Below are 72,089 nucleotides of genomic sequence, written 5' to 3'. Positions count from 1 at the left end.
AAAGGAAACAAAGTGTGGAAATGGATTTTCAGGCAAAGTTCTGGAAGGAAGAGTACAAGTAACAGAGATGATGAAAATGATATTCTGAAGTCTTGAGTTATTGAATAAAAAAGATTTGTATTGTTCTCTTTGTTTTTTGTTGATATGATATGATATTCCTAGCTGGTTTAGAGTCACTTTGAACAGTAAATATAAAGTTTTATGTTTCTGCTTTGAATTACTTTACTTTCATCTGATCTTCTCTACCATTTGGTCAATACACTGATGGTGGATTAAAAAACAAAAGAAGTAAAATAAATGGATCTTTTTGTTATTATTCATGGAAAGATTTTTATTTTTGGTTATTTTTTCTCCTTATGTTTAGCTCATATATATGATACCATATTTGTCCCGACCCAAGACCATGATATGTATTGTCCGCTTTGGGCTTAGGCCCGCACGAATTTGTCTTTCGAGCTACACTATCTTGACATTCAAAAGCGCGTGTACCATGTGAACTTGCACCATACTTATAAAGCACTTCACTTTCTCTCCTATTCCGATTTGGGATTCGTCTAAGGCGACATGTACACCCATTTTGCCGGTCAATCCTGCTTGAGTCGCCCACCATCATAGATATCACAGTCACCCTTTGTTGGGACTCAGCATCGTGTGTATATATGTGTGTGTGAGAGAGAGAAAAATTCCAGTGTCTGTCTCTGTGTGTGAAGATTTGGACTATATGTGTGTGCAAAAGTTGATAAAAATGCTACCTTTGTATTTATATCCATAAACATGGGTCAACGAGAAATGAGAAGCTAAATGATATTTACGTTCAATCTAAAATTAGATTACTTTAATGTGCTTGATTTCTTAGTTTTCATGAATACTTTTGTTATTTATATTCTTTTGGACATAAAAGAAAAAAGAAGAAGCACAAATGGCAGAAAAATCCATTTAAGTATGATCTTCAAATATAGTGTCATTTAAAAATTAGAAACGAGGTTTTGAACCTTAGTAATGGTTAGAAACAGATGTAAAGGAAGTTCTTAACAAATAGTTATGAATGTTTCATGAAAGCTTCTACTCATTTATGTTGAGCGTTACCAATAAATGTGACTACTGTAATTGTTTTTCTATTTATTTCCATCATTGGTACTAGTTTTGTTCATACCGAATTGAAAAACTATACCAAATCAAAAGGTCAAATCGAACTAATTAAAACCTCCCGATTAGGTTTGGTTTGATTTGGTTTGGTATTGAGTAAAAAAATCCGAACCAAACCGATATATAAATATATAATTTATATATATACTTTTAAGACTTTATATAAAATTTTCTTTAAAAAATGTCTAGAAATATTTGTTATTCTCTAATGGATGTAATATTTATAAAGTGCATCCACTTACTTTAAATAATGGTTGATTCTAAGTTTCTAACTTGTATCATCACTTTCTTATTAAGTTTTATTTGAAATGCGTCATCTTGTTGTTCTTTCCATAATTATGTCAAGATATATCAAACTCTTATATGTTTTTGAATTTGAAATAATATTTTATTGATAATTTTTATTATTAAATAGAACATAGGTTTTATATTAATTTTTGTATTTAATTACTATTAGAATTCAGTTAAGCTTGAAGTGTACCTCAACAAAAATTATTATTAGAACAAAAAAATAAATATCATGTGTTACTAAAATAAATCTCTCATAAAAATATTTTAATTGATCATATGTTATCACTTTTTTTTTTAATTATTACTAAATATATATATTCACTTATCAATACTTTATCTATAATCCTAACAAAGTAAAATTGAAATAATATTTATGCAAAAAAAAAACGAAAAATCCGACAAAACCAACACAACCAAAATCGATATTGTTGATTTGGTTTGGTTTTGACAAAACCCGAACCAACCCGTCTCATGTACATCTCTAATTGGTACTATCAGTGTCACACCTCCTTTTTGCGCGCCCGCCCCCGAAGGGTTAGATGCGCGAGAGAGTTTTTCCAATTTAAGTGACAATATTCGAAATGAGATTATTTATTTAATTCAGAGTCGCCACTTAGGAAAGGTTTGGCTTTTGGTGTCCCAAGTCACCGGTTTGTCTTGAATCCCAAATCGAGGAAATTTTCGACTTTTCCAAATGAAGTCTGCGAACCAGAAATTCTAAGTAAGGAATTCTGTTGACCCGAGGGAAGGTGTTAGGCACCCTCGAATCCCGTGGTTCTAGCACGGTCGCTTAAATTGTTATAATGGCTAAATATCTGATTTAAATACATGTTGTGACTTATGTGCTTTTATTAAGTTTAAAACCGCTTTTATTATTATCATTTATTTTTATAGAATTGCAACGTCGTGAAAATGCATCTCGAACCACGTCGCAATCAATGTACCCGTAGTTATTAATACATTTCGACTCCGTTGAGATTTGAATTTGGGTCACATAAATGCGCACCCAAATTTAAGAATGTAATTTAATTAAGTCGCGCCTAGAGAGTCTAACGCGTTATTATCTTTGGGGAAGGCCATGAAATTCACTAAACGGCCTGTCCTGAATTCTAAATATTTATTATGGTTAGTTATTGAGGGCCTTGCAATTTGCATTTTTATTTGGCGAGGCTCGTCTCATTATTTTAGAAAAGGATGTCCTAAAGCGACTACATTTCTATTACATTTGTCTCTAAAAATAAAAGAGAAAGACCAAACTTACTTGTTTAAGCAACTACATACTAAATATCTACTATGTTTGACGAATCCGAATTTTGTTTGATTACCTAATTGGTTGTTTATGAGATGAGAATTACCTCATGCCTTGTCTTCAATGAGTGTATGAGCTTTGTTAATTTGCTAAGGGGGATTGCAAGCAAACTAATAACGTACACTAAATTTATATTAAACGACCTTCCAGTTTGAATTTTAAAACTAGCTCATTTGGGCTTGATAAATGAAATCAGTTGTTTATTAGGAAAACTACTATTAATTGAACTCAAAAAGTAGTCGCATTATTTCGAAACAGTGAATCTATATCGAAACCCATATCGAACCTATATAGGAACAAGTAATCTAACAAGAGGTTTGGCATACATGGCCATCCTGTTAAAGTAACACCACATGAGAATTAGCTTGGGGTACATTTATCCTGAAATTAAATGGAACTAAATATAACAGATTTAATAGTTCAAAAGTCTAGACAAAATACATACAGATGCTTGCCACAATTCTATACTATACTGTCATAGCTAAGTCGAAACCTAATGGTTATACACATTGAAAATACGTCTGATCTAACAAACAATATTATCTGATATGTCAATCAAGATGTGCATAATTCATACAGAGCAATCGTGGTTGGAACTAACTTAAACAAATACAGACCAAGCTACCATTCAAACTATTTTTGAACACAAGGATTGTAAAGTAAACAGATGTTCATTTCTTTATTTCAGCTTCAAACTTCAAACTTTCAGCCAACAAGGTTTCAGGAGTGTGTACCTGGGAATGCTTACAATCGAAGAAGAAAGGAAGTCAGTAGAATGACAATGGCAACAGAAACAGCAGCAGTAACAGCAGGTACCAAATAGAACAGCTCCCAGTGCAAGATACAGTTAGAGCCGATGGAAAATGGCAGAAAGACAGCAGCAAACAATGCAGTAGAAACAAAGCTCCAAGACAGACCAAATCCAGGAGAAACAAACAATGTGAATCAAACAATGAACTCAGCTGATACTTGAAAGAAAACAGAGTTGATTGAACAGGTTGAACAAATTGAGAATCACACAAACAAGGAAGAAACAGTTGCTGATTTTCTGTATATTTTCCTCTCTCGTAGGTGTCTGTATATATCTAACAATCAAATCTCCAAAAGTCTGAGTTTAGTCTAAAAAATCTGCCTGCCTTTTCCTTTTTCAAAATTTTTGTTTTCAAAATCAATTCAGTCCCCCTTTTCTAATGGAAGTTCTTTCCTTTTATAAGCCTAAAATCACCCCTTTAATAACCTGTTAAACAATCAGAACCCCCTCCCTTTCTTACTGTCTTTCCACTCAATGTTCAAAAAAAAATCAAATCCCCCATGAGATTTCCTGACAGTCCCCTTTCCCATTTTATTAACTAAAAGCAGACATGGGCAGCAGGAATATAATCTGACAGCATATGCTGTCAAACTATTTTAATCCAAAAAGGGCCTTTAATGCACATGTTGTGCACAAGTGCACATGCCCTCCAATTCAGATTGCAGTTACAAAAACCAATCCTTTTATATTTCTGATTCAAATACATCAATTATAAGTAGCTATAGTTGATTCTCAATTTGATTCAAACAATGTTCAGCAAGACAAATCAAAATGTTACCATTCAAACAGCTAAAACTATTCGACGACATGTATCGAATCGACTATACTAATTACAACATATACAATCAAAGCCAAGGATTAGAATCAAACGGTATTGCACCAAGGGTTCAGATTGCACTGTCAATACAGAGGTTAACTTGGGGATTGATTACTCAAACAATTTCAATTCAGTCGATTATACAGTTTACATACACATTATTAGTGAATGAAGAAGGACTTGACCAAATGCAAGGGCCCGGGCAAGGTGGACAACAACAGTTGATGAAAATCCGAAACACAAACTAAACAAGACATTTCGGCCATACAAACGGACCTTTAACAAACACATGACATGAATAAAAACAAAGAGAAACAAGCTTACCTTAAAAATCCTTGGAAAAAATCAGAAAAATCAGCTTGTGTTTGAGCAGACCCCTCTCAAGGTTGAACGGACTTTAATCGAAGTATTTCTCAAATGAGAAACACTTCGATTAAGGTCCATTAGACCCTAATCTCTTGGCTTAAACGGATATAGACCAGTCACGAGGAACCCTAAGGTTCCAAAATCATATCTGGGATTCATGTTTCCTTGGTCAGGTTCGGACCAAACCAAGCATGGTTTGGTCATGAGGGGGGTCCGGGGACTGTCTGGTGTGAAACTGGGGTCAATTGGTGTAGGTCACGTTCCGACTCGAATCTTCAAATGAAGATTCGAGAAGGTGGGAGGGGATTCGAGCTAAGTGGCTGGTGGATTTAGGTTCAGGACGGTGAGGAGCATCTATGGTGTTAAGGAGGGGGTCACCGGCGTCCATGCCGCTGGCTTTCATGGTGAAGGTGTACAGAGGAGGCTAGGGTTTGGGGGACTGTGGTGAGGACGATGGAAGGTAGGGGTATTTGGATAGGGGTGGGGTACGAGTGGAAGCTTATATATGGAGTGAGTGAATGGATCCTGGCCGTTGGATGAGACACAATGAAGGGCCAGGATCCTTCAGCTAACAGGAAACAGTGTCGTTTCAAGTGCAAAGGGTTGGGGTCGGTCCAGGTGGAATGGGTCGGGTTCATCATGGGTTATGGGGAAGTGATCTTGGCCGTTGATCAATCTGAGATCAACGGTCCAGATCAAGACCATAGCAAAACGATGTCGTTTGGAAGCTCTTGAAGTTGACTGGTCTTGGGCCGGGGCAAGCAGATGTTTTTGGGCTCGAGTTGGTCATCAGATTTAAAACGGGGATAAGCCCAATCTTAATTTCAATCCCATTTTGCACTTCTTTCTCTTATATATATATTTTAAAACAAAACCTAATTAAAAAAAAGTTAAAATTCACTAATTAAACACTTAATACAATTATTTACACACATATATTAAAATATTTAAAGCAGGTAAAATCAAACAAAACAACAATCACGGACAAAGATGCAAATTTATGATTTTCCATTCAATAACCGGGTTATGGTTCAAACTACGTGTGACACACATTTTTGGTATTTTGTTTTAATGGAAATAAAAATGGGCCGAAAATCATAAATAATTGACAAAGTGCCACGTAAAAATCCAGAAATTGTACAGCGAGACCAATTGCTGTTATTTATGTTTCTTTTTGGAGTGATTGTTATGAAAAACAAAAATCACGTGCTTACAGCTGCCCCTCTTTGTTTGGAAACACGAAGATTTTTCGTGCAAAGATAAAGTGAGCGGATATGAGCGATTTTTGCCTATTGGACTACTCCATGTGAAGCATGTTTTTTGAAAGATCTGACCGAATCTTGCTTCAGAGATTTCCTACATATCCTGGGCTAAACAGGAATCAGGTCAATGTAGTTCGGAAAGTTTTGGCAACTGGGACTACCATGGGATTGTAATGCTTGCTGTTACTGCTGTTGCTGTTGTCACCGTTGCTTTACTGACCGCCATATTACAACCAAAGAAAAGTTGGAACTGAAATAAATACTTATATGCATGTCAACTGCTAGTTACAAGATTCCTATCTATGATTCTTTTGCGACTTGATCTTGGGTCTTAGCTGATTTTGCTTGGAGACTTCTATCCGAATCTTGATGCTTGCGAGTTGTAGGTGCTTGCTTAATCTCTGGGACACTGAGTGAGACGCGACTGGCAGAGTTCGGGACCTTAATCAAATCTTGGAGCGATCCGCCTTTCATTCTCTTCGGTATCTCGGGACATCTTCTTTTTGTCTTTTTCTTCTTTGACTCTGAGTCGAGACTCATCTCGTGGGTCATTTCGATCCGTGTGGCTCGAGGTTAGACCTGCAGGAAAAACAAACGAACGAAGTTTTCTGCCCCAGTTTCACTAGGAAAATTTCGTGAATTATTTGCCAGGAAGTTAATAAAATTGATGAAAGAGGATATGAATGCTCAGTTCAAGGTTGGAGCCCTAATACCGACTAGCTGGGGAGAAGTTCAGTTTTAGAGTTGAAACTCTGATACTGACCAACTGGGGAAAAGTTCAGTTTAGGGTCGGGGACCTAATGTTGACTGAAAGGAAAGAGTTCAGTTTAAGGTTTAAAACCCTAATGCTGACTGAAAGGAAAGAGTTCAGTTTAGGGTTTAAAACCCTAATGCTGAATAAAGGAAATAGTTCAGTTTAGTGTTTAAAACCCTAATGCTGACTAAAAGGAAAAAGTTCAGTTTAGTGTTTAAAACCCTAATGCTGACTGAATGGAAAAGTTCAGTTTAGGGTTTAAAACCCTAATGCTGACTAAAGGAAAAGTTCAGTTTAAGGTTTAAAACCCTAATGCTGACTGAAAGGAAAGAGTTCAGTTTAGGGTTTAAAACCCTAATGCTGACTGAAAGGAAAGAGTTCAGTTTAGGGTTTAAAACCCTAATGCTGACTGAAAGGAAAGAGTTCAGTTTAGGGTTTAAAACCCTAATGCTGACTGAAAGGAAAAGTTCAGTTTAGGGTTTAAAACCCTAATGCTGACTAAAGGAAGAAGTTCAGTTTAGGGTTTAAAACCCTAATGCTGATTAAAGGAAAAAGTTCAGTTTAGGGTTTAAAACCCTAATGCTGACTGAATGGAAAAGAGTTCAGTTTAGGGTTTAAAACCCTAATGCTGACTAAAGGAAAAAGTTCAGTTTAGGGTTTAAAACCATAATGCTGACTGAATGGGAAAAGTTCAGTTTAGGGTTTAAAACCCTAATGCTGACTAAAGGAAAAATTCAGTTTAGGGTTTAAAACCCTAATGCTGACTAAAGGAAAAGTTCAGTTTAGGGTTTAAAACCCTAATGCTGATTAAAGGAAAAAGTTCAGTTTAGGGTTTAAAACCCTAATGCTGATTAAAGGAAAAAGTTCAGTTTAGGGTTTAAAACCCTAATGCTGATTAAAGGAAAAAGTTCAGTTTAGGGTTTAAAACCCTAATGCTGACTGAATGGAAAAAGTTCAGTTTAGGGTTTAAAACCCTAATGCTGACTGAATGGAAAAAGTTCAGTTTAGGGTTTAAAACCCTAATGCTGACTAAAGGAAAGAGTTCAGTTTAGGGTTTAAAACCCTAATGCTGATTAAAGGAAAAAGTTCAGTTTAGGGTTTAAAACCCTAATGCTGACTGAAAGGAAAAGTTCAGTTAAGGGTTTAAAACCCTAATGCTGACTGAAAGGAAAAAGTTCAGTTTAGGGTTTAAAACCCTAATGCTGACTAAAGGGAAAAGTTCAGTTTAGGGTTTAAAACCCTAATGCTGACTAAAGGAAAGAGTTCAGTTTAGGGTTTAAAACCCTAATGCTGACTGAAAGGAAAAAGTTCAGTTTAGGGTTTAAAACCCTAATGCTGACTGAATGGAAAAGTTTAGTTTAGGGTTTAAAACCCTAATGCTGACTAAAGGAAAAGTTCAGTTTAGGGTTTAAAACCCTAATACTGACTGAAAGGAAAGAGTTCAGTTTAGGGTTTAAAACCCTAATGCTGACTGAAAGGAAAGAGTTCAGTTTAGGGTTTAAAACCCTAATGCTGACTGAAAGGAAAGAGTTCAGTTTAGGGTTTAAAACCCTAATGCTGACTGAAAGGAAAAGTTCAGTTTAGGGTTTAAAACCCTAATGCTGACTGAAAGGAAAGAGTTCAGTTTAGGGTTTAAAACCCTAATGCTGACTGAAAGGAAAAGTTCAGTTTAGGGTTTAAAACCCTAATGCTGACTGAAAGGAAAAAGTTCAGTTTAGGGTTTAAAACCCTAATGCTGACTAAAGGGAAAGAGTTCAGTTTAGTGTTTAAAACCCTAATGCTGAATAAAGGAAATAGTTCAGTTTAGTGTTTAAAACCCTAATGCTGACTAAAGGAAAAGATCATTTTAGGGTTTAAAACCCTAATGCTGACTGAATGGAAAAGTTCAGTTTAGGGTTTAAAACCCTAATGCTGACTAAAGGAAAAGTTTAGTTTAGGGTTTAAAACCCTAATGCTGACTAAAGGAAAAGTTTAGTTTAGGGTTTAAAACCCTAATGCTGACTGAAAGGAAAAGTTCAGTTTAGGGTTTAAAACCCTAATGCTGACTAAAGGAAAAAGTTCAGTTTATGGTTTAAAACCCTAATGCTGATTAAAGGAAAAAGTTCAGTTTAGGGTTTAAAACCCTAATGCTGACTAAAGGAAAAGTTCAGTTTAGGGTTTAAAACCCTAATGCTGACTAAAGGAAAAATTTAGTTTAGGGTTTAAAACCCTAATGCTGACTAAAAGAAAAGTTCAGTTTAGGGTTTAAAACCCTAATGCTGAATAAAGGAAAAGTTCAGTTTAGGGTTTAAAACCCTAATGCTGACTAAAGGTAAAGTTCAGCTAAGGGTTTAAAACCCTAATGCTGAATAAAGGAAAGAGTTCAGTTTAGGGTTTAAAACCCTAATGCTGAATAAAGGAAAAGTTCAGTTTAGGGTTTAAAACCCTAATGCTGACTAAAGGAAGAGTTCAGTTTAGGGTTTTAAACCCTAATGCTGACTAAAGGAAGAGTTCAGTTTAGGGTTTAAAACCTTAATGCTGACTGAATGGAAAAGTTGAGTTTAGGGTTTAAAACCCTAATGCTGAATAAAGGAAAGAGTTCAGTTTAGGGTTTAAAACCCTAATGCTGACTAAAGGAAAAGTTCAGTTTAGGGTTCAAAACCCTATTGCTGATTAAAGGAAAAGTTCAGTTTAGGGTTTAAAACTCTAATGCTGACTGAAAGGAAAAGTTCAGTTTAGGGTTTAAAACCCTAATGCTGACTGAATGGAAAAGTTCAGTTTAGGGTTTAAAACTCTAATGCTGACTGAAAGGAAAAGTTCAGTTTAGGGTTTAAAACCCTAATACTGATTAAAGGAAAGAGTTCAGTTTAGGGTTTAAAACCCTAATGCTGACTGAAGGAAAAAGTTCAGTTTAGGGTTTAAAACCCTAATGCTGACTAAAGGAAAAGTTCAGTTTAGGGTTTAAAACCCTAATGCTGACTAAATGGAAAAGTTCAGTTTAGGGTTTAAAACCCTAATGCTGACTAAAGGAAAAGTTCAGTTTAGGGTTTAAAACCCTAATGCTGACTAAAGGAAAGAGTTCAGTTTAGGGTTTAAAACCCTAATGCTGACTGAATGGAAAAGTTCAGTTTAGGGTTTAAAACCCTAATGCTGACTAAAGGAAAAAGTTCAGTTTAGGGTTTAAAACCCTAATGCTGACTAAAGGAAAGAGTTCAGTTTAGGGTTTAAAACCCTAATGCTGACTGAATGGAAAAGTTCAGTTTAGGGTTTAAAACCCTAATGCTGACTAAAGGAAAAAGTTCAGTTTAGGGTTTAAAACCCTAATGCTGACTAAAGGAAAAGTTCAGTTTAGGGTTTAAAACCCTAATGCTGACTAAAGGGAAAAGTTCAGTTTAGGGTTTAAAACCCTAATGCTGACTGAAAAGAAAAGAGTTCAGTTTAGGGTTTAAAACCCTAATGCTGACTGAATGGAAAAGTTCAGTTTAGGGTTTAAAACCCTAATGCTGACTGGCTGGAAAAGTTCAGTTTAGGGTTTAAAACCCTAATACTGACTGGCTGGAAAAGTTCAGTTTAGGGTTTAAAACCCTAATGCTGACTAAATGGAAAAAGTTCAGTTTAGGGTTTAAAGCCCTAATGCTGACTGAATGGAAAATTTCAGTTTAGGGTTTAAAACCCTAATGCTGACTGAATGGAAAAGTTCAGTTTAGGGTTCAAAACCCTAATGCAGACTGAATGGAAAAGTTCAGTTTAGGGTTTAAAACCCTAATGCTGACTAAATGGAAAAAGTTCAGTTTAGGGTTTAAAACCCTCTTTTTTTGAATTTTCTTGTTTTAGTAGAAGATAAAAGGGAGTCTCGTGGAAACTTACCTTTCAAGTGAATTCCTTATTGCCAAAATATTTCTTGTACCCATGTACCTTCTTCTTTGGGCGACACCTGCTTCTTGCGCGGTTGTCTTGGATTATACTTGTTTCAACTTTTCAGACAAAGAAAAATTGTTAGTTCGGAAATGACGGTCGGTTCGGTGACCTTGATCGTTCCCGGTTGCTTTGTTGCGTCCTTATTTCTGTTGCGAAGTCCTGCCATTGATTTGATTCGAATGGCGAAACCCTTTAGACTGCTCAGGCTTGTATTTCCAGATTCTGTGATGATTTGCCTCGTAGGGCTTTTTTTTTTTGTGTCCCGTTTTGCTTGGAGATTCTCAACGGGGATTTTATTGGAGGTATTCTGTGGGGATTTGTACAAAAGGAAGCTCTGTGGGGGAATATTTACAAAGTGGATTCTTTGTGTGGATTTTTGTACAACGGGGCATGCTGGGGATTTGTTTCAAAGCGGGCTTTCTAGGATTTGTTGGGGTAAGCTTGTTGGGGAATTTTACAAAGGGACTTGCTGGGGATGTGATGGGGATTTGTGTCCCATTTTTTTTTTAACCAAGGGAAGACCCTGTGGGGATCTGTACAAGGGAAAATCTGTGCGGATTTCGCTGGAGCAGACCTTTTAGGGAATATTTACAAAGTGGATTCTTTGTGCGGATTCGTACAAAGGGAAGCCCTGTGGGGATTTGTCCGAGGCGGACTTGTTGGGGAAATTTCTCTCTTTCCTTTTTACTTCGAACGCCATCAAACATCATGATTCTTCAGGTTTGGACAGATGTACCGACGAAACGAGGTGTTTTCCTTCATGAGACGAAATTCCGTGCAACCAAACCTGCCACCTGTCCTTTCCGGTATATCTAGAAACTTGGGGTTAAACATGAAGGAGATTTGAAGAAAAACAAAGAAAAGAGAAAACGAATTTCAGAAAAGGAGTATCCCCTTCGGGACGAGAAAGAATTATCTGAGGAAGACAATGCTGGCTTTAAATGGACATGACATGCTTTTTGGACGGGACGCCTGATCTTCAATGAACTTGCGTTTCCTGCCGAACCAAAACGGATCTGTGATTCCAAACCGGTGGAACTTTGCCAAGATCTCCTTGGGTGGGGTCATTCTTTCGGCCAACAGCGCCCTTTGCGGGTTTTCGCTGGCTGACCTCTCTCATTTCTCTTCCTGTCATCGCTTGATAGCACTCTTTGCGAGTTTTTACTAAACAAGCTCTCTCATTTTGGTTTCTCTACTCCCGTCGCCTCGTGGTGCCCGAAGGTTTTCACCAACGAGACTCTCTCATTTTATCTCTCAATTTAGAGTGTGCCGGTCTCCATTCGTGATCGCTTATTGTCTTCCCACTATCTTTGGCAATTGATCTGAAAGCTTGTGCTTGGTAAAGAGAGGTAGATGATACTAACTTCTAGACCGTTTGACGTGCCCCGATTTCAATTTCAAGGTAAATGGGATTTTATTGTTGGCGTGACTGAACCTCAGGGAGAGGCTGCCTACGTATCCTTTCGGAATCAAGTCAAACGTAGTTCAGGCTCTCGTCAAATTTTGTTTTTTTTTTCTTTTTTTTTTCTTTTTTTTTCGGAGCATCAGGGATTATTTTTTTTTGATCCTCAAACCTAACTGCAATGACTAGTCATGTGGGACTTAACCTTTCCAACTTTATTTTGCCTTTGTAGGCCTTTCTTTTCTGTATTCTTTCTTCCAATTTCAATTTTAGAGCATTTGGGGGTACCTTGGTTTCTTCGACTTTGCTGAGGCGATTAGCCATGTGAAACTCAACCCTTTCAACTTCAATTGCCTTTATAGGCGCTTTAATTTGATTTTCTCCTTCCAAGAGTTTTGATTCCTGAGCATCGGCCGCCATGGCCAGTCGAGGTCGACTTGATGCACCTGCTGAGGCTGGGTGCCTTTTGCACATTAGCGTGTATCAAACGAAAGCCCTGTAAATCAGTCTTGCCAATCTTTCTTTGTCTTGGTTTTGGAACAGTGTTAGACCAAAAGGGATTCAAAGAGAAACAAATAATTGAATGGAGAAAGAGTTTAAAAACTAGAAGTGTCCCTTTCGGGAAAAGGAGAGAAGGACTTATCTGGAGTACATACGGACTTCAATGAACACGACATGCCTTTTGGATTGGATGCATGATCTGTGTAAACCGTCCGACTCTCAAAAATTCATCACAACTTTGCCTTGAATACCGAGGAACCTTGCCAGGACTCTATTGATGCTGATGGCTGTGAGGATCTTATTTTCGATCACGGGCGCCCTTTGTGGGTTTTCACGAGCTGGCATTTTTCATTTTATTTCTTGCCATCTCCTTATAGTACTCGTGTGGGTTTGCATTAACAAGACTTATCATTTTGATTTCCTCTGCTTATCGTCGCCTTACGGTGCCCGTGTGGGTTTTCACCAATAAGACTCTCATTTTATTCTTCTCATGTTGTTGTATCAGGTCCAAATAACTCCATCCTCACATTTTGAACCAATTTGCCGATTGATCAGAAGGACTTGAACAAGGTTTGGGGTAAAAAGAATTTGGGTTGAACTACAACTTTGGAACCTTTTGGGCGGGATCATTGCCGAACCATTATAACTTCTGCCCTAGTTTCACTTTTGAGGGACTTCTTGGATTTTTGTTTTGGTGTGACTGAACCCCAAGGAGAGGTTGCCTACGTATCCTTTCGGAATCGTAGTTCAGGCAACTTTTGTGTTTTTGGATTTATTTATTTTTTTTGTTTTTCTGATTTGCTTTGTTTTTCACTTCCATTCCTTTTTTCATTTTCATTGTCTTTTTTTGTATATATATTTTCTTATTTTTCCAATTCTTTCTTCTTCTTTTTTTCATTTTTCTTTTTCATTTCAATTTCTTCTTTTTTTCATTTTATTTTCAATAATATTTTCAGGTTCCAAAGAGGGTAATCAAAGAAGAGTAACCAGCTCAAATGGGTTTGCAAAGAGTTGATAGTGTTTGGGTAGCGAGAATGAAAGCCTTCGTCATCTCAACAGGAAAAGATTTTATTATATAAAGGATCCAACATAGTACCTTTTGACTGCATTTGCATTGACAGTTATTTCAAGGACATTTCCTTCGATGTGTCCCAAGTACAACGCACTCTTTTTGGCAGTACTCTTGTTGTAATGTATGGACCTTTCCAATTTCGGGAATCAATTTTCCTTCAGTTGTTCCAACTCTTTGTCTTGTTTCCTTAAGCTATTCTTCATTGCGACCCAATTCTTGATTCATTATTTCGAGGTCTGACAGAGTTTTAAGATCCGGGCATGAAGTCCGCAAGCATGTCATATTATTGAAATCTGCATTTAACAGAACTAAAAGAGAATGAGAAAATTGACAAGATTTAAGAAAAGAGACATTCCGGGAAAATGAAATATCAATTTCATTTGATTTTCTTTTTTTGTTTTTTTTTTAATTTTTGAAGATAGAAGGGTTTACATCGGAAAGTAAGACAATAAAGTAAAACATTTGGATCACACCCTGAGATAATCCAGATGCAGAAAGGATAGCAAGACAGGCTACCGAGACTCCCGTCTGATGGGGAACTTTCAGGCTTGACAATCATTTTTTGGCTTTTCTTTTGTCTCGGCAATGGCTGCAATAGCCTTCAGTGCCGGATCAAATTCCTCAGCTTCACAGATCATTCTGTCTATTGGCCCATTTGTGAGAGTAGGCAGGGGAATGTTCATCATATTAGGAACCTTTTCGTCCCGGGGAACGATTCTTTCAGCTTCAATCAAGTCTTTAACTGCCATTTTGAGGGTCCAATGACCAACAGTCCTTTGTACCGTGCCCCACTGCTCCAGAGTGGCATTTACATCTAGTATCAGCTCGATGCGGGGAGGGGGGACTCGGTGTTTGGCCGATTTGGGGCCACTGGCTGCAGCAGACTTCGCCTGACTAGCTTTTGGAACAAGCCTGAGTATGATTCACCAATAGGGGTGAACTGATTCCTTTTGAAAGACTCTATTGGGTGAGGATTGTACTGAGGCACATTTGATTGGTGACTATATGGAGCTTGGTAAGGATGGGCATTTCTGGGAGGTGGAGCTCAGTTTTGTGTATAATGTTGTGGCCGCGTGCAAGGCTGCTCATCACCGCATACCAACAAAACCAATCACCTGAACAGAACCTGGCTAATTTACTCACACACACAACCTTGTTAGTTTTGAGGCATTTAACATATAGAAAATCACACGATGGGATGCAATGCACCTAAACAGTTAAACGCTTTTACCATGTCTTTGAACGGGTTGCATGTTTCATCCCGGCCCTAAACTAGCCCTCTTCACTATGCACCTCTCTTCTTTTATTCTTGCCTCTCTTTAGTCACTCTTGATCTTGTTTTTGCCGCTCTTTTATTTTTTGCAATCTCTTTTTCTTTTTTTCTTTTTTTTATTTTTTATTTTGTCACTCTTTTTCCTTTTTTCACTATTTTTTCTTTTCTCTTTTTCACTCAATTTTCTTTCTCCTTTTCTTTCAGTTTTTTTTACTCAATTTATTTTATAGCTATGATCGAATCCGATGGGGATTGCCTACGTATCATGACCCCGCATGAATCAGATCTTGCGTAGTTCAGGTCAAATGAAAGGTAAAAGTAATGAAACATTTTTTTTTCTCCATAATAAAAAATTGGGTTTCAACACTCACAAAATGCAACCGAACGGTTATTTTTTTGCAAACGTGGCCCCTTCCAAATTTTACATGAATTTTGAGGTCGGGGAGGATCATTTTACAAACTTGTCCGTTCTTTTACGAAAATAACCTTTCGACAACTGAAAGATACTCTAAGGCTACTTCGGCAAGAACGGTTTAAGACGCGACCAAAGCTGGCTCGGCTTATTATGACAAAATTCAAACGGTATTCACCCGACCGCTGACTCTTTGTTTTTTTTGTTTGTTGTTTTTTTTCAAATTACAATAAAAACTTGGTGTTGCAAACACGGCCCTTCAGCGCCTCGGGGCGAAGGTTTTTAAGGCTGTGTAGGTCTACTGGACAAAAAATACTAAACAAGACCCAAAGGTGGCTGTTTATGCAAAGTCAACCTTCCGGCGTCCCTTTCGGGAACATTCGGCTATTTATGACAAAACAGCATCACCTGACTTATTTATGACTCTTTTTATCGTTTTTCAAATTAGAAAACTCAATATTGCCAACACGGCCTTTCAACGCCTCGGTGACGAAGATTTTAAGGCTGTGTGGGTCAACTGGACCAAACCTTAAAAAATGACCCAAAGGTGGCTGTTTATGCAAAGTCAGCCTTCCGGCGTCCCTTTCGGAAACATTCGGCTATTTATGACAAAACAGCATCACCTGACTTATTTATGACAGATTTAAAATTTGACATATATTTTTGGCTATTTTTAGCAAAAGGGAAGGTTGGACACCACCCAACTTATTTATGGCAAAATTTAAAATTTGACATGTTTTTATTTATTTATTGATTTTGGCTATTTTAGCAAAAGGTGGGGTTGGACCCCATGAGGGTTGCCTACGTATCTCACATCCGGTGAGAATCAAACCCGCGTAGTTCGGGCATCGAAAATGGAGTAACTAGACTAACCCTTTTTTTGGAATTTTTTGAAAGAAATGCTTTAAAAGAAGAAAGAAATTTTGTTTATTTTGATTTTTGTTTTATTTTTTAAAGAAAGACTTCTAAAAAAATTTATTTGCTTTTGACTTGAACTTTGGAAATGTTTTTTTATTTTTATTTTTTAAACAAAAAAGAAAATGTGTTTGGTTGATTTTTTTTGTTTGTTTTACCTTTTCTACGGAAGAAAGAATATATATTTTTTATTTATGATGTTGCCTCTTAAATTTTGAAAGAGGGACTTTTAAGAAAATGATGTGGAATTCTGAGTTTTATTTATTTACAAAAGCACTTCTAAAGAAAAGTCCTAATATTTTGGAATTCAATTTTTCAAATATTTTTTTATGGACATTTTACAAAAGAGAGACTAAAAAAGAAAAGAGTATTTTTGGATTTTTGTTGCTGATTTTTAATTCTTATTTCATTTTTCGTATGAAAGACTTCAGAAAGAAGGAAACTATTTTTTTTATTTGAGTTTAGAGAAAACTTCTATATTATTTTTTATTTTTTTTTGCATTTTCTAAGGAAAGATTTATAAAGAAGGAACTAATGGAAAATATTTTTGGATATTTTTTGAAAATTGGGGTCGAAACCGATGAGGTTTGCCTACGTATCTCACATCCGGTGAGAATCAGACCCGCGTAGTTCGGTCGATCGGGCGTAGAGGTAATAAACTAACCCTTTTTTTCTGAATAAAATACTTACAAAGAAAAGGAGAAAATATTTTTTTTTGATTTCGATTTTTTTTTGTATATGTTTTTTTTATTATTTTTTGAAAAGAGACGATGACCTAAAAAAAATATTTTTTTCTTTGAATTCTTTTCATTTTTTTTGAAAATTCGAAAATCTTTTAAGGAAGCACTTGGACTATTAGTCTGAACTTATAAAAGAGATACTACGAAAGAAACAACATTTTTTTTTGAATTAAGAATTTCCATTTTTTTCTTTTTACTTTTAAATAAATACTTTTTTTTTATTTTGAAAGTGATTAAAAGGAAAAAAATTATATATTTTTTTTAAAATCAAACTAGAAGACAAATTTTGTTTTTATTTTTTAGAAAAAATTCCGGCGAGGTTTAACACTACTTGGACATTGGTTTTATTTTTCCAAAAATAAGTAATTATCTCCCTACGCTACTATTTTTCCTTTTTTTTAGAAACCGGTCAGCATGCAGATCTGAAGCAAATAAATGCGCAAAACAAACAAGATGCAGCAGGATGGTCTTTTCATTTCAGGTTGCCTGTTCTAGACAGACCCAATCCCTGTGTTGAGTCCCCTAAGTCAAATGCAACACGATGCAAATAAGCGTTCCTACTAGGGATCCGGCATGAAGTTTCGTTATACTAGGTTTATAACCTGGGTATTTGTTCTAGACTGTGTACCCGAGCGGACAACTCAAGTCGAGGAGGGGGCTACGTACTGGGGACCCGCGAGATCGTCCGGCTTTGTAACTTGTCCGACCTCTTTCTTATTTCAGGTATTGACACTAACAGAATAGGGAGTCTCGACCAGCGAGCTTCTCCCCAGAGGTAAGAAGAGAAGGGTTTCGGCATAGTTTATATACAGTTCAGATAATATCAAAGCGGTAAAAGACAACATTTAGCACGTTAAGCAAAAACATGTAATAAAGATCAGGTAATTAAGCCAAATATAACAATTATTCTAAGCTCAAATTCTTTAACCCTGAACCAGTGGTTCTGGGTCAAATCCCCAGCAGAGTCGCCAGAGCTGTCACACCTCCTTTTTGCGCGCCCGCCCCCGAAGGGTTAGGTGCGCGAGGGAGTTTTTTCAATTTAAGTGACAATATTCGAAATTGGATTATTTATTTAATTCAGAGTCGTCACTTGGGAAAGGTTTGGCTTTTGGTGTCCCAAGTCACCGGTTTGTCTTGAATCCCAAATCGAGGAAATTTTCGACTTTTCCAAATGAAGTCTGCGAACCAAAAATTCTAAGTAAGGAATTCTGTTGACCCGAGGGAAGGTGTTAGGCACCCTCGAATCCCGTGGTTCTAGCACGGTCGCTTAAATTGTTATAATGGCTAAATATCTGATTTAAATACATGTTGTGACTTATGTGCTTTTATTAAGTTTAAAACCGCTTTTATTATTATCATTTATTTTTTATAGAATTGCAACGTCGTGAAAATGCATCTCGAACCACGTCGCAATCAATGCACCCGTAGTTATTAATACATTTCGACTCCATCGAGATTTGAATTTGGGTCACATAAATGCGCACCCGAATTTAAGAATGTAATTTAATTAAGCCGCGCCTAGAGAGTCTAACGCGTTATTATCTTTGGGGAAGGCCATGAAATTCACTAAACGGCCTGTCCTGAATTCTAAATATTTATTATGGTTAGTTATTGAGGGCCCTGCAATTTGCATTTTTATTTGGCGAGGCTCGTCTCATTATTTTAGAAAAGGATGTCCTAAAGCGACTACATTTCTATTACATTTGTCTCTAAAAATAAAAGAGAAAGACCAAACTTACTTGTTTAAGCAACTACATACTAAATATCTACTATGTTTGACGAATCCGAATTTTGTTTGATTACCTAATTGGTTGTTTATGAGATGAGAATTACCTCATGCCTTGTCTTCAATGAGTGTATGAGCTTTGTTAGTTTGCTAAGGGGGATTGCAAGCAAACTAATAACGTACACTAAATTTATATTAAACGACCTTCCAGTTTGAATTTTAAAACTAGCTCATTTGGGCTTGATAAATGAAATCAGTTGTTTATTAGGAAAACTACTATTAATTGAACTCAAAAAGTAGTCGCATTATTTCGAAACAGTGAATCTATATCGAAACCCATATCGAACCTATATAGGAACAAGTAATCTAACAAGAGGGTTGGCATACATGGCCATCCTGTTAAAGTAACACCACATGAGAATTAGCTTGGGGTACATTTATCTTGAAATTAAATGGAACCAAATATAACAGATTTAATAGTTCAAAAGTCTAGACAAAATACATACAGATGCTTGCCATGATTCTATACTATACTGTCATAGCTAAGTCGAAACCTAATGGTTATACACATTGAAAATACGTCTGATCTAACAAACAATATTATCTGATATGTCAATCAAGATGTGCATAATTCATACAGAGCAATCGTGGTTGGAACTAACTTAAACAAATACAGACCAAGCTACCATTCAAACTATTTTTGAACACAAGGATTGTAAAGTAAATAGATGTTCATTTCTTTATTTCAGCTTCAAACTTCAAACTTTCAACCAACAAGGTTTCAGGAGTGTGTACCTGGGAATGCTTACAATCGAAGAAGAAAGGAAGTCAGTAGAATGACAATGGCAACAGAAACAACAGCAGTAACAGCAGGTACCAAATAGAACAGCTCCCAGTGCAAGATACAGTTAGAGCCGATGGAAAAATGGCAGAAAGACAGCAGCAAACAATGCAGTAGAAACAAAGCTCCAAGACAGACCAAATCCAGGAGAAACAAACAATGTGAATCAAACAATGAACTCAGCTGATACTTGAAAGAAAACAGAGTTGATTGAACAGGTTGAACAAACTGAGAATAACACAAACAAGGAAGAAACAGTTGCTGATTTTCTGTATATTTTCCTCTCTCGTAGGTGTCTGTATATATCTAACAATCAAATCTCCAAAAGTCTGAGTTTAGTCTAAAAAATCTGCCTGCCTTTTCCTTTTTCAAAATTTTTGTTTTCAAAATTAATTCAGTCCCCCTTTTCTAATGGAAGTTCTTTCCTTTTATAAGCCTAAAATCACCCCTTTAACATCCTGTTAGACAATCAGAACCCCCTCCCTTTCTTACTGTCTTTCCACTCAATGTTTAAAAAAAATCAAATCCCCCATGAGATTCCCTGACAGTCCCCTTTCCCATTTTATTAACTAAAAGCAGACATGGGCAGCAGGAATATAATCTGACAGCATATGCTGTCAAACTATTTTAATCCAAAAAGGGCCTTTAATGCACATGTTGTGCACAAGTGCACATGCCCTCCAATTCAGATTGCAGTTACAAAAACCAATCCTTTTATATTTCTGATTCAAATACATCAATTATAAGTAGCTATAGTTGATTCTCAATTTGATTCAAACAATGTTCAGCAAGACAAATCAAAATGTTACCATTCAAACAGCTAAAACTATTCGACGACATGTATCGAATCGACTATACTAATTACAACATATACAATCAAAGCCAAGGATTAGAATCAAACGGTATTGCACCAAGGGTTCAGATTGCACTGTCAATATAGAGGTTAACTTGGGGATTGATTACTCAAACAATTTCAATTCAGTCGATTATGCAGTTTACGTACACATTATTAGTGAATGAAGAAGGACTTGACCAAATGCAAGGGCCCGGGCAAGGTGGACAACAACAGTTGATGAAAATCCGAAACACAAACTAAACAAGACATTTCGGCCATACAAACGGACCTTTAACAAACACATGACATGAATAAAAACAAAGAGAAACAAGCTTACCTTAAAAATCCTTGGAAAAAATCAGAAAAATCAGCTTGTGTTTGAGCAGACCCCTCTCAAGGTTGAACGGACTTTAATCGAAGTATTTCTCAAATGAGAAACACTTCGATTAAGGTCCATTAGACCCTAATCTCTTGGCTTAAACGGATATAGACCAGTCACGAGGAACCCTAAGGTTCCAAAATCATATCTGGGATTCATGTTTCCTTGGTCAGGTTCGGACCAAACCAAGCATGGTTTGGTCATGAGGGGGGTCCGGGGACTGTCTGGTGTGAAACTGGGGTCAATTGGTGTAGGTCACGTTCCGACTCGAATCTTCAAATGAAGATTCGAGAAGGTGGGAGGGGATTCGAGCTAAGTGGCTGGTGGATTTAGGTTCAGGACGGTGAGGAGCATCTATGGTGTTAAGGAGGGGGTCACCGGCGTCCATGCCGCTGGCTTTCATGGTGAAGGTGTACAGAGGAGGCTAGGGTTTGGGGGACTGTGGTGAGGACGATGGAAGGTAGGGGTATTTGGATAGGGGGTGGGGTACGAGTGGAGGCTTATATATGGATTGAGTGAATGGATCCTGGCCGTTGGATGAGACACAATGAAGGGCCAGGATCCTTCAGCTAACAGGAAACAGTGTCGTTTCAAGTGCAAAGGGTTGGGGTCGGTCCGGGTGGAATGGGTCGGGTTCATCATGGGTTATGGGGAAGTGATCTTGGCCGTTAATCAATCTGAGATCAACGGTCCAGATCAAGACCATAGTAAAACGATGTCGTTTGGAAGCTCTTGAAGTCGACTGGTCTTGGGCCGGGGCAAGCAGATGTTTTTGGGCTCGAGTTGGTCATCAGATTTAAAACGGGGATAAGCCCAATCTTAATTTCAATCCCATTTTGCACTTCTTTCTCTTATATATATATTTTAAAACAAAACCTAATTAAACAAAAGTTAAAATTCACTAATTAAACACTTAATACAATTATTTACACACATATATTAAAATATTAAAAGCAGGTAAAATCAAACAAAACAACAATCACGGACAAAGATGCATATTTATGATTTTCCATTCAATAACCGGGTTATGGTTCAAACTACGTGTGACACACATTTTTGGTATTTTGTTTTAATGGAAATAAAAATGGGCCGAAAATCATAAATAATTGACAAAGTGCCACGTAAAAATCCAGAAATTGTACAGCGAGACCAATTGCTGTTATTTCTATTTCTTTTTGGAGTGATTGTTATGAAAAACAAAAATCACGTGCTCACAATCAGATGTCCAGATTTTTTTTATTTTTTTTAACTCTTTTGTTAAAGTCGATTACTCCAACCAATTTTAGCAACTCATAAAATTGGACTTTAGTTAGATTCAGACTAGGAATTCAAATGGATTGAACGAATTAGGGTCAAATCAGTGTCATTTTCGAAGACATGGGCTTACCCACAATGGACTGGTAGAAAGCCCAAAATAATCCTTCCATATCTGTGTCAATTCACAGGGCTTTGAGAGTCACTTGTTTTCGTAAAATAGCACGGTATAATCAGTTTTCGGACTGATTATTCAAAAATAGTCAGCATTTATCAAGTCAATAAAAAATAGCCACTATTTTGATGCAGTAGAGACCGGTCCAGCAAAATATACTGGAGTTCGGTGCACCTGTGTATGAACTCCAGCATATTATGCTGGACCAATATACTTTGCTGGCTCTAGTATAATATACTGGAGACTGGAGTACCGGTGCTCCAAACTCCAATATATTATGCTGGACCGGTATACTTGCTGGAACTCGAGTATATTATGCTTGAGTTCTAGTGTACTTATGCTGGAACTCCATCATATTATTCTGGAGTTCCAACATACTTATCTTGGAACTCCAGTTTAATATGTTGGAGTTCAAGTATACTTATGCTGGAACTCCAGCATAATATACTGGCGTATTTTTTGGGTTTTGAACAATGTTTTTGCTCAGAATTATCTTTACATGAAAAGTGGCTAAATTTCGATTACTTTTGAAATTGGGCTACTTTTGAACGACCAGTTGTAAATCTGGCTATTTTTGAATTTCACCCCTTGTTTTCTAGAAGGTATATGGGCCGTTATATGAGCTTACCGACAAATTAGTGTAAATAGTATGGTCTAGCCAGTTTTCGGACTGGTCATTCAAAAATAGTCAATGTTTGCCAAGTCAATAAAAAGTAGCCACTATTTTGCTGCAACAGAGACAGGTCCAGTATAATATACTGGAACTCCAGTATATTATGCTGGAGTATTTTTCTGGATTTTGAACAGTGTTTTCGTTCAGATTTATCTTTACATGAAAAGTGACTAAATTTCGATTACTTTTGAAACTGTGGCTATTTTTTAATGACCACTTGTAAATCTGGCTATTTTTGAATTTCCATTGAGACTAGGGGTGTGTTCGGTTGGATTAAATGTTTTTCGAAAAATATTTTTTAATTTTTACTTTTTTTCCGAAAAATATTTTTCAATTTTTTATTTTTGGTTGGATTAAATGTTTTGGAAAATATTTTCCTCATGAACTCATTTTCTTCCAATTGGAGGAAAATGTATTCCCTATTAAAAGAAGAAAAAATATTTTTCAAAACTCTTTTTCAATCTTCCTCCCATTCCCTATCCTCACCAACCCACCCCTACACACCCACCCCACCCCAACTCCACCTACCCCAACAATCACACACAAAGCAAATAGAGAAGAAAAATAACACAAGGATTTAACGAGGTTCGGCTAAGCCTAATTATTGGGGTAGAAGCAGAGACAATCCCCCCCCCTCTCTTTCTCTCTCTCTCTCTCTCTCTTTTATATATATATATATATATATATATATATATATATATATATATATATATATATATATATATATATATATAGAGAGAGAGAGAGAGAGAGAGAGAGAGAGAGAGAGAGAGAAATTTAATTTTATATTGGACAAAATCGTCGTTTAAATTATCTCCTAATGTTAAGAAGTTTTAAATCTAGTAAAATTTTTCTAATTAAAGTTTTCCTTATTCAAAGAGTTACATATTAAGTCTAAAATTTGTTTCTACTTTTTTAGACCTACAAATTAGGAACGTGCATTTATAAATCTGATAAAGCATGTTAAGATATTATCCAATGTACAGTTTTCTTCCAAATTAAATATTGAAACTTTTAAATATACGTCAAATTTATATAATTATTTTATAAAAAAAAATACTTTACCATTAAATTTTATTTCCATATTTTGACTATCTATAACTTTAATCCATTATATAGATTCGGGCGAGAAGTAAATGAATAAAACAAGGTAAACTAAAGACTAATGTTTCCTATATTGACATGTTTTAAGAGGCAACCAAGTTAAGAATTAAATAAATTAGAAAACAACATTTACTCTTAGAGGAATAATTCACAATTACATATTATATTTTACCACTGTGTGCTTCTAATAAGCTATTAATATTTTGACAAATAATTTAATACGATAATCTATATCTATCTATATCTATATACTATTAAAAGCACAAACGATCTTAGTGAAATATCGTTTGCCTTTTTCCCCCATTAAAAATAAAGTTTTTTTTTGGTCAAAAGGAAATTTCTTATTTCAACCAAGTATAATATTTACAAGCACACCTTCATTGGACTATAGAGACAGGATCCTACAAAAATAAACTATGAAAACTCTCCCGAACTATCTGCTTTCAGTACTAGGTTCTATAGCTACTCATCTTCTAGGAAGGGTATCAGTTATAGAAACATAAGACTAATAGCTTCTAGCTTTGGTATACTATCAATCTATCTAATTCATTCTACCAATTAGAATATCTTTGTCCTATAATGTGTAATTGCAAGGCTATATCTTTCATTATTTCTGTGTGAGGCTTCTGTACTTGTTTGAATCTTCTACTGTTCCTTTCCATCCAAAGATGGTAAACTGTGGCTGCAAACAGAAAAGCATAGATGGTAGCTTTGGGATGTTTACTCCTTGTCATGTTTTCCAGTTCTGTAACTTCTTCATTCCACGACTTCGCTTGTCGCTGCTTTCCTGTCCATAGTAATAGATTTTGTCAAATGTTCTTGGAATAGTAGCACTCAAAGAACAGATAGTTGAATGTCTCTTTTGAACTAGTTGAGCAGAGATCACACTCACTTTGTACTTGAATTCTCCATTTTCGAATTCTATCCACTGTTGCCAGTTTTTGCTGAAGGGCCAACCACAAGGTGAATTGATGTTTTGGAATCAAACCTTTAGTTAGGATCAAGCTTTTCCAAGTGACTTTAGGGTATTGAGGTAGACTATCCATGTAGGCTTTCTTTATGCTGAATTTGCTCTGAGTTGCATACTTCTGTAACTTGTCCATATTAGGAGCTACCCATTGTCTAGCCTCAAAGATCTTTCTAACCACCTAGCTTACTTGCCCTGGTGTTTTCATGTCTTTTAAGTCCTTATACTTTATGTATTGGTGTTGTATCCACTTGACCCAAATAGTGTCTTTTTTCTGAGATATTACCCATAATAGGTTCAGTATTGCTACTTTATTCCATAAAATGAAGTTGAGGATATTTATCCCACCATTTGATCTTGGTTGACAAACTGTTTCCAAGCAATTTGTGTTCTTTTCACATTCTCCTTTGATCCATGCCAGAAGAAATTCCTGTAGATTGTTGTGACTAACTTAAGCACTTTTTTTGGAAGCAGAAAGATTTGGGCCCAGTAGGTTTGTATCTCGAATAGTACACTCTTTATCAGTTGAAGTCTTCCTGCACATGATAGGAACTTTGAGGACCAGCATCTTACCCTTGCCACAATTTTTTCCACTAAAGGCATACATTGGTTGATAGTCAATTTTGTGGCAGATAAAGGAACTCCTACGTATTTGAAAGGCAAGCTTCCAAGAGAGAAATGGAATTCATCTAGGATGCATTGTTTGAACTCAGTAGTGACACCAGCAATATACAATGAGCTCTTCTCCATATTAGCTTTAAGTCCAAAAACAGATGAGAAGTGATCAAAGTATTTTATTAGAAGCTGCATTGAGATCTTGTCTACTCTACAACACAGTAGCAGGTCGTCAGCAAAACATATATGAGTGATGTATAGATTAGAGCACTTAGGGTGATAATTGAAGTCTGGGTTACTCTATAGCTGCTTCAATGATCTGTTTAGGTACTCCATCACAAGTACAAAGAGATATGGTGACATAGGATCCCCCTGTCTTAGACCCTTCTTTGCTGGGAATCAAGTTGTCATACCACCATTGATCAACAGAGAGTAACTTACTGTGGTTACACACTCCCATTATTAGAGTCACCATCTTGTGAGGAATCCCTAGTTCAATCAGTAGTTGTTTTAGGAAACTCCATTCAATTAAGTCATAAGCTTTCATAATATCAGCCTTTATGGTACATCTTGCAGAGTCTGTTTTTCTTGTATACCCCTTCACCAACTCATGAGCCAGTATGACATTGTCTAAGATATTCCTCCCCTCTATAAATGCAGATTGAACTGATCCTACAAAATAGTCCACAATAACTTTTAGTCTCTTTGTTATGATCCTAGCAATAATCTTATATAGAGTTGAGCAGCATGCAATTGGCCTGAATTCATTCACATAAGATGGGTGTTCAATCTTAGTAATCAATGTGATAGTGGTGCAATTTATTTCTTTGAGTATCCTGCCTATTTCAAAGAACTGCTGAATAGCTTTTCTCACTTATTTCCCTATACTTGCCTAGAATGTCTTATAGAATTCAACCAGATAGCCATCCAATCTTGGAGCTTTATCATTTGGTAACTCCATTACTGCCTGTATAACTTCTTCTTGTGTCACTGGACTCAACATTGACTGTTGTTATGCTAGGGTCACTGTAGGACCAACCTGTCACGTCCCTAAACCTAGACCCGGTCGTGATGGTGCCTCTTGTGAAGACAAGTCCAACCCATACAAACCCCTAATAAAATTAACAAATAACAACTCATAATTAAGTCATTAATAATGATAAATCCCATAATAGAATGAAATATATCACCTGTGGAAAACCAAACACAACCCGATATCGGGGTGTCACCAGTCATGAGCATATAGCATAGTCTAAGAGTATGAAAGAGTTTATACAATCTATTACATAACTAGGACAAGAGAAATAAAATAGGAGGGAGAAACACTGGGCTGCGAACGTCGAGCAGCTACCTAGTGGACTCCGAATAGCCTGCTGAGCAATCAACCCTCACTGGCGGGACCTGAAGCTCCTGAATCTGCACACAGGGTGCAGGGAGTAAAGTGAGTACTCCAACTCAGTGAGTAATAACAATAAATGAAGACTGAGCGATAAGAAATCACGTAAAAACACAACAACATGCTATAAAGAGACAGCGTAAAACCAATAACATGTAATAAAATAGTGAAATCTTATAAAAATACCTTAGTTTAGAATAAACTTCTTTAAAACACCTTTTTAACAGTTGGACAAGTAAATAAAAGGCAGCTAGAAAAGGTAAACACATAAAATTCGTCCCTCAGGTACAATGTCAATAGAATCAGCCCCTTAGGCAATAACATGGAACAACACTAGCCCCTCGGGCTATATGTCATATCACAATAAGTACCCGCACTCACTAAGGGTGTACAGACTCAGGGGGGAGGGGCGACCTTACGGCCCAAGTGCAATATCAAACAATCTCGTGGCATAATCAATAGGCTCTCGGCCTCATATCAAGCTATCTTGTGGAGTACAACTCAGGCCCTCGGCCTCATAATCATAATCAGAACAACACTACTGCGGTGTGTTGCCCGATTCTATAATAATCTTCACAATACAGGCCCTCGACTCTACTCAGTCAGAAATCTCTAAAAGCCACTCGGGCACAGTAAAATATGACGCTCAACCCAAAATATCATTTAAAGTGTTAAAATAGAGTAAACATGGTTGAGTTTGAAAACAGTATAATATAGCATGACTAAGTACATATATAAAATCAAAACGGTGAGGAAATAGCAGTAAAAATCTCCTAAAGGTCATAATAGTTGGCACGAGGCCCAAATATGACATTCAGCCAAAAACATGATGATAGCAAACAGTTTTCAATCAAATACGCAGTAAAATAGTCATATGGACTAAGTCACAATTCCCAATGGTGCACAACCCCATGCTCGTTATCTAGCATGTGTGTCACTTCAATATAGCACAACAATGTGAAATCCAGAGTTTCACACCCTCAGGACAACATTTACAATAATTACCGACCTCTATCCAGTCCAAACTCTACCCCGCGATGCCCTTGCCTCTTGAATTGGCCTCCGGATGCTCCAAATCTAACCAAAATCAGTGCAAAACCATCAAAATAGGCTAAGGGAACAAATCCCACTCGAAAGAAATCAAATTACACACAAATCCCAAAATTGGCCAAATCCGACCCCTGGGCCCACGTCTCGGATTCCGATAAAAATTACATCAATATACTCCTTATCACTCCCCGAGTTCATTCATATCAAAATCACCAAAATCCAACCACAAAAATGATCCCTTAAATCCCTAATTTTAGGTCTCCAATTACAAGCCTTAGTTCTTCAATATTAGGCTTAAATTCCATGATTAATTTGATAGAAAAAACATTAGGATTGAGTATAAAGTCCATAAATCTTACCTCCAAGTGTTCCTCCTTGATTCCCTCTTCAATCCCCTTCAAAAAGCTTCAAAATCGCCCAAAAATGGAGGAACTTATGCTCAAAATCACAGAAATGAGCTTTTAAAACATTCTGCCCAGACATTTCAATCCTTCTTCGCGAACGCGGTCAACCCCTCGCGTTCGCGAAGCACAAACTTAGGTTGACCAGAATTTCCTCTTACGCGAACGCGACGACACCCTCGCGAACGCGATGCCTCAGCACTCAACCCTTCGCGGATGAGGCATCACCCTCGCGAATGCGATGACCAACGAGCTCAACCCTTTGCAATCGTGGGACCTCCTTCGCGAACTCGAAGTCCAACTTCACAGCCTCCCAGCCTAACCCTGCGCGAATGAAAAGGCCAATTATCTGCAACACCAAACAACAGATTTCTAGAAATTTTCACAACATGAAATGGTCCGTTTAACCACCCGAAACTCACCCGAGGCCCTCGGGACCTCAACCAAACATGACAACATATCCCATAACATCATTCAAACTTGTTCCAACCTTTGGAACGCTCAAAACAACATCAAAACACCAAATTTGCATCGGATTCAAGCCTAAGAATTCCAAAATCTTCTAAATTCTGCTTTCAATCAAAAAGTCTATCAAACCACGTCCAAATGACCTAAAATTTTGCACACACATCCCAAATGACACAACGGACCTATTGCAATTCTGGAATTCCATTCCGACCCCTATATCTAAATCCCACCTATCAACCGGAAAAAGCCAAAATTCTAATTTCGCCAATTCAAGCCTAAATCTACTCCAGACCTCCAAAACACATTCCGATCATGCTCTTAAGTCCCAAATAACCTCTCAAAGCTATCCAAACCATCGGAACTCACATCTGAGCCCTTTATCACATAAGCCAACATCCGGTTGACTTTTTCCAACTTAAACTTCCTCAAAAGAGACTAAATGTCTCAAACCTTACCAAAACCTCTCCGAACCCAAGCCAACTAAACCGGTAACACAAAATACAGCTGAATAAGGCAATAAGAAGCAAAAATGGGGGAAACAGAGCGGTAACTCATGAAACGACCGGTCGGATCGTTACATCCTCCCCCTTTTAAACAAACGTTCGTCCTCGAACGAGTCAAGAAACATACCTTAAGCCTCAAACAGGTGAGGATATCTGCTCCGCATCTCCCGCTTGGTCTTCAAGGTAGCCTCCTCCAGGGCCGACCTCTCCACTGCACTTTCACTGAAGCTATATCCTTTGATCTCAACTTTCGAACCTGACACTCTAAAATAGCTACTGGCTCCACATCATAAGTCAAATTATCATCTAACTGAACCGTGCTGAAATCCAGAACATGAGACGGATCCCCAATATACTTCCAGAGCATAGAAACATGAAATACCGGATGCACACTCGATAATCTAGGTGGCAAAGCAAGCTTATAAGCCACCCCCCAATCCTCCGAAACACCTCAAAAGGCCTAATGAACCGAGGACTCAATTTACCCTTCTTCCCAAATCTCATAACACCCTTCATGGGTGAAACCTTCAACAGAACCTTCTTACCAACCATGTAGGACATATCCCGAACCTTCCTGTCAGCACTCTTTTGTCTCGATTGCGCTGTACGAAGCCTCTCCTGAATTACCTTCACCTTTTTCTAAAGGATCCTACACCAAGTCTGTCCCCAATAGCCTAGCCTCACCCGGCTCAAACCAACCAACTGGAGATCTACACCACCTCCCATACAAAGCCTCATATGGAGCCATCTAAATACTCGACTGGTAGCTTTTGTTATAAGCAAACTCTGTGAGCGGTAGAAACTAATCCCATGACCCTCCGAAATCAATGACACAAGCACGCAACATGTCCTCCAATATCTGAATAGTGCGCTTGGACTGTCCGTCCGTCTGAGGGTGAAAAGCTGTACTCAACTCAACCTGAGTACCTAACACTCGCTGCACAGACCTCCAAACTGCGAACTAAACTGAGTGCCCCTATCTAAAATGATGGAAACTGGGACACCATGCAAATGAACAATCTCTCAGATATAGATCTCTGCCAACCACTCTGAAGAATAGGTAGTACACACATGAATGAAGTGCGCGAACTTGGTCAGCCGATCCACAATCACCCAAATAGCATCGAACTTCTTCAAAGTCCATGAGAGCCCAACTACAAAGTCCATGGTGATCCGCTCCCACTTCCACTCTGGAATATCCATCCGCTGAAGCAAGCCACCCAGTCTCTGATGCTCATTTTTCACCTACTAACAATTGAGTGTAAGGCCCCATAAAAATTTCTACCCAAAACCCGAAAGCTCGTGGTTCCAAGTTAGGAATATGTGTTAGAAATTGGTAAAATTCTTCATGGCGAGCAAGCTCGCCACGGTTCGGACCCTGTGGACTGATCTATGCATTAAAAAGTTAAGGAATAATGTTTTCCAGAAAAGTGCATTTCCGCGGTCCATTATGCGGTCGCATAATAGCTATGCGGACCGCATAGTTGCCGCAGAGTCAGACAATTTGATGGTTAATTTTGAGGTTAACTATGCGGCCAATTATGCGATCACATAATCAATATGCGGGCTGCATAATCATTGCATAATCCCCTTGGAATTTTTGCGAGGGGCAGTTCTGCGGTGCATTATGCGACCGCAGAACAGGTATGCAGACCGCATTCTTGCCGCATACCCGGACAGTTTGTTCAGGTTTTTTGGACCATTTTTGCGGTCTATTCTGCTGGCCGCATGTCCATTATATGATCGCAGAATGTGTCAGGGCTCCTATTTTTTAACTTTTAAAACCCGACCCCATCTCATTAAAAACACCCCATTAGACCCATTTAAAGATATTCTACTGCAAAAAGAGTGAGAGAGGAAGTTCTAGAGAGAGAGAGGGTGATCTTCAACAATTCCCCACTCAATCCTTGCCTAAGCCCTTGAAGCTTATCAAGAAAAGCTGCTAGGCCTTCACTACAAGAGGTAAGAACTTGAGCCCTAACCTTTGAGTTCGAAATTCTCACTAAAATGAGTAAATAGCAAGTGGGTTCATGGGTATAAAAATGGATTTTCTTGCATGCATGAGTGATAATGGGGTATGGGAAGATTGTGAGATAAAAGGATAGCAATTGGGGTGTAAGGTGATGAAAATCTCTCACAAAAGGGTCCTAAAATCACAATGCACACTCAGTGCTTGATAATATGCTTAAATGATCTAGAATCTTAATCATGTCTCTAATTCTTGGTTCAATTTGTAATTTTCATAAAATAGATTGAAGTTGCTAAGAGTCCCGGAATTTTGTAAGAATTTAAGAAAAGCTCTATTGAGGTATGTATGGCTAAAACCCTCTCTTATTAGAAATTGAGCTCCGTTGGTGTTTACGCAAATGTGGTAAGACTAGAATTGGTTGATGTATTGATTGTTATTTCACATGAATTGGTTTGCAATTATATATATATATATACACATGAAGGGTGTGCCTCAATGTATGCAATGTACTATTCTTGATATTTAGAGATGTGCGAAGAATATGAACCATATGTTGAAATGCGTAGGCTACAAGCCCTGATATTTAGAGATGTGCGAAGCATATGAACCGTATGTTGAAATGCCTAGGCTACAAGCCAAGATTAAAACTGAGATTGTCATGCCAACTATGTGAAATCTTACCTATGCTTACAATTTGAATTGCTTTTGTATGTGCTTATGATCCCAAATTGCAAGGTTAACATTGAAAATGGAAATGATGTGATAATTCTGGTCCTAAGAGCCAATAAATTGATATATGTGAAATAAAGATTGAAATGAGATGATTAGTGAGAAAGGAACAACGCCTCGATAAGGTGGCCTAGCCGATCAGGCCGTGATCGGATGCCATGCCGTACACATGGTGGTATTGTGCTGATATTGAATTCCGGAAAGAGAGAATGAGATTGTGATTTGAGGTACATGTCTCAATTGAGGCAACCTAGCCGATCGGGTCGTGATCGGACTTCGCTCAAGAAAGCGGTGGTATTATGATTGATGTTGAACAGTATGAAATGCCCTAAACTAAAGCTATAGAAATTATGTGAAAGTTATATGATTCTTTTATTCGATGATGTGGTGTTCGGTTAAAGCTTTCGATTGTCTCTTATGATTTCCTTGTTCTTGTATGATAGTTCTTTCTAATGAGATGATGTTTAGTTATACATACTAGTATTATTCCATGGTACTAACGTCCCTTTTGCCAGGGGTGCTATATTTTTGAATGAATGTAGGTGGTTCCATAGCGGATAGTGCCGATCGCACGTAGCGGAGTATCCTCGTCTCAAAGCCTTGGTGAGCTCATTTTTCTTTCAAGGGGTTATGTTGTACTTCTTTTGTTGTAGACTTCCACTTTTGAGGTATAGTCGGGGCTTTGTTGCTGGCATTGTCATCATTGTCTTTTGTATCCTTAAAGGCTCCGTAGACGTTTGTGTGGGTTATATACGGGTGTTGGGTGGGTCTATGAACTATGTTGTAATTCTAAACTCTTGTTTCTCTAAATTGTAACTGTATGGAATCTTGGAACTTAACTACGGTTTAAGATTGAGGTATAAGATGAACCAAAAATGTTGAATGTACAACCTTTCCTATTGTCTAAATAAATGAAAGCATGGTTTCCTTAATCATATTGAGTTGGCTAAAAAGTGTTCGATAAACCTTGCTTAGTTGGGTTCACTCGATAGAGTGCCGGTCGTGCCTCTCGAGGTTGGGGCGTGACATTGAGACACCGAGCTACAAATGCCACAATGTCCTTTTTCATTCTCCTCCACTAATAATGTTGTCTCAGATCCTGATACATCTTCGCGGCACTCGAATGAATGGAATACCTCAAGCTATAGGCCTCCTCCAGAATCAACTCCCGAAGCCCATCTACATTGGGCACACATATCTGGCCCTGCATCCTCAACACCCTATCATCACCAATGGTCATATCTCTAGCATCATCGTGCTGAACTCTGTCCTTAAGGACAAGCAAATGGGGATTATCATCTGACGCTCTTTGATGCGATCATATAAGGAAGACCGAGAAATCACACAAGCCAATACCCGACTGGGTTCCGAAATATCTAACCTCACAAACCGATTGGCCAAGGCCTGAACATAAACTGCAAGAGTTCTCTCCCCAACTGGAATATATGCCAAAGTCCCCATACTCACCACCTTCCTACTTAAGGCATCGACCACCTCATTGGCCTTTCCCGGATGATAGAAAATAGTAATATCATAATCTTTTAGCAACTCCAACCATCTCCACTGTCTCAAATTGAGATTCTTCTGCTTGAACAAGTGCTGGAGGATACGATGATCAGTAAACACCTCACAAGACACACCATACAAGTAATGCCTCCAAATCTTCAACGCGTGAAGAATGGCAACCAACTCCAAATCATGAATATGGTAGTTCTTCTCATGGGGCTTCAACTGGCGAGAAACATAAGCAATAACTCTACCCTCCTACATCAACACACACCCAATACCAACTCTCGAAGCATCATAATACACAGTATATGAACCTGAAGCTGATGCCAAAACTAACACCGGAGTTGTGGTCAAGGCAGTCTTGAGCTTCTGAAAGCTCTCCTCACACTCATCCGACCACATGAATAGAGCACCCCTTTGAGTTAACTTAGTCAAGAGCGATGCGATAGATGAGAATCCCTGAACAAACCGGTGATAATAACCCTCCAAACCAAGAAAACTGCGAATCTCTATGGCCGAGGACGGTCTGGGCCAACTCTGAACCGCCTCTATCTTCTTCGAATAAACCTGAATACCCTCGCTGGACACCACGTGCCCCAAGAAAGCCACTGAACTGAGCTAAAACTCACACTTGGAGAACTTTGCATAAAGCTTCTCCTCCCCCAATCTCTGCAACACAACTCTCAAATACTCCGTGTGTTCTTCCTGAATACGTGAATATACCAGAATATCATCAATGAAAACTATGACAAACGAGTCGAAATAAGGTCGGAACACGATGTTCATCAAATGCATGAACGCTGTTGGGGCATTGGTCAGCCCAAAAGACATCACCAAGAACTCATAATGACCATATCAGGTCCTGAAAGCCGTCTTAAGAATATCCGAGTCCCTGATCTTTAACTAGTGATAACCTGAACGGAGATCAATCTTGGAGAACACTCTCGCTCCCTGAAGCTGGTCGAATAAATCATCAATGCGAGGCAAAGGATACTTGTTCTTAACTGTTACTTTGTTCAACTATCTATAATCAATGCACATCCTCATAGAACCATCCTTCTTCTTCACAAATAGAACTGGCACACCCCAAGGCGACACACTAGGCCGAATGAACCCCTTATCAAGGAGTTCCTGAAGCTGCTCCTTTAACTCCTTCAGCTCCGCTGATGCCATATGATACGGTGGAATAGAGATGGGCTGAGTGCCCGACACCAGATCAATACCAAAATCAATATCCTTATCCGGTGGCTTGCCCGACAGATCTGCAGGAAACACATAGGAAAATCCCCTACAATTAGAACAGAATCAATACTGGAGTCTCTGCACCGACATCCCCCACAAAGGCTAAATACGAAAGATAACCCTTCCCAACTATATGATGGGCCTTCAAGAATGAAATTACCCTACTGGGAACATAAGTCGAACCTCACCACTCAATCCGTGGCATACCGGCATAGCCAATGTCACTATCTTAGCATGATAGTCCAAAATAACACGACACGAAGATAGCCAATACATGCCCAATATGACATCGAAGTCTACCATACATACCAACAACAGATCTACTTTGGTCTCCAGACCCCCAATAGTCACCACACATGATCGGTACACACGGTCTACAACAACAGTATCGCCCACTGGAGTAGATACATGAACAGGTGAAACAAGAGACTTATAGGGCGTATCCAAATAACGAGCAAAGTATGATGACACATAAGAATAAGTGGAACCGGGATCAAATAATACAAAGGCATCTCTGTGACAGACTGAGACAATACCTGTAATAACAACATCAGAAGCAATAGCATTGGGTATGGCTGGAAGTGTATAGAAAAGGGACTGACCGCCACCGGATCGACCTCCCCCTCTAGGGCGACCCCTAGCTAACTGACCTCCACCCCTAGACGATTGACCTCCACCCCTAGCTGACTAGGTAGGTGGTGGTGAAATAACTGGTGCTGAAGCCGATGGTTGACTCCTCTACTGAGATGAACCCGCAAGACGACGAGGACACTGCCTCCACTTATGACCCATTTCTCCACACTCATATCAACTCTCGGGTGGTGGAGACGGGGACTGAAGGGAACCTCTAGAACCGAAATGACTAGCAGATACACCTGGCATAGAAGAGCCCTGAACTGATGGAGCACGGGACGAACTCTGAGCTGGAAGGGCACTAAGTGATGATTGGCCCTGATGAGAACTGTGAGAACCATGATCCGATGATGCCCCACGATAACCTGGGCGAGCTAGCTGAGCATGTTTAAATGGACGGCCTCTACCGTGCTGAAACTGACCTCTCAAAGGAGCACCACCATAACTACTAGATCCTCGAGGCCTCTTGGCCTCTCTCTCTTCTCGCTCCTAGCGACGAACTGACTCAATCTCACGAGCAATGTCTACAACCTCCTCAAAAGTAGCACCAGACACCCTCTCCCTGGTCATGAGAATACGAAGCTGATATGTGAGGCCATTAACAAACCTCCTAATCCTCTCTCTATCTGTCAGAACCAACCAAATAGCATGATGAGCTAACTCTGAGAACCTCATCTCATACTACAACACACTTATCTCTCCCTGACGCAACCACTCGAACTACCTACGCAGCTTCTCTCTACGAGACTGCGGCACATACTTCTCCAAAAAGAGAACGGAAAACTGCTGCCAGGTAAGGGGTGTTGCACCAACAGGCATACACCTTTCATAAGCCTCCCACCAAGTGAAGGCGATTCCAGAAAACTGAAAAGTAGTGAAAACAACCCCACTGGTCTCCATAATACCCGCTGTGCGAAGAATCCTCTAACACTTATCCAAGAAACTCTGGGTATCCTTGCCCTCCACACCACTGAAAGTCGGAGGCTAAAGTCTACCAAACCTCTCCAAGCTGCGCCGCTCATCCTCTGGCATGGAATGAGCTACATAGTCCTGGGCAGCTGCAATCGGCTGGGCTGGATGTGCCCCCAATGTTTAAAGTCCCTGCATGACCTGCTCAGGTGTGCGAGCGACGGGAGTTTGAGTGCCTCCCCCAGCCTGAGAAGTAGCTGCGGCTGTAGTAACTGAGACCGCCTGAGCTAGGCTTGTGCATACTGATAGAATCTGAGCCAGGGCCTCCTGAAGACCCGGAATCACAATGGGCACAGCTGGTGCCGGAGCAGGTGTTGCTGGAGCGTCCACAACTGGGACCTGATCCTGAACTGGGGTGGCTGATGGATCTCCAGGTGACGCCCTAGCTGCTGTGCGGGCCACACCCCTGCCCCTATCGTGACTATGGCCGCGTCCTCGGCCTCTAGTGACCACAGCTGGTGGTACTGGTGGTCGTCCATCCTGACCGGTAGCGCGTGTCCTCACCTTATGTAAGAGAATAGAATAACAAAAGTTTAGTACTCGGATCAACAGATTCGCACGACAAGAATTTCAAGAACACAAAGTTATTCCTAAAGGTTATGCAGCCTCTCGAGGATAAATACAGACGTCTCTGTACCGATTCGCGAGACTCTACTAAACCGCTCATGACTCGTGACACCTATATAACCTAGGCTCTGATACCAACTTGTCACGACCCTAAACCCAGACCCGGTCGTGATGGTGCCTCTCGTTTAGACAAGGCCAACCGACATAAACCCTCAATAAAATTAACAAATAACAACTCATAATTAGTCATTAATAATGATAAATCCCATAATAGAATGAAATATATCAACTGCGGAAAACCAAACACAGTCCGATATCGGGGTGTCACCAGTCATGAGCATCTAACATAGTCTAAGAGTATGAAAGAGTTTATACAATCTATTACATAACTAGGACAAGGGAAATAAAATAGAAGGGAGAAACATTGGGCTGCGAACGTCGAGCAGCTACCTAGTAGACTCCGAATAGCCTGATGAGCAATCAATCCTCACTGGCGGGACCTGAAGCTCCTGAATCTGCACACAAGGTGCAGGGAGTAAAGTGAGTACTCGAAATCAGTGAGTAATAACAATAAATAAAGACTAAGCGATAAGAATCACGTAAAAACACAACAACGTGCTATAAAGAGACAGTGTAAAACCAATAACATGCAATAAAATACTGAAATCTTATAAAAATACCTTAATTCAGAATAAGCTTCTTTAAAATACCTTTTTAACAGTTGGACAAGTAAATGAAAGGCAGCTAGAAAAGATAAACACATAAAATCTGTCCCTCGGGCACAATGTCAACAGAATCAGCCCCTCAGGCAATAACATGGAACAACACAGCCCCTCGGGCTATATCTCATATCACAGTGGGTACCCGCGCTCACTAGGGGTGTACAGACTCCGGGAGGGGCCCCTTACGGCCCAAGTGCAATATCAAGCCATCTCGTGGCATAATCAATAGGCTCTCGGCCTCATATCAAACCACCTTGTGGTGTACAACTCAGACCTTTGGCCTCATAATCATGATCAGAACAACACTGTTGCGGTGTGCAACACGATCCCATAATAATCCTCACAACACAGGCCCTCGGCCCTACTCAATCAGAAATCTCTAAAAGCCACTCGAGCACAGTAAAATATGATGCTCAGCCCAAAATATCATTTGAAGTGTTAAAATAGAGTAAACATGGCTGAATTAAGAAAGCAGTATATTATAGCATGACTAAGTACAGATATAAAATCAAAACGGTAAGGAAATAGCAGTAAAAATCCCCTAAGGGTCCAAACAGTTGGCACGAGGCCCAAATATGGCATTTAGCCCAAAACATTATGATATCAAACAATTTTCAATCAAATATGCAGTAAAATAGTCATATGAGATGCACTAAGTCACAATCCCCGATGGTGCACGACCCCACACTCGTCATCTAGCGTGTGCGTCAAATCAATATAGCACAACAATGTAAAATCTGGAGTTTCACACCCTCAGGACAATATTTACAATCATTACTCACCTCTATCCAATCCAAACTCTAGCCTGTGATGCCCTTGCCTCTCGAATCAGCCTCCGGATGCTTCAAATCTAACCAAAATTAGTGAAAAACCATCAAAATATGCTAAGGGAATAAAGCCCATTCGAAACAAATTAAATGACACACAAATTTCGAAATTGGCCAAATCCGACCCCTGGGGCCACGTCTCGGATTTCGATAAAAATTATATCAATAGACTCATTATCACTCCCCGAGTTCATTCATATCAAAATCACCAAAATCTAACCACAAATGATCCCTCAAATCCCTAATTTTAGGTCTCCAATTACAAGCCCTAGCTCTTCAATATTAGGCTTAAATTCCATGATTAATTAGGTAGAAAACACATTAGGATTGAGTATAAAGTTCATAAATCTTACCTCCAAGTGTTCTTCTTTGATTCCCTCTTCAATCCCCTTCAAAAAGCTTCAAAATCGCCCAAAAATGGAGGAACTTATGCTCAAAATCGCCGAGATGAGCTTTTAAAACATTCTGCCCAGACATTTCAATCCTTCTTCGCGAACACGGTTAACCCCTCACGTTTGCGAAGCATAAACTTAGGTTAACCAGAATTTCCTCTTACGCGAACGTGATGACACCCTCGCGAACGTGATGCCTCAGCACTCAACCCTTCGCGGACACGGCATCACCCTCGCGAACTCGATGGCCAACGAGCTCAACCCTTCGCGATCGCGGGACCTCCTTCGCGATCGCGGGACCTCCTTCGCGAACGCAAAGGCCAACTTCATAGCCTCCCAGCCTAACCCTTCGTGAACGCGAAGGCCAATTATCTGCAACACCCAACAACAGATTTCTGTAATTTTTCACAACATGAAATGGTCCGTTTAACCACCCGAAACTCACCCGAGGCCCTCAGGACCTCAACCAAACATGCCAACATATCCCATAACATCATTCAAACTTGTTGCAACCTTCAGAACACTCAAAACAACATCAAAACACCAAATTCACATCAGATTCAATTCTAAGAATTCCAAAATATTCTATATTCCGCTTTCGATCAAAAAGTCTATCAAACCACGTCCGAATGACCTGAAATTTTGCACACATATCCCAAATGACACAACGGACCTACTTCAACTTCTGGAATTCCATTCCGACCCCTATATCAAAATCTCACCTATCAACTGGAAAATGCCAAAATTCCAATTTTGCCAATTCAAGCCTAAATCTACTCCGGACCTCTAAAACACATTCCGATCACGCTCTTAAGTCCTAAAATCACCTCTCGAAGCTATCTGAACCATCTAAACTCACATCCGAGCCCTTTAACACATAAGTCAACATCCGGTTGACTTTTTCCAACTTAAACTTCCTCAAAAGAGACTAAGTGTCTCAAACCTTACCAAAACCTCTCCAAACCCAAGCCAACTAACTCAGTAACACAAAATACAACTGAACAAGGCAATAAGAAGCAGAAATGGAAAAAACGGAACGATAACTCATGAAACGACCGACCGGGTCGTTACACATCCCTAGAAATGTTGATATCTATTCCAGGAAGTGTATGAGCTGCTTCCCCCAGTAACTTCTTGAAAAAGTTGATGAACTCTTGCTGAATCTGTTCTGGCTCAGTTATTCTATCATTCTGATCATTGTAAATGCAAGACACTCTATTCCTTGCTTGTCTAACTTTCAGATAGGCATGAAAGCATTTGGATTTGAATCACCTTGTGCAATCCAAGTAGCTCTTCATTTTTGTCTAAGTACCTTTTCCTGAACTGCATCCCAGTTTTTCTAATATTTAGGACATTGAAAATAAAAAACAACTAAAATTGTAATTACTAATTTTTTTCATATTTGAAATATATAGTAAATCCTAAAATTATGTAATATTTGGAAACATAATTAAATAACCTTGTCTGGTACACTTGATATCGGCGCTTATTTGAGTTCCCACCATATAATTAAAACATAATTAGCATAAAATACTAAAACTTTAAAATTATAAAATTTAAAGGTTAAATAAAAATTTGAAATATATAAATATAAGAGTTCAAGAAAACTCAATTAGATAACTTGAATAGCTGGCGGAAACACCAAAACTCAAAGTCATATTTCTCAATTTATGGAGCAATCTAAATATGATCAATATTTCTTATTTTTAGTAACTTATATTTTCAAAATTTTTAATTTTATAATGAAAGCATATTGTTTTTATACCGACTTAGATATACGCGCAAAGCGTGTGTCATAAGACGAGTGTATATATCCCAAATATGTTAGGTATGTGAAGAAAGTCCCATATTGGTAGCTGAAAAAATTGGGAGCATACATATTAGGTGTAAGGATCTCTTAATGGTGTGAAGCCTTTTGGGAAAAACCGTGCGGGCTTGGCCCAAAACGGACAATATCACACCATATTAAAAGTGTATTTGGGCTAGTTTAGTCCAGCAACTGACATCAGAGCCCAGGTTCGGCGGGATGAGTATGGAGATGGCAAAGTAATAGTGCGGGGCGGTGCACACACAAGAAGAAGCTAGTTACAGATTTTGGTTGCCATAATATTCTAACAATGTTGGTGGCACGCAGTGAATCTCGGAAATTGACCCATGGATCGGGGAAATAGTCACATGAAACTTAGTTTAAGGGGGAAACTCGTGAATCGTGTTAGTGAGCCACGTAGAACTTAGTTCGAGGGGGAGATTATTGGGTGTGCGAACAAAGTCTTACATTGGTAGCTGAAAAAATTGGGAGCCTATATATAAGATGTAGGGATCTCTTAATGGTGTGAGGCCTTTTGGTAAAAATCGTGCAGGCTTGGCCCAAAACAAACAATATCATGCCATATTAATTAGAGTGTATTCGGGCTAGTTTAGATCAACAAAATTCATGACGACTTGGGATATTCACTTGACTGACTCCCATTTGGAGACGGAATTAACTACATGGATTATTTATTTTTAATCGATCGATCTATTTGACTTCTCAATTTATTACCTTAAATTAGGACAAAGCAATCCATTCTTTGTTAACGCCATGTTTTAAATGCATAGAGAATTGGAGATTTTCGAACAAAAGATTTCCAATACCATTCTAATTTGGCAGCTAGTGAAGCCACATATTCCGATCCATACGACAAATTTGACAATTCTTTGGAACATTTCAAGTCAAATATTGACAAAATAAGGGGTGTGAATTGGGGAAGGAGTTGTCTCAATCTTCGCTACATTGGGAGGACAAAAAAGAAGGAAGCCCCACTTTGTATACAACATGATGAATGAAGTTTTGTGTGTTAGCACGTTTACATATAGGAAAGTTATATATCTTGGAGACTTTGTTTGCAAAAAACATTTTAAAGACTTATCTTGCATGTTTTGCCACAATAAAATATCTTTTTATCCGTGTTACTTCCAGGGAAAAAAAGAAGAAGAAAGAGATAAAAGACGAAAGAGTGAGTAAATATAACCAAAAATAAAATAAAATAAAACATAATTATTAGATTTCTTTTGGGTTGGGTTTGGGAGGGGAGGAAGGAGGTAATAATACATACGAGTTGTAGGAATAATCAGAAAGAATTATAAGAAAATACACATGACTTTACACCATAACAAAAAATGGTCTATGTTTCTAAGTTTAATCCGACCTAGTTCATATGGTACATATTTTGAAAGCAATAGCTCTTGCAAATTCAAAATTTGTATTCTTAGAACCATTGCTTCTAAAAGCTATGGAGTTAAATCTGTGTTCTCATAACCATTACTTTCACTATCTCTTCTTCTGACATCTTTTACATATGCTTCAAGGGGCCTTCCGCCATTACTGCTTCTCCCCCTATGTTAACTGGTGATGTTCAGCTATCATTTCATATTTTAGCACATTATTTACTTTGCATTTATGTGCTTTAATGTTAAACTATACTATATTTGTGCTTAATTGAGTCTATTTTATGTGTAGGTACGTTGAAGACGAAATTAGGAGCAAAGTAGAAAGTTTATGTGTATTTTATACACTACAAGAATGAAGTTGTGATTATTTAATTAGGGGACAAAAAAGTCAAAAGAAGACAAAAGAAATCAAAAGAAGACAAAACAAACAAATTGAAAAGAAAGGAAAAAGGAGAAGACGAAGGGAACACAAGTCGGAATCTTAGAGAGAGAACCTCTTCCTTTTCACTACATTCCCAAACCATGAACAATTCAAAAATCTCTAACTTAATTCTTCCTAAGCCTCCTAACATTGATCAAATACAGTGCTCAATAACTCCCACACCTTCAAACCCAAGTTTCAAGGACAAATTAATCGATGGAATTTAAGATGTGGAGATCCACATGATCATTGATTCACATAATCAATCTCATCCATCTTTTTCCAATGGCCTTGAAAATACAATCCCTTACTCAAATGATGATCACCTAATTCATCTATCTCCAGAAGACCTACACCACATTTACTCTCCATGGAAATACTCAACGATTATAAAGCTACAAGGAATGAGAATCCAACATCAATTACTCAAAAAGAAAATTCAAGACTTGTGGAAACTAAAAGAAAATTTTCCACTCATTGACCTAGGACTCGACTATTATATTACAAAGTTTAGCAATGAAGATAGCATGCTCAAAGTCCTTCATTAGGGTCCTTGGTTCATCTTTGGCCATTTCCTATATGTCCAAAAATGGGTACCAAATTTTATTGCCTCAAAAGCTAAGATTTCACTGACTGCCATTTGGATACGTTTACCACAATTGCCAACAGAATTCTACGACGGCCAAATACTCACAAAAGTTGGTAACAAGATTGATAAACTATTAAAAATTGATGCATGCACCTCTTCTACCCTAACGGGTCGTTATGCTAGACTATGAATTGAAATTCCACTGGAGGTTCCGGTTACACCATTCATTTACATTGGACAACACAAACAAGAAATTCACTATGAAGGAGTCAATTTCCTATGCAAAAATTGTGGTAGATTAGGGCATTCAATGGCGTCATGCATCTACACGAAGCAAAGAAGCAAACCTTCCATTTCAGAAGGGGACAGTGCCACTAGCCAATCCAAAACATTAGACACTAACAGTCATGGCATGCAAAAGGGATCTTCACTTCCCAAAGAGGATACCTGGCATACTATTACTTTCCCCAAGAAGAAAAGGTCTATGAACAAGCCAAAACCACAACAAACCAATACTGGTAAGGCAATGGTTCATTTACTTCCCATCCCAGGTAAGTCTCCCCTCTATCTCGAAATATTAATCTTAATGGGAACATTGTTACTCCTTTTTACAAGCTGATAATACTAATCAAAATGAAAATACAGTTGACATAAACAATTCCTTTGATGCATTGGACAATCCGCCAACTAGCACCAATGAAATGTGACGACCTGGCCAGTCGTCTTAAGAATTAACGCCCCGATTCCCTATTAACTACTTTCTCTAAGTTTATTTCTGCTATTTTAATTTGCCGGAATGTTCGGTTTTGAGTTTCAGAGAGTTTTGGGACACTTAGTCCCTAAATGAGAGCTTAAATGTTGGAAAGTTGAACATAGTTAGAATAGTGTGAAGATGGCCTCGGAATGGAAATCTGATGGTTCCGTTAGCTCTGTTGGGTGATTTCAAGCTTAGGGGCGTGTTCGAATTGTGTTTTGAAGGTCCGTAGCTAATTTAGGCTTGAAATGCCGAAAGTTGAATTTTTTGAAGTTTCCGTTCGATAGTGAGATTTTGATCCGAGGGTCAGAATAGAATTCCGGAAGTTGGAGTAGCTCCATAGTGTTGAATGTGACGTGTGTGCAAAATTTCAGGTCATTCAGACGAGGTTTGGTAGACGTTTTGATCGAAAGTGTATTTTTAGAGATTTTGGAATTCTTAGGCTTGAATCCGATGAAAAATAGGTGTTTTGATGTTATTTTGAGCGTTTTGAAGGTTGGAACAAGTTTGAACGATAATTTTGGGTTGGTTGGCAGGTTTGGTTGAGATCCCGGAGGCCTCGGGTATGTTTCAGATGCTCAACGAACCATTTTTGGACATGGAAAAGCATCAGATTTTTGCTGGTATGTGTTGCAGACTTTTCTTCATCGCGATCGCGAAGGCTTAGATGAGGCAGAGGGGATTTTGCCCTTAGCGTCCACATGAAGAGGAATGCGAACGCGTAGCTATGGGAAATGCTGAATTGCGAACGCGTGGGCTAGGCCGCGTTCACGTAGAAGGAATAAGGCGGCAGTGGTTTGTTAAGTGTTTCTTTACGCGATCGCGTGGAGTCAACCGCAATCGCATAGGTTGAGGGAGCTGAAGTATCGCGTTCGCGGACGTGGTTCCGCGTTCACATAAAGTGAATCTGAGGCGCGTGATTTTTGTTCTTCACGATCGCGTCTGGTCTTCCGCGATCGCGATTAAGGAATTAGCTGGGCAGAACATAAAGTTCAAAATCGAGGGTTTTGAGTTCATATCACAAAATTGAATTGGGAGCTCGATAGGAGACGAATTTTGGAGAGATTTTTGGAGGGAGTTTGCTGGTAATGATTCTTAACTCCTTTTTGCTTGTAACCCATTAATCTAAACCTGAATTCATCATTTAATTTTGGAATTTGTATGAAAATTGGGGGAAAGTTCTTAGACCAAAAATTTGAGTTTTGATTGGGGATTTGACATTGGATTCAGATACTTTTGGTATGGTTAGACTCGTGAGAATGTGAGAATTCTGGAAATGTAAATCTTACCCGATTTCGAGACGTGGGCTCGAGGGGCGTTTTGGTCATTTTACCTAATTTCGCGTATTAGCTTAGAATTTGTTTGTAGAATCAGTTACTTGAAGTGTTATTTTTGTTATGAAATTGAATTGAATAGATTTGGGCTATTTGGAGTCGAGTACTCGTGGCAAGAGCGTGGTTTCAGATTGATTATTGAGCCGGTTCGAGGTAAGTGGCTTGCCTAACCTTGTATGGGGGACCTTCCCCTTACGATTTGGTATATTTGGTAATTGAAATGCCTTGTACGTGAGGTGACAAGTGCTTACTTGTGCTAATTGTTGGAAATTCGGTTTTCTTTAAGTAATTACTAGTAGTTTCCTTTCCTAATTTTATTACTTGCACTATTAAGCATGTTGTTAGCTTAGGAAAGCATGTCTAAGTGACTTAATTACTTTACTTACTCAAACTGCCTTACCTGAATTCTGTGCAACATGCTAGTCTAGAGTTACTTATTCGCCTTAATATGAAATTGCCATTTCTGAATATTTTTCCTGTTGATGTTGTGTATTTACATTGAGTCTACGGATGTGGGATTCCGGTAGATCCCCCTTGCCTATTTACATTGGGACTACAGATGTGGGATTCCGGTAGATCCCCTTTGTCTGTTTATTTGGGACTACGGATGTGGGATTCCGGTAGGTCCCCCTGAACAGTTATATGGAACTACGGGACTACACCCAGTAAATTCTCACAGTACTAGGTATTTATATTTAGGGACTACGGAACGGGATTCCAGTAGATCCCTGATGCATTGTGAGTTGGACTATGGGACGACACTCGGGAGATCCACTGGACATTTACATTTGTGGGCTACAGGATTATATCCTGGTAGATCCCTAGTTATTATCTCTGTGTTGAGTTGTATTTCCTTTCCGTGATTACTTTGCCTCTGTTCTAGTTGTTGTTGCTCTTTCTATTCTATGTTATTTCTTACTGTTGCACTTAATTATATTGTCTTGTTCTACACTATTATGCATTGTATTTTATTTAACCTCAACAGGGCCCTGACCTTCCTCGTCACTACCCGACCGAGGTTAGGCTTGGCACTTACTAAGTACCATTGTGGTGTACTCATGTCCTTTCTGTGCATGTTTTTCATGTGCAGATCCCTGTACATTCACTCTGTCTTATCATCCTTGAGGCGAGGCACTTCTGTAGAGATTTCGAGGTATGTCTGCTGCGTCCGCAGACCGAGGAGTCCCTTTCTGTCTTTCTGTAATAGTATAGCCTTTCAGTATTCCCCTTTTGGTTAGACATTTCTGGAGTTAGAGCTTCTTATGTATCTCTTAGATTGTGATTCATGGGTTTTCGAGTTTTGGGATATATATATTGGATTTGAGAGTTATATTTTTTATGCCGAGCAGAACTTTTAAAACGCTGTTTTATTACATTATTTCTATTTTAAATTGTATTCTTCCGTAAATTGGTTTATCTTCCGCGTTTTAGGCTTACCTAGTCATAGAGACTAGGTGCCATCACGATGGTTCACGGAGGGTGAACTGGGGTCGTGACAAGTTGGTATCAGAGCTCTAGGTTCATAGGAGTCATAGATCATAAGCCGGTTTATTAGAGTCTCGCTGATCGATATGGAGACGTCTGTACTTATCTACGAGAGGCTATGTAACCGTTAGTAAAATTCCACTTCATTTGAATTCCTTGTCGTGCGAGATTTTTAATATAACAATTCTAAACTTCTATCTTCTATTCTATCACTGATGGTGAGGACACGTGCTACCAGAGATGATCAGGCACCCGCACGCATGCGAGAGTCGCCAAAAGTCGAGGCCGGAGTAGAGGCCGAGGATGCGCACGTGGTGCAGCGAGAGCACCTGCGCGAGCTACCACCGAAGTGCCACTAGCAGTTCCAGATGAAGTCTAGGCGCCTGATACGCCTACTGCTACTACTATTCCAGCATTTCAGGAGACTCTAGCACATTTCATGAGCATGTACACCACTTTGGCTCAAGCAGGGTTGCTACCCCTTGTTGCAGCTACATGTCAGGCTGGGGGAGGAGTACAAACTCCCGCCGCTCGTGCTCTAGAGCAGCGAGTTCTCATTGTTCAGGTTCCAGGTGTCATGGAGACACAGCCTGTGGTTCCAGTTCAGCGGTTGGTGAGGACCTCTCGACGAGTAGAGGACAGGTGGGTCCAGGAGAGAGTGGACAGACGAGGTCAGGAGTGAGATTATAGGGAAGTAAGGAGACCTCGTAGACTGGAGAGACCCACTGGTCCTTATTTTGAAGGAAGAGTACGGCATGGTAGAGGCTTTGTGGGTCAGCCAGCTCAATTTGCATCTCAGATTTCACACAATGTTTTAGGTGTTCAGGGGTCTTGGAGTACCCGTACCCCATAGTTTCCACTGCCACATCCTCCCAGAGCTTGTTTTGAGTGTGGTGACATATACCATATGGTGAGGGACTGCCCTAGACATGGGAGGAGTGCACCTCTACAGACTTCCCAGCCACAGCGTGCTTCGCAGAGTTCTCAGGCTATGATCACCGCACCAGTTGCTACCCCACCTTCCCAGACAACTAGAGGGGAAGGCCAGGCCAGATATTATGTCCTTCCTTCCCGTATCGAGGCTTTCACCCCCGATTCTATTATTACAGGTATTATACTAGTTTGTCACATAGATGCATCGGTTTTATTCGATCCAGGCTCCATTTACTCTTATGTGTCTTCTTATTTTGCTCCATATTTGGGTGTATCTTGGGATTCTTTGAGTTCCCCTATTTATGATTCTACTTCTGTGGGAGATTCTTTTGTTGTGGACCGCATCTATCAGTCGTGTTTGGTTATTCTTAGTGGTTTTGAGACCAGAGCCGATCTATTGTTGCTCATCATGGTAGATTTTGACATGATCTTGGTCATGGACTGGTTGTTGCCCCATTATGCTATTCTTGGTTGTCACGCCAAAACCGTGACGCTGGCTATGCCAGGTGTACCGCATGTTGAGTGGAGGGGTACTTTAGATCACACTCCCAGTAGAGTTATTTCTTTTCTTAAAGCTCAACGTATGGCTGAAAAGGGGTGTGACATGTATTTAGCTTATGTGTGAGATGTCAGTATTGATACCCCTTTAGTTGATTCCGTTCTAGTAGTACGGGATTTTCGATGTGTTTCCAACTGACCTTTCGGGCATGCCGCCTAATAGAGATATTGATTTTGGCATTGATCTGTTGCCGGGCACTCAACCCGTTTCTATTCCTCCGTATCGTATGGCTCTTTCTTGATAAGGGTTTTATTTGTCCCTATGTATCACCTTGGGGTGGTCCTGTCTTGTTTGTGAAGAAAAAGGATGGATCTATGCGTATGTATATTGATTATCGCTAGTTGAACAAGGTTACAGTGAAGAACCGTTATCCTTTGCCCCATATTGATGATCTATTTGACCAACTTCAGAGCGCACTGGTGTTTTCTAAGATTGATTTGCGCTCAAGTTACCATCAGTTGAAGATTCAGGAGCCAGATATCCCGAAGACTACTTTCAAGACTCGATATGGTCATTACGAGTTCCTTGTCATGTCATTTAGGCTGACCAATGCCCCAACAGCCTTTATGCATTTGATGCACAGTATTTTTCGGTCGTATCTCAACTCGTTCATCATTATCTTTATTGATTATATTCTGGTGTATTCCCGAAGTTGGGTAGATCATGAGCAGCACCTGAGGACTGTGCTTCAAATTCTGAGAGGGAAGAAGTTATATGCTAAGCTCTCGAAATGTGAGTTTTGGTTGGATTCAGTGGCATTCTTAGGCCATGTGGTATCGAGTGAGGGTATTCAGGTGGATCTGAAGAAGATAGAGGCCATGCAGGGTTCGCCCAGACCATCCTCACCTACCGAGATCTGCAGCTTCCTTGGCCTGGCGGATTACTACCATCCTTTTGTGGAGGGGTTTTCATCAATCGCAGCCCCTATGACAAGGTTGACCCAGAAGGGTGCTCCATTTCAGTGGATAGAGGAGTGTGAGGCGAGCTTTCAGAAGCTCAAGATAGCTTTGACTACAACCCCAGTTTTGATATTGCCTATAGGTTCGGGGTCTTATACGGTCTATTGTGATGCCTCGAGGATTGGCTTCAGAGCGGTGTTGATGCAGGACGATAGGGTGATTTCCTATGCATCCAGACAATTGAAGATACATGAGAAGAACTACCCTGATCACGACCTTGAGTTAGCTGCCATTATTTATACGGTGTTCCTGTGAGATTTATACTAACCATCGGAGCTTACAGCACTTGTTCAAGCAAAAGGATCTAAATTTGCGCCAGAGGAGGTGGTTAGAGTTGCTGAAGGACTATGACATCACTATTTTGTATCACCCGAGCAAGGCCAATGTGGTGGCCGATGCTTTGAGTCACCGAGCAGAGAGTTTGGGGAGTTTGGCTTATTTACCAGTATCGGAGAGGCCTATGGCGATGGATGTTCAGGCCTTAGCCATCCAGTTTGTGAGATTGGATCTTTCGGAGCCCAGTCGGGTTCTAGCTTGCGTGGTTTCTTGGTTTGATCGTATCAGGGAGCAGCAGTATGATGATTCTCATTTGCTTGTCCTCAAGGACAAGGTTCAGCACGGTGATGCCATAGATGTGACTATTGGTGATGATGGGGTATTGAGGATGCAGGGTTGGATTTGTGTACCCAATGTTGATGGGCTTTGAGAGTTGATTCTAGAGGAGGCCCATAGTTCGCGGTATTCCATCCATCTGGGTGCCGCGAAGATGTATCAGGATTTGAGGCAACACTACTAGTGGAGGCAGATGAAGAAGGATATAGTTGGATTTATAGCTCGGTGCCTCAACTGCCAGCAGGTGAAATATGAGCACCATAGACCGGGTGGGTTACTTCAATAGATAGATATTCCGGAGTATAAGTGGGAGCGGATCACCATGGACTTTGTAGTTGGGCTCCCACGGACTTTGAGGAAGTTCGATGCTATTTGGGTGATTGCGGCTCGATTGACCAAGTTCACTCATTTCATTCTTGTGTGTACTACTTATTCTTCAGAGCGGTTAGCGGAGATTTATATCCGGGATATTGTTCGTCTGCATGATATTCCAGTGTCCATCATTTCATATAGAGGTACTCAGTTCACATCACGGTTCTCGAGGGCCGTTCAACATGAGTTGGGTACTCAGGTGGAGTTGAGTACAACATTTCACCCTCAGACGGACGGATGTCCAAGCCCACTAATCAGATTCTTGAGGATATGCTCCGTGCCTGTGTGATCGAGTTTTGAGGGTCTTGGGATCAGTTCTTGCCATTGGCAGAGTTTGCTTACAACAACAACTATCAGTCCAGCATTCAGATGGCACCGTATGAGGCTTTATATGGGAGGCGGTGTAGATCCCCGGTGGGCTGGTTTGAGCAGAGTGAGACTAGATAATTAGGCACAGACTTAGTTCAGGATGCTTTGGAGAATGTTAAGGTGATTCAGTATAGACTCCGTACAGCCCAGTCCAGACAGAAGAGTTACGCAGACCGGAAGGTTCGTGATGTTTCCTATATGGTTGGAGAGCGGGTTTTGCTTCGGGTTTTGCCTATGAAGGGCGTTATGAGGTTTGGGAAGAAAGGGAAGTTGAGTTCGAGGTTTATTGGCCCTTTTGAGATATTGAGGCATGTTGGGGAGGTTGCTTATGAGCTTGCTTTACCTCTCAGCCTGGCAGGAGTTCATCTGGTATTTCTTGTTTCGATGCTCCGGAGGTAACACGCTGATCTGTTGCACATGTTGGATTTCTGTTCAGTCCAGTTGGAAAAAGATCTATCCTATGTTGAGGAGCCAGTGACAATATTGGACACGCAGGTTAGAAAGGTGAAGTCAAAGAACATTGCATCAGTAAAGGTTTAGTGGCGGGGCTAGCTAGTCAAGGAGGCAACTTGGGATACCGAGCATGATATGCACAACCGTTACCCTCATCTTTGCACTACTTTAGGTATGTCTTTAAGCTCGTTCGAGGATGAACGAATATTTAAGTGTAGGAGAATGTGATGACCCGGTCGGTCGTCTTAAGAATTAACGCCCCAATCCCCTATTAACTGCTTTCCCAAGTTTATTTTTGCTATTTTGATTTGCCAAGATGTTCGGTTTTGAGTTTCATAGAGTTTTGGGACACTTGCTCCCTAAATGAGAGCTTAAGTGTTGTAAAGTTGACCATAGTCGGAAGAGTGAGAAGACGGCCTCAGAATGGAAATCTGATGGTTCCGTTAGCTCCGTTGGGTGATTTTGGGCTTAGGCGTGTTTGGATTGTGTTTTGGAGGTCCGCAGCTAATTCAGGCTTGAAATGCCGAAAGTTGAATTTTTTGAAGTTTCCGGTTCGATAGTGAGATTTTAATCAGATAGTCGGAATGAATTTTTGGAAGTTGAAGTAGCTCCGTAGTATTGAATGTGACGTGTGTGCAAAAGTTTAGGTCATTCGGACGAGTTTTGATAGACTTTTTGATCGAAAGCGTATTTTTAGAGTTTTGGAATTCTTAGGCTTGAATCCGATGAAAAATAGGTGTTTTGATGTTGTTTTGAGCGTTCCGAAGGTTGGAACAAATTTGAATGATATTTTAGGGTTGGTTGGCAGGTTTGGTCCCGGGGGCCTCGGGTATGTATCGGATGCTCAACAGACCATTTTTGGACTTGGAAAAGCATCAAATTTTTGCTAGTATGTGTTGGAGACTTTTCTTCATCGCGATTGCATAGTAAGGATCGCGATCGCGAAGGCTTAGATGAGGCAGAGGGAATTTTGCCCTTCACGTTCGCATGAAGAGGAGTGCGAATGCGTAGCTATGGGAAATACTGAATCATGAACGCATGGGCTAGGCCGCGTTCACGTAGAAGAAATAAGGCGGCAGTGGTTTGTTAAGTGTTTCTCTACGCGGTCGCGTGGAGTCAACCGCGATCGCATAGGTTGAGGCAGCTGAAGCATCGCGTTCGCAGACGTGGTTCTGCGTTCGCGTAGAGTAAATCTGAAGCGCGTGATTTTTGTTCTTCACGATCGTGTCTGGTCTTCCACGATCGCAATTAAGGAATTAGCTGGGCAGAACATAAAGTTCAAAATCGAGGGTTTTGAGTTCATATCACAAAATTGAATTGGGAGCTCGGTAGGAGACGAAATTTGGAGAGAATTTTGGAGGGAGTTTGCTGGTAATGATTCTTAACTCTTTTTTGCTTGTAACCCATTAATCTAAACCTGAATTCATTGTTTAATTTTGGAATTTGTATGAAATTTGGGGGAAAGTTCTAAGACCAAAAATTTGAGTTTTAATTAGGGATTTGACATTGGATTCGGAGAATTTTGGTATGGTTAGACTCGTGAGAGTGTGAGAATTCTGGAAATGTAAATCTTACCCGATTCTGAGATGTGGGCCCAAGGGGCGTTTTGGTCATTTTACCTATTTTCATATATTAGCTTAGAATTTCTTTGTAGAATCAGTTACTTGAAGGGTTATTTACATTATGAAATTGAATTAAATATATTTGGGTCATTTGGAGTCGAGTACTCATGGCAAGAGCGTGATTCTGGATTGATTATTGAGCCGGTTTGAGGTAAGTGACTTGCCTAACCTTGTGTGGGGGACCTTCTCCTTAAGATTTGGTATGTTTGGTAATTGAAATGCCTTGTACGTGAGGTGATAAGTGCGTACTTGTGCTAATTGTTGGAAATCCAGTTTTCTTTAAGTAATTACTAGTATGTTTTCTTTTATGTTTTTATTACTTGCACTATTATGCCTGTTGTTAGCTTAGAAAAGCATGTTTAAGTGACTTAATTTCTTTACTTGCTCAAACTGCCTTACCTGAATTTTGTACAACATGCTAGGCTAGAATTACTTGTTCGCTTTAATATGAAATTTTCATTTCTGAATATGTTTCCTGTTGCTGCTGTGTATTTACAATGGGTCTACGGATGTGGGATTCTGGTAGATCCCCCCTTGCCTGTTTATATGGGACTGTGGATGTGGGATTCCGGTAGATTCCCCTTATCTGTTTATTTGGGACTACAGATGTGAGATTCCGGTAGATCCCCCTGCACAGTTATATGGAACTACGGGACTGCACCCAGTAGATTCCCCTTGTACTGGGTATTTACATTTGGGGACTACGGAACGGGATTCTGGTAGATCCCTACGCATTATGAGTTGGACTATGGGACGACACCTGGGAGATCCACTAGCCATTTACATTTGGGGGCTACAGGACGGTATCCTGGTAGATCCCTGGTTGTTATTTCTGTGTTGAGTTGTATTTCCTTTTCGTGATTACTTTGCCTCTCTTCTAGTTGTTGTTGCTTTTTTTATTCTATGTTATTTCTTACTATTGCACTTAATTATACTGTCTTGTTCTACATTGTTATACTTTATATTGTATTTAACCTCAGTAGGGCCCTAACCTTCCTCGTCACTACCCGACCGAGGTTAGGCTTGGCACATACTAAGTAACGTTGTGGTGTACTCATGCCCTTCTGCACATGTTTTTCATGTGCAGATCTAGGTACTTTCACTCTGTCTTATCATCCTTGAGGAGAGGCGCTTCTGTAGAGACTTTGAGGTATATCTGCCGCGTTCGCAGACCGAGGAGTCCCTTTCTATCTTTCTGTAATAGTATAGCCCTTCAGTATTCCCCTTTTGGTTAGACATTTCTGGAGTTAGAGCTTTTTATGTATCTCTTTGCTTGTGATTCATAGGTTTCCGGGTTTTGGGAGATATATATATTGGATTTGAGAGTTATATTTTATATGTCGAGCGGCACTTTTAAAATGCTGTTTTATTACTTTATTTCTGTTTTAAATTGTATTCTTCCGCAAATTGGTTTATCTTCTGTGTTTTATGATTACCTAGTCGTAGAGACTAGGTGTCGTCACGATGGTTCATGAAAGGCGAACTGAGGTCGTGACATGAAATCACAAGGAGCCTAGGAAGTATCGACACTTCCTGCATGGCAATTGACGTGGCAGTCAATGAGCCAATAGATGTCCATTTGGCAGACTCAAAAATGACCCAATTAAATCACATGCATTCTCATAATTACTCCTATACTACTAATGATGCCCTAACCCCTCCTAAACCAAATCGTATTTCACACACAAACATCACTAATTCTACCAATATAGCCCAATCCCTCACTAATGGAAGATTATCTAACTGCATGGGAAGTAATACTCTACCTCTATTACCCAACCACTTGGCCAAAGAATTATCCTCCCAGCCCCAAACGGCCAATGAATCACACCACGTTTCCCTAACAAAATTCAAGTAAAATCTTTCTAACACCACTGCTCCAAGTAACCTAAAAGATATCCCTATAGATATCAACACTGCCAGTCTTTCTATCTCGACTACTCACAACAAAAACCTAGACCACTACCCTCCTAACATTCATATAAACCCTACCCCTCCTCTTGACAATGCCAAGGATCCCAATTACTCAAAGAAGAAGATATCGTCTAGTGCAAATACTAAGGCACCAACGATCCCTAAACATATCCAACGCTCCTCTTCCCCAAAATCAAGCAACGGGAAACCAAATTTTCTTCATCCAACCACTATTACCACAAGATCATCAACCTCTTTCGTGGGTGGAGCAAGACCTCATGGGCCATGCAATAACGTTCAACATGGTCCTCAATGGTCAAGAAACGATCATAGTGCTCCAAAACTCTCATTTCCTAGCTCAACTAGTTTCGGAGGGGATGAACATGGCAATGAAAAATTATTCAATCACGTGTGGATGAACAACATCCTCCACCCACTAGCCCTATCCCTAAGCCTCAGTCAAGCTCAAGCCATGAGAACTCAATGGAGTCTACCACCCCACTTCAACCATATTCAATCTCAACAAGTCCCAATGGATCTCCCATTCTTCCCTCCAGGGGAGAACAACAACATGAATCCCATCTTCATCCCCTGGACGATTCCCTTCGACACTGTAGCCCCACAAAACAACCAACCACCACCTCATGCACAACCTCCACTCCCACATAATCCCCATGCACCACCTCAGATCCCTCAAATGAACCCTCAGGTTCAGGTCCCTCCCAATGCACCAGAACCAGAAAACATAGAGATAGAGGAGGAGGAAGAAGTAAATCTACTGGGATCCGGTCCAGTCTAGTCCTAGAATTTTCAAAAATCAACGAGGTAAAAGTATACCTTTTCAGGGATCAAAGAGAGAAAAGATATGTCCTAAGCTTCCCAATAGCACTATACAAATTCTCAATGGATGTGAGACCCCCTCAGGACCCAACGGTGGGGAATCATGCCATGATTTTAGTTCTTTTATTAAGGAGGAACCCAGTTCCTCAAGCATAGAGGGAAAATGGGACACCAACCAAACATGCAAATATGTATAGGCCTACCAATATTATAATCTAGAACATCCGGGGTGGTAACAATGAGAACTTTAGGGTCAACTTTTGAGAAATGCTGGACACTCTTAGACCTTGCATGGTCACTCTACTAGAAACTAGAATAGATAGTCATATGTCTCTTTTAAGTGATATTGAATTTTCTCAAATGATTGAAGTTCCTAGTGAGGGTCAATCAGGTGGTATTGTGCTTCTATGGGATGCAAATAAGGTCAAGGTCCGTGACTTTGTTAGAAACAACCAAGAAATTCATGCCACAATTGAGGTACTTCCCTTAAAAGCTACTTGGCTCTTTTCTTCCGTTGATGCTAGTACTAAGTTGTTTAAACGGGTAGAAATGTTGAATAACATAGAAAAAATCAGCAATAATGTAAAGGGTCCATGGCTACGGGGGGAGGGGGAGGGATTTCAATGATGTCATTACCTCAAGTGATAAGATTGGAGGTAACACCATTAATCGTAGACGTAGCAAAGAGATTTGGAAAAGTATTAATCATTGTAATCTCCTAGACTTAGGCTACAAGGGTTGTAAATATACTTGGTCTAACCATAGGAAAAAATCAAAAGGTTTAATTATGGAACGACTAGATAGGATCTTTGTGAACAAAGATTGGATTGACCATTACCCCAAGGCCGTAGTCATTCATCTTCAAAAAACTCATTCCGACCATAATCCTCTTCTATTAAACCTAAAACCTAGGAATGAAAATAGTAGGGATAAACCTTTTCGATTAAAAGCTATTTGGCGTAGACATCCGAATTTCATTAATATAGTTAAGCAAAGTTGGTTAGGGAAAGACTTAGTTGATGCGCAAAAATATTTTACTAAGGAGTTTATTAATTGAAAAAATACTACTTTTTGGGGATATCTTAAAAAAAAGACAAATCCTTGCTAGACTAAATGGAATTCAATCTTCCCCCACTACCATAATAGTCACTTCCTACAAAACCTTGAGTCCACCCTCCAATTAGAATACAACAATATCCTCCATATGGAACATGACTCTTGGAAGTTAAGATCTAGGAGCAATTGGCTAAATGATGGCGATGCCTACACAAAGTTTTTTCATATTATGGCTTCTAATCGTAAACGTCGTAATGCCATTATATACTTCACCAATGATAAAGGAGATTGGATAACTAACCCAAATCAAATTTTAGATTACACCTTTACCTTCTTTAGAAAGGCCTTTCAAAGTGCAAAAATTGCCTCCCCAATAAAAAATTCCATCTCTGATCTTTCTACTGTTAATAAGCCTGACCTACATTGTCTAGACTACCCTCTTACCAATATAGAAATCACTAAGGCCATTTTTTCCATCAAACCCTTTAAGGCTCCAGGTCCGGATGGCATCCATCCTTTTTTCTATCAAAAGTATTAGCACATTTTAAAAAACTCCTATTGTCACCAAGTTTTCTCCACCCAATCTCTTACTAGTGGCATCAATGATACATATTTATGTCTCATTCCAAAATTCCCTAATACTAACAATCTCAAAAACTTTAGACCTATTGGATTGTGCAATACTGCTACAAAGTTATCACTAAAATCATCGCTAATAGATTGAAACCTTTCCTACCCCTCCTTATTAGTCCTATGCAATCTAGTTTCATTAAAAATAGAAGAACTAGTGATAATGCTATAATCATTCAGGAAATTATGAATAGCCTTAGACGTTCAAAAAAGTCTAACTTTGATATGCTCATTAAACTAGATTTAGAAAAGGCTTTTGATAGACTAGAATGGTCTTTTGTCCATAAGACCCTTCATTACTTCAAATTTCCTCCTAAGATTACTTGACTTATTATGCATTGTATTACTACTAGCTCAATAGGGGTGTTAGTCAATGGGTCAATAACAAACTTCTTCCAACCTAGTAGGGGTATTCGTCAAGGTGATCCTCTCCCCTCTACATTTTCATATTATGTATTGAACTTCTTTCTAGACTTATTAATCACCAGCTTGATCTTAGGAATTGGGATCCCATCCAAATTGGCCATAGGAGCCCTTCCTTTTCCCATGTACTATTTGCGGATGACTTAACTCTTATGGAAAAAACTAATAAAAAAACTAGCCTATGCATAAAAGGATGCATGGATTTTTTCTCCTTGAAATCTGGACTAAACATAAACAAAACTAAGTCCAGAATTGTGGTCCCTCCTAATTGCTCAAAATATCAATTAATCTTCCTAACCTCTCTTTTTGGCATAATTCACCACTGAGTTTGGTAAATACCTTGGATTCCCAATCCTTACTAAATATCCTAAAACCAAAGACTTCCAATTCATCATGGATAAGTTACATACTAGACTCTCTCACTGGAAATATTCTTTTCTTAATATGGCTGGGCGTACCACCCTAGCAACAAGTACTCTAGGAGCAATCCCCTCACACATAATGCAATACACTCTCCTTCCTCCCAAAACACTAAAATACATTGATAGAATTCAAAGGAATTTTATTTGGGGCTCTACAACTACTACTAAAAAGCTTCATCTAATCAGCTGGGATACTGTCACCAAGGATCTAAAAGAAGGTGGTTTGGGTATTTACAAGGCAAAAAATAAGAACTTGGTTACCCTATCAAGCCTTGTATGGAGACTCTTAAAAAATCCATCAGCTCCTTGGTGTCACCTCATCATGTCCAAGTATGCTCACTCAAAATCTTCAATAACTCTTCCTTCATCTGGAAATCTATTCCCCAAGGATGGAAAATATGCAATAAAGGAATTCTTTGGCACCCCTAAAAATATTTCTGTTTAAACATTGGTATAATAATTGGATTTATAATTCCTCCTCCCTTAGAAGCTCTATTGAGGGCCCCCTTAACAAAACTGAGTGTGATCTTTCTCTGGGAAATTTAACTAGGGATAATAATTGGGACTTAAACAAAATTAGCTTTGAATTACCCCTAGAAGTGCTCCACAATATTAGTATTACTCCAACTCCATCCAATAATTCCAAAGTTGATGAATTTAGTTAGAAGCTAAGCTCTAATGACATTTTCTCCACAAAGTCTTGTTATAATCTCCTCAGTAATCCCTATCCACCTTCAAATTTCCATAAATGGATATGGGATCTCCGTTGTCCTAACAAAATAAAAAAATTTCTCCGAAAATGCTCCCACAATCGTGTTCCGTGTAGATCCTACCTTCACAAAATTGGTATGAATATTGATGCCAGATGCACTACATGCAGAATTGGCATAGAGAGCATCTAACACATCTTCTTAACCTGTGTTTCTACTCAACAATTCTGGAAATCCATGGGCATCAGCTACCATAACACTACGGGTGATGTTAATTGGCTCAGGGACCTTCGTGATGCCTTCATAAATCAGAATTCTCATAAGATTAGTTGGGAAACTCTCTTCCCATTTTGCATTTGGGAACTTTGGAAGAACAGAAATAACAATAATTTAAATAATCTTAGCTGCCATCTGGACGTAAAAAACCCATGCACTTTGCATGGGAATATATTTTTTTCACTGAAAAAACCCTTTTACCACCAAGAAAATTTCCATCAAGATTAAGTGGTATAAACCACCTAAAAATGCTATTAAACTAAACTGTGATGGCGCTTTCTCTTCTACTAACAATGTAGCAGGAATTGATGGATTATTCTGTAACAGCAATGGTGATTGGATTATGGGATATCATAAAGCAATACGTGCTTCCTCCCCAATTCATGCAGAATTACTGGCCCTTCTGGAAGGACTAAGAATTGCAGTGGACTTTAAACATACAAATATGAAAATTGAAACTGATAGCACGGATGTTATTAAACTAATGCATGAAGATTGTACTAATTTTCACAATATTATTTTTGAATGCAGATGGTTAATGCACCAACTGAAGCTCCCACTACTGAGGCACAATTTTAGGGAAGGAAACGAAGTGGCTCATCGACTGGCTAAAGAAGCTATGAAGCATCCCCCAGTAACAAATGTGTTTACCATGCTTGTCCGCCTTTTTTTTGCTGAAGAAGAAGTTAAAAAAAATAAGCATAAATCTTGTAATAATATAAGAACTATCTCTACTAATGTTTGTAATTTCTTAGCAAGTATGGATAAAGTAATGCTCTTAAGACTATGTCTTACTCCTGTAATTTTCTTTTAGGTAATATAAATATTGTCCTTTTATGTTAAAAAAAGAAAAGAAAGGAAAAGAAAGAGACAAAAACGTGAAAGAGAAAGACAAGAAACAAGGATGAAAGCTGAAGAAAATGTTAGGCAACAAAAGTTGGAAACGAAGCCTTCCAGGCGACGCGAAGGGTAAAGCTCGCGTTAGAGCTTGCGTCGCCAGGCGAGGTCTACAGCGAGGTGTTTGCGTGTTCTGGGTTTTTAAGGCCTATTTTGTTTCCTATTTGGTTTTGGATTTGGTTATTTCATCTAGGCTTTTTTCCTACACATATAAATAGTTATTAAACACCGTTTTTGAGAGAGACTAGACATTAGACCGCGATTGGACAGATTTGAGAGAGATTCGACCTAAGGTGGCAAGAACACACCAGGAGCAAAATGGAGAATTCTTCTACAAGTTTTTCACTTCATTCTTCCTATTTTCCATTATTGGTTATGAATTTTAGTATTGTAGTTTTGCATACTATTATGGATAGCTAATTTGTTATCTAGGATTTTGATGGAACCTCTTGAAGGATGATTTTCCTGTTACGTTAATATAGATTTGCTGTAACTTTTCTCTATTTTTTCAACTGCGTTATTATTGTGGTAGGTTGAAGAGCTCTCAATCAACTATTCCTATTTAGTGTGTATTACTCGGGAGAGAGTGCATATTTAGGTAGTTGTTGAACAACATCACTCCTAATGTATATGAGGGATGAATACAGAGGGTTTAAAGGTGAGACTAGGGATAACGAAACCTTGGTGTGATACGAGTGAACCGTACTTAATGCCAGCTTGCATAATTCGGGAAAATATGTCTAGTAAATTGTGGTAGTTACTCGAAAGAGCATTACAACACTCAGAGCGCTCATGATCGGTAGAGAATACTTAGGCAAAATTATAGAAAACATAGCGGAAAGAATTTCGACAATAGGGAAAATCAAACTCTAGACCTCCTTAATCTTGTCTCTAATCTTTATCCTTGTTAATTGATAATTTTATTGCTTTCTAGTATTTGTCAGTTAATTAGATAAAAATAAATATTATAATCTTTATAATTAGGAAATTGTTTGGACTTGTATTTTTTAGCAATATTGAACAACTGTAGCTAAGCCTTAGTTTTCTGTGGGATTCGACTCCGGACTTATAAACCAGATTATATTTGCAACGACCGCTTAGTCCTTTTTATAAGGCATAGTTGGGCGTGATCACCTAGTTGCAATGTAAAAAACTTAAAGAGTAGAAGTCCGCCATTGAAGGCTATTCAAAGCTTTGCTTTCGAAAAATAGGACTTTTTGAGTTTGTTAGTTGTTTGGATTGGGTACTATTCCAATTGATTGAAAATATCAAAAAGAGTTCAAAATTTAAAATTGAAGTAATCTGGAGTAGATTTGAGCAAGATTTGAGTTACATTTCCGAAAAGACGCAAGTAAGAAAATGAAGTCAGTTTTTTGTATAATTATGTATAATCTTGTATAATAGTGTATATGAGTGTATAAATGCATCTTATATGCTATTATACACTTTTATACACCTTTATACAAGCGTATGTAGACGAACTTCTTCCACGATTTTCAATTGCAATTCTTATTCAAAATCGGTCCAAATCTCCATTAAATGACTTCAAATTTTATATACAACCTCCTTATACTATTTCTAACAAGTCTAAGTAACACCCACTCCAAATTTCTCACAAAATCAAATTCGGAATTTAAACCCACATATTTAAGCTTGTTAAAAATCTAATTTTCACCACCCAAATGGATTTGGTTTGTTGAACTAATATTTGAGTCACAATTACTGATTCGAAAATTAACTTAAAAGCTTGCACAATCTTTTTAAAAAATTAAATAGTAATTTTAAGAACCTATTGGAGTTGGATGTTGAATCATAACCTATTATTTTTGGGCTAGTTGGTTGTAAATTAAATATGAGCCATAAAATTGGAAAGTAGGGAGACCAGTTGTTCTTATGTGAAATTTCTTCCATTAATTATCGGGAGAATGACACAGTTATCCACAAAAATAGAACTATTTACCCTTGTCTACCCATTTATTTTTCTACCCATCAAACTAATTATATTTCCTACCCATAATAGTTTTGTGGGCAATTTTCTCCTTTTCTCCAATTATTTTTTATTTTTATGTTTCTTTTCCTTTTTTCCTTTTGTTCTTTCTTTTCTCCTTTTTTTTTCCTCGTGTTATTCTTATTTTTTCCTTTTCTAATTTCATTTAACTTCTTTTTTTATATTCTTATTCTCTTCATAATCTAATTTCTGTTCACCTTTTTTAATATAACTAGTATAATATACCTTTTTGACTTTTTTCTCATTTTTAAATTTAATTATTAAATTGAAATAATATCAGTTGTCACTTGATCTAATTCACTGAATATCACACTAACTGTTACTGAGAACTATAAATTAAATAATCAGATTCTACGAATCAACACGTGATTGCCATGTAATAAATTATAACATCATATTATATGTTCTAATAATATATTATTTTAATAAACTATATACTATTGAATTATATATTACATACCAAAATAGCATACAATATATGAAAAATGATATTTTATATTCTTCATTCAACATTACATTATTACATTAAAATAGTATACTATTATGGTATACCGTATAGTATTACAACATACTGTTGCAGTATACGCACATTATTACAATATACCGTTACAGTATATTATATACTATAATAGTATACAGTTGCATTATAGCTATATACTCCTACAGTATATTGTATACTGTAATGGTATATTATGAGGTAACTGTATTCTTTTTTGATTATTATAGTATACGTTGCAGTATATTGTATACTATAATAGTATATTATTGCAATATAACTATATACTCCTACAACATATTATATACCGTAGTAGAATACTATTAAGTAACTGTGTTCTTCTTCGAATTTCAGTTGAAAGATTTGATCTCAATCACCTCAAATCAACTTCAAATGTGATCAAATTTCAGTATGAACTCCAGAAGGTTCTATAAGCAATATTTAATAACACCCACTTTGAATCAAATAAGAAATCTTCAAAAACAAAAATTGAGCTTCAAGCCAACAATGGTGGATATTCAATCACACATAAAAATTTCGATTTGGGAAGCTTATTCAAAGGTACTATAAGCAATATTTTATAGCACCCACATTGAGACAAATAATATGTCACGACCCAAAATCTGTTAAAGGTCGTGATGGCGCTGGACACCAATGTCAGGCAGGCCAACACTAACTAGTTAATTAAATTCTCATTTTTATATTTTTGAGATCATAAATTTCCTTCAACTTAACTAGTAAAAGATGAACTTTACAGAATAATAATAATATATTCCAATTTCAATACTGAATATCCCATATTCATCCCAGAATTAGGTGTCACAAGTGCATGAGCATTTACTATGAATTAAAATAAAATACAATAACTATCTGGAATATAAATTTGTATAGGAAAGAAAAAAACAAGTACTCTGAAGGAGACTCTGCTGGCTGCACATCGTCTCATAAGATGCAACTCAACAAGTCCCCATATCAACAGCATTGTTGCGCCCACAAGGCCACTAGACGTACATGCGCATGTACGACAAAATGTTCAGGAAGTGTAGTATGAGTACGAAAATAATGCGTATCCAGTAAGTATCCAGTCTAATCTCGAAGAAGTAGTGACGAGAGGTCGACTCCGACACTTACTATGGCCAACAATAATATACCAATAATATGATAAATTATTAATTTCTTTAAGGCGACTGTAAACTCAATAACATGAAGCAGGTAAATAATTCTTTTGTTAATAGGAGATTTTCAAATTTATTTTCATCTTTTAACAATTTATATCTCCGGATAATAAGGCCACATCAATTATCAAAAATTCCAAAACAATCAATTAAGTCATGCGCAAATCATACCGAGGTCGTACAGCCCGATCCGACATAATATTTAAAATGTGCACTACCGAGGGTCGAACGATGCGAACCATAGATGCATCTATATACTGCACTCGCGAATTATACATGCACCATGTTCAAATATAAATTTAAGAAATTACCCCGCTCGCAGATCATACATGCGACACGGTCAAATATAAATTTAAGGAGTTTTCCCGCTCGCGGATCATACTTGCGACGCGGTCAAATATAAATTTATCATTAAATTATAACCCTTTCTTGATTCTTTTCAAAATAAAGACAATTCAATTTGAAACTATTAAATCTTTAAACATCCTCAACTTAGTTCCATTTGATACAATTAACAAATATAATCAAGTAATGGTGTCCACAAAGCATTATGTAAATCTAAAACTGCCTGGACATAAACAGGAATAGTAGGTACGTACGGACTCTCGTCACCTTGTGTGTACGTAGCCCCCACAAATAGAAGTACATATTGAATTATTTCGCATATGAGGTAAATTTCCTCTTACAAGGTTAGAAATGAGACTTACCGCGCTCCGAAGTTCCATAACCGGCTCCAACATCGCTCTAACACCTCAAACCGGTGTTCGTCGCTCCAAAACTATTCAAGAAATGTGCAAACAATAAAAATATACTCTAATACTCATAATAAATCGATTTGCAACAACTCCCAACTCCGCTCGAAAAGTCAATAAAGTCAACCCTCGAGCCTACATGCCCGTATTCTGAAAATTATTGAAAATAAATAATACCCATAACTCATATGGTCTATATCCAGAAATTCACCGAATATTTTCCATGAATTGACCCTCAAATCAAGAATTTACTATTTTTCAACTTTGGGGCTCAAAATCCCAATTTCTACAATCCAAATACGGATAAAACTAGAAACCAATAGAAAAAATTATGGAGAAACATCAAAATAAAGTTCATATATTAACCTATTGAGACGAGAACAACGCTGTGAAAATCACTTTAAATGGAGCTTTAGAACTCAAGATATGCCCAAAATACTAGAATTCTCAGTTTAAAACACTATCCAGGCGATTTTTCTTCATTGCCTTCACGGGAGACCTTAGCGTTTGCAAAGAGCAATTTTTCGCATTGATGGGCAACCCAGAAATCCTTCTTCGCGTTCGCGGAACCTCTCTAGTATTCACGAAGAACAAATCTTCGCACCAGAAACTAGCAATTTTGTCTGATACAGAAATGGGCATAACTCTCTCATACGATATCGAAATTCGATGATTCTTGTTGCTATGACTCTGTAATTACCATACAGAACTAATGGTTCAATAAAATAACAAATCAAAGATCGTTTGCACAATATATTTCCCTTTATTCCCAAAAAAACGACGCCAAACCATCAAATAAGAGCCCAATACAACCCAAATACCTCTGAAACACACCCGAGGCCCCTAAGACTCCGTTCAATCACACAAACCAGTCCCATAACCTAAAACAAACCTGATCGAGGACTCAAATCACATCAAGCAATGTCAAAATCATGAATCGCATCCCAATTCAAGCTTAGTGAACTTTAGAACATCCAACTTTCACATTCAATGCCGAAACCTACCAAATCACGTCCGATTGACCTCAAATTGTGCATACAAGTCACATTTGGCATTATGGATCTACTCCAACTTCTGGAATCGGAATACGGCCCCGATATCAAAAAGTCCACTTCCGGTGAAACTTCTTAAAAATCTTCATATTTCTAACTTTCGCCAAATGACCCCAAAATGACTTACAGACATCGGAATCCACTTCCGGACGCTCTCCCAATACCAGAATCACCATACCGAGCTATTTCCAGACTTGAAATCCCAAACGGATATCGATAACATTGAAATGTACCTCAATCCAAATTATAAAATTCTTCCAAAATGCTAACTTACATAATAGGTGCCGAAACGCTGCCGGGTCATGCAAAACCCGATCTGGACATACACCCAAGTCCAAAATCATCATACGAACCTGTTGGAACCTTCAAATCCAGATTCTGAGGTCGTTTTATGAAAATCCAACCTTAGTCCGAATCTTCCAACTTAAAGCTTCTAAAATAAGAATTCTCTTTCCAAATCAACTCCGAACTTCCTGAATTATAATTCCGACCATGCGAACAATTCGTAATACCTAAAGTGTAGATGCTCATGGCCTCAAACCGCCGAATGATGTGCTAGATCTCAAAATGACCGATCAGGTCGTACATTCTCTCCTACTTAAACATACGTTCGTCCTCGAACGTGCTAAGGACTGCTCTGGAGTTGTCTGAAATTACTGTTTAACACCTCGTGCACCTACCCGTGATATCACAATAGTTGAGCACATTAGCTCGAGCTAATATGAAGATATTCCGTTTTACTCAGCCAATGGGCTTTAGAGCCAATTCCAACATCCGAAATTCTCTACCAGGCCCACTTCCATCATACGAACACCATATCAATCTCTATGCGATGCACCGATACATGATTGCATACCTTTTCTGAATCCACACTATGCACTGCATAACTTATATGACCATAATATCATCCTCTGATAACAATAGCCGAAATTTCACGAATCCGATGCTCGCAATGCACCTCATGACATATATAAGTCTTGTTTCAACTCTGGCAATACCGCCACGACGAAATAGATATGTATAAATTCATGACTAACTGCTAAGTCAATAATTCATTGAGTTCCTTCTCTTGACAAGATCTATTGTCTCATTATGAACCAAATAACTATATTTGTTCTTTAAACTACTTCATGTAATCCGATTTCACTGAACCCAGGTCCCATAATCTTGTCTCACCCAGTACAAGCTGCTCAGGCAATAAGCCACCTTAGACATTGCCAAAAGTCTCATATGATGCAACAATGTGCCAACACGCTACCAACTCGAATATGATACATAAGGAAAACGAACTTCAGAAAGGACTACTCAACCTACGTAACTAATTAAACAACCGAAAACGTGTTATGAACCTTCCTCAGAAAATGGGAAACAAAATGCACAAAAATAGATATAGGGGACTGTATTCAACATCACACTGTTGCAGCGTGCCACCCAATCCACACATAAAATCTGTATAAGGAGATACTCACCGAGCTAGAATGCTCATTACTACAAAATATCTGAATATCGGCAACAAACATGCTAAGTGCATAATACCATCCATGGGGAGACAGATAGCGCCATATGCTACAAAACTCAAGCACAACTAAGGTTCGATATATGATCTGAGTCTCGAGTGCCAATCTGCTCACATAACACTTTTGCTACGCGGAACCTCAACACATATGAAATTTATCAAGCTGTTTCACAACTCAAACAGCACAATATAATATTACACGAAATAGCCGACGATGAAATAACATCCAACGTCTGAATACTCCTCCATAAGGGGCGCTATGCTGAAATGAATACATCCGGCCTAATATAGAGCCCACGTTCACATTTAGATCCATCCACAGACCTCAAGCCGATTCTGATCATACCGCACTAGGCTGATAATCTTTTAAGGATCCACAATAACCCTTCTTTCCATGACATACAAGGATAGACGTCGATCCGGAACAAACTTCCATTGTCCACAACCAAATGAATCGAGCGCCCTTTAGGCATAAATTCTCACATGAATGATAGTACCACAATCTTCATACTTGGTTCTAATCTTTTATCAATCAAGTGACTACATGTCACACTTGTACCAATTTCTCGTGGGACACACTCCCATGACCTTCCGCACTAGGTAACAAGTCTGCACATCCATACCACCGGCCATACTAATGCTGTAAAGTAAATCGAAAATCCGAAATAAGTACTTAAAGCCTCTTACATAGGACACCAATCTCAGGTGACGCTAAAGACAACACCAGCTTACTCTAACCATCTGAATCATTTTTCCCTACTCATCCGAGCTGGTGACATTCTTGTCGACACCAAACTTCAACCTTTATCCTCAATTTCAAAATCCCATGCTACTCGATGCACTTAATCATGACAATGTGCAAGAGTAGAAGAATTCCATCATTACTCCTGAACCACTAATAGGGTAAACACTAAATCATATAGAAACCTCTTATTTAACTCATTTCAAGAGAACCATTGCAACACGCAACTGGATTCCTATAACCGCAAAAAATACAACCTCGAGTCGTGATCTAAACCACCATAACCCTTACAGGATCCATCTACACATAACATGCCATAACACTCGAATGCCTTCACATAAAATCAATTACGGCGGCCGTCAAGCCTCGCACGCACCCCTACCAAGCACATGTTTAACTTATCATGCTGAAGGAACTGATAATTGCCACCATCGTGCCAATTCAACAATTGTTAACTAATTGGACTTCTTCTAATTTACTATAGGCTTGACTTAGGAATAATAATAGCCCCATTCAAAACATCACGAACCCAACTCCGCACTCATACTGAGTGATATGGTTTCATGAGACCACGTCATCTCAAAAGCTACGAACCATTTCATACCCTCTTTGTGCGCATAATCGTGTCTTCAACTAGTACACCCATTCTAACAATTCTTCTATGAATCCAAAGTTATTTTCTCCCATTCCTCGAATACTATACCGCAGACCAAAAATAACATAGAACACTCAAAGCCCCTTTCATTATCTAATATAAAAGCTCGATACTTAACCATACCATGGACTCGAAGTCCTTAGGCACCACACTTTAATCTTTGAATCTACTAGGACCGTTGTTGAGAGTCACCCACTCTAACTTGGTCCCAAATATAATCAAACCCCCAAGGCTTTGCTAGAACATGAACACCTTCTCAAAGAAGCACTCGGCTGAATAAACTTTCTTGTAAATCACTTATACATGAAGCATAAATCCTGAATCTTTCCAAAACCCGAACATGAACCGATAAGGCCAAAGATATCACATATTCCTCAAATCCTTTGCTCAAATTACCACTAATGTTTTTTTCCCTTAGTCATAATAACCCACCAGTACATCGATAACCATAAACCGCACAAGTAGACAACCACGCAGTCCAATCATAGATGGTGGAACTCTCCCACTTAGCTTGAAGCAACAATTACATAACCCTGAGACCCACCGAGGTTCCTTCTTCCCCATTGGCATCAGCTAAAAGTCCAGCAACATATTCCAAACTCGAAGTCATGTTGCACCTAAATAAAAATTTGTGGACCTGGTCGTTGTCCACTATGAATTTCCCAAATGGCTCCAGACTTTCCTCAAGGCGTGTGACCATCCTACCACAGAACTCATATGTTACTCTACGACTCTCCCACTTTGGTTCAACCCTCTCCTTTAAGTAACTCCTCAACTTTTACTTTTCACACTTGACCTTCTAGCAATTCCACCACCGCAAAACACCTCCCACATGTCCTTCCTTGTCCTTGCCCCAAATCCTAATCCATCTCCATAACACCCGAACAAATGAGGCGCTACCAACTCTAAACCTCTTAGAAGATCATCTTTCTCGAGCTATTGCCAATTAGATTCCAAAATTGCTACATTCTGTTATCTCTGACAATCGCATCTAAGACACCATTTCACAATACCTTGACCTGAAGGAAAATTGAAGAAGGCCATAACTTCGGCGAACCTTAACACGTTCAACAAGAACGATGACACCAATCACAATTGAGAACTCTACCACGCTCGAAAATAGCAAGCGTCATTACTCCATCAACCCAAATCTAGACATTCCTAGTCCGATTGCCTTTCCTCCGCCGGAAATAGAATACTGAATCTCTGAATCATGCAATGTGTAAAAACTCCTTTCAGGTCATTCACTGCCTCGATGCCTAGACAAGCATCCTACCATTACACAAACACTGTGTGATAGCAACGCACGAATCGTCATAACAATCTATGCCAAATCTTAAAACCTTAGGTAATACTGATGCTGAGCTGAAACGATAGGACAACCTTCCGAAAGACGACAGTAATAGCCCAATCAAATATGCAGGTAGAAACATCTTGCACCATATCTGTAGTACCATGATAATTCTTCGATTCCTAATCCATAACAAGCGCTTCATGTCGCATAAGATTGAATAGAAAAGAAATAAAGGTACAAGCCTCAAAAGGATCAATTCGCACGATAAGGAATCAAGAGGGGAAGTGCACCTAACAGCCTTGTAGCCTCTCTAAGATAAGTACAGACGTCTCCGTACTGATCTACAAGACTCTCCTATACTCGGTCATGACTTGTGAGACCTAAGTGAACCTAGTGCTATGATACCATATTGTCACGACCCAAAATTCGTTAAAGGTCGTGATGGCACCGGACACCACTGTCAGGAAAGCCAATACTAAATAGTTAATTAAATTCTCATTTTTATATTTTTGAGATCATAAATTTCCTTCAACTTAACTAGTAAAAGATGAACTTGATAGAATAATAATAATAATATTTTCCAATTTCAACACTGAATATCCCATAATCATCCCAGAACCCGGAGTCACAAGTGCATGAGCATTTAATAGGAATTAAAATAAAATACAATAACTGTCCGGAATATAAGTTTGGACAGAAAAAATACAAGTACTCAGAAGGAGACTCTGCTGGATATAGATCGTCTCATAAGATGTAGCTCACCTAAATCTCCATATCAACCGTGCCGCTGCGCCCACAAGGCCACTAGGCATATATGTGCGTGTACAACAAAATGTACAGCAAGTGCAGTATGAGTATGAAAACAATGCGTACTCAGTAAGTATCCAGTCTAATCTCGAAGAAGTAGTGACGAGAGGTCGACTCCGACACTCACTATGGCCAACAATAATATACCGATAATATGATAAATTATGAATTTCTTTAAGGCGACTGTAAACTCAATAACATGAAGCAGGTAAACAATTCTTTTGTTAATAGGAGATTTTCAAATTTACTTTCATCTTTTAACAATTTATATCTCCGGCCAATGAGGCCACATCAATTTTTAAAATTTCCAAAACAATAAATTAAGTCATGCGCAAATCATGTCGAGGTCGTACGACCCGATTCAACATAATATTTAAACTGTGCACTGCCGAGGGTCGAACGCCACGAACCATAGATGCATCTATTTACCCCGCTCGTGAATTATATATGCGACGCGGTCAAATATAAATTTAATGAATTACCCCGCTCACGGATCATATGTGCAACGCGGTCAAATATAAATTTAAGGAGTTTCCCTGCTCACGGATCATACTTGCGACACAGTCAAATATTAATTTATCATTAAATCATAACCCTTTCTTGATTCTTTTCAAAATAAAGACAATTCAACTTGAAACTTTTAATCTTTAAAAATCCTCAACTTAGTTCCATTTGATACAATTAACAAATATAATCGAGTAACGGTGTTCACAAAGCATGGTGTTGTCAAGACCCAATTCCCAAACCCGGTCGTGATGGCGCCTCACGTGAAGACAAGGTCAGCCAGACCAAAACAAAACACCACTTTAAGCAGTTAATTATCATAAACAGTAATAAACATTATATAATATCCATAGATTGCAAAAATTTAACGATAACAACTGTGGAAACCATCCCAACACAGCCCAAATCGATGTGTCACAAGTCATGAGCAACTAAGAAATCCGGATATAAGTCTACTGAACACTAAATCCGATACAATAGTTCTAACAAACATGAAAATGATAAGATAAGGGAGGCACGGGGCTGCGAACGCCAACAACTACCTCGTAGTCTCCAAATCACTGCCTGGACTGGGAGAATTAGCACTCAGGAGCGGACTCTGCGATGCCTGAATCTGCACACATGGTGCAGGGAGTAATGTGAGTACTCCGACTAAGTGAGTAACAATTATAAATAATGGCTGAAAGTATGAAAACACATAAAGGCACAAAGCAATTCCATATCAAGTAGTAAAATCACTTAAAGCAGTAAATCAGTGAAGAAATCAAATGATATCCCTTTTTAAAACAAGCAAAACAGGTAAATAACAAGTAGAAATCCGCCCCTTGGGCACAATATCACTCACTCAGAACAACATCAGCCCCTCGGGCTCACTCTCAGTACATTATCAGCCCATCAGGCTCAGTATCAATCACTCAGAACAGTATCAGCCCCTCGGGCTCACTCTCAGATTATAATGGGTACCCGTGCTCACTGTGGGTGTGCAGACTCCGGAGGGGCCCCTTACAGCCCAAGCGCAATATCAAGCCACCTTGTGGCATCATCACTCGGCACTCGGCCTCACATCACTCGGCACTCGGCCTCACATCACTTAAGCCACCTCGTGGCATATAAAGTATCTCATGCCCTCGGACTCATATCACTCAACATATCCTCACATATGGCCCTCAGCCTCACTCAGTCCAAAAATCATCACAAGCCCCTTGGGCATTAGTAAAACAGTAGTTCTCAGTCCAAAACTTGATGTAGAAATATCATTTAAGTTTCAAATCTAAGTAAAAGTGGCTGAGTTTGTAAAACAGTAGATATTAACAGGACTGAATTCAAATAATAAG

This window comes from Nicotiana tabacum, chromosome 16, assembly GCF_000715075.1.
Source record: "Nicotiana tabacum cultivar K326 chromosome 16, ASM71507v2, whole genome shotgun sequence".
NCBI lineage: Eukaryota > Viridiplantae > Streptophyta > Magnoliopsida > Solanales > Solanaceae > Nicotiana > Nicotiana tabacum.
Note: the sequence above shows the minus strand (reverse complement) of the source record.